This window comes from Natrix helvetica (genome assembly GCF_964273705.1).
Source record: "Natrix helvetica genome assembly, chromosome: 2".
NCBI lineage: Eukaryota > Metazoa > Chordata > Lepidosauria > Squamata > Natricidae > Natrix > Natrix helvetica.
In genome coordinates, this window is record NC_138552.1 from 199,071,170 (window position 1) to 199,143,258 (window position 72,089).

At 41.8% G+C, this 72,089-nt stretch overlaps 1 long non-coding RNA gene across 1 annotated transcript; it reads right to left on the minus strand.

The window, feature by feature from the left end:
* Positions 1-1,295: 1,295 nt before the first annotated feature.
* LOC309386366 lies at positions 1,296-60,151 on the minus strand. Its single transcript, XR_014174404.1, has 3 exons — positions 60,021-60,151; positions 23,033-23,248; positions 1,296-1,371 (listed from the first exon to the last, which is right to left on the minus strand). It is a non-coding gene; the product is annotated as an uncharacterized lncRNA (long non-coding RNA).
* Between the last annotated feature and the right edge of the window lie 11,938 nt (positions 60,152-72,089).

Below are 72,089 nucleotides of genomic sequence, written 5' to 3' on the forward strand. Positions count from 1 at the left end.
CGCAATCTATTATAAACCTTTGAGAGGATTACTGTTGGAGGAGGTGAAGAAAAGGAACAAAAGAATCGGAATAAAGGCAGAAGAAGTGAGAGACAGAATTGCTTTAAGGAGTGAGCAAACTTTAAGTGGCATTTAAGAATGACATGGATAATCCTGTTTTGAATAGCTGTTAACATATATAGTGTGGAGGTGGGGAGGTAACTGTGTTTAATCAGTGATATTAAGCTTTCTAAGAAAGAATTCCAGTGGAATGTAACTTTTGTCATTCGGATTCTTAGGTATCGTCATTTTGAGGTTATAGGCCTGAGGAACTGAAAAGTCCTCCCACCAGTTGGGCAACCCTTTGATTTCCAAGGTCAGATTTTCCCTATTTATACTTTTGCATAGATAGGTAACCTGCTTGTCCAGTGTAAAAAAGGAAATGGGCCATTGCCACCTAATCCTGTTGCAAAAGATTTAACACGGCTACATTTCTGAAAGTGGTATGAAAGGTCAGGTTCCCTAGTCATGTTACACTTGAATCCTGCTGGCTTCATAGATGCATTTTGCACTTCCTTCTTAACAGAGTATTTTCATGACAGACATCCCTGTCTAGCCCTTACGTGGTATTCTTGGGAAATCTCCCTTTTAAGTATGGAGCAGTCCTATCACTTCTTAGGTTCAAAACCTAAGGCCTGGTCAGCAAGTGAGGCCAACTGTTGAGGATGGGAATGGGAATGGAAGATAATTTCCAAAATCAGAAGTTATCATGGTTTCTACAGTGCAAACAACATGTGATGAGTTGATCACCAACTCATTGAATATGAAGAGAGGTTAGACAAATAAATGAATACTAGATATTGGTTATACATTTCCACTCATCACTGGGGAAGAAGAAACTTAGGAAAGCAGGAAGAGTAGACTTCTAATAAGTTAAATCTCCATTCATCCCAATATGGCCCTTCTTCTGTTCTTTCTGAGGAACCCTGTCAATCGGTAGAGTTGGAGGACTCCAGACTAAACTCTCTCCTCAGTCATGGCAGTTCTCTGGCTAACTTTGGGTCAGTCACTCTCTCTTAGCATAGCATACCTCACAAAGTTGTGGTTGTGGCAAAGGAAAGGAATCAATCGTGCTGTGCTTAGATATAAGCCCACCAAAAACCCCTTAAAACCAAAAATACTAAGCCATCATTCACAGGTTTGTCTTTTAATTTTGCTTGGGGTGGGGAGTCTATACATTTCTGGACTATAGGAAGGAGATAGTGTTCTGAAACTTATGTTTTTCTTATTAAAGGCAATAATTTTTCTGTACTTACCAGAGTCATCACTATTCCAGAAAGTTCTCTGATCAGGTGGAGTCAGCAAATCTTCTTTGCCATAGAGTTCTTTTATCTATAAACCAGAAAGAAGAAAATAGAACTTATTGTAGAGTATTGTGGCATGAAAACATTAGAACCCCTTTCTATGAAAAACAAGGAAGTCTTTTACAGAAAAAAAAAATCCAGGAAGAAATAAGGCCTGCGTGAAATATAAACCTAATTAACCAGCATGGAAGAATTTCCCCCTACATTTCCTTCTTTGATTGATTTAACGTTTACAGCATTAGAAAAGAATCTTATCTAAATCTTACCAGTCAGGCTTTTTGCACATGCCTAACTGGTGTCCCTTTGGCAAATTAAAATTCTCTGTAGTGGATTAAGAGAGAAGTTAGATTCTCTCCATCCTCTTTTCTTCCATACAGCGTGGACTGCTGGTTAAAATAAACACTGTAATAGTGTCAACAGAGATAGTGGAAATCTTTATTCAATTTCTTCTAGGATTCAGCCTGATCACCAGAGTTGGAAGGTTGAATCCTGGTATCCCAAAGGGGAAATCCATGTTATTAACTAATGATTGATGCCTTACACATGGAAAACTCCAATTATAGATTAAGTAGGAATTCCTCTAATACAGCATTTCCCAGCTTTCTAGATGGGGATGATGCACCACCCAGAGGGCAGCAGATTTGAAAAGGCTATTTTAAGTGTATATGATGTTTATAAATACTAATGTATAGTATGCATCCTGAACAAATGTCACCTCCTGCTAGTGGATGCTAGTGCTAACCACAATCTTATGAGTGAATCCATAATCAGGTTATGCCTCCCAGCAACTTTTCGGTTCAAAACATTCTTATGTGATGTTGCAGATAATTGACTAAGCTGAAAGAAAGAGGAAGGTTTTGTTCATTGCCACAACATACTTCCTGCATATACGGAGAATGGATTTTGTGTATTTCAGTGAACTATATTCGGCATTCTTGTGTGAGTAAGGATAGGATTACCTTATGAATGGTGAGATGTAGCCAGCATTTTATTTTGCTTTGATGATAGTGGTATTTTTAGGCACAAAACTTAGTTCCTAGTAATTACTTGATTCATCCCCTCCCATCTCATCTTATCTCACTGAAGTTTATATGACCACTTATCTTAAACAAATAACTCTTGACAACTAAAAAAAAACAATACACACGAAAAACAATACAGTAAAACAAATATAATATTTCCCCTAACACCTGGGGAAAGCCAGGTATGCATGGCCTTCCGGAGAGCTAAGTGTGTTTGGGCCATCTGGATCTTAGGAGAAAGTTTGCCTTATAGCTTAGGCACACAACAGAGAAGGCTCATCTCCTGGATCCCACCAGATTACATTGTTTTATAGAAGAGACTGGGAGCTCACATGCTTAGAAATCACTGAAGACAGATGGTTCCACAAGTACACCATGCAGGACTCTAAAGATGATAGCCAGCCTCTTGAATTACACATGGAAACAAATTGGGAGCCAGTGCAGCTCATGCACCTCTAGCATCATATGGGCACACCTTGGTGCATCCAACAGTTACATATGCAGCTGTAATCTGGACCTGCTAAAGCCCTCCAATGTTTTTCAAGGCTGCATCATGTAGAACGTATTGCAATACAGTAATCCATTCAGGAAGTGACTAATGCATTAGGGACTGTAAACAGGGCTTCTCAATCCAGAAACCCAATCCAATCCAGGAGCCCAGATCATATATCAACTGTTTAGTGGAGCAGAAATGTATTTAATGATGGATGGGATATCTTCAATTTCAGGAAGTCCCAAATCCCACAATGATTCAATCTTGCTAGAATTGAAATATTGTTCATTCTTCATTATCCAGATCTTCACCAGTCCAAAGTACTGGGAAAGAACCTTGATGGCATATTTATGCAGCCCAGGCCAAAGATGATACCTCATCCTGTGCCAGTCAATGATCTCACCCAATAGCTTCATGTAGATGTTAGGTAGGAGTGGGGAGAATGTTGAGCTCTGGGGTATTGTACACTTCAGGGCTCTAGGGCTATATGTCTCCCCCTTCCTCCAGGGACCTTTGAAAAGGTCAACCTATCACCCTCTGAACCACTTTACCCAAATAGATTTGAAACTGGAGAAAAATTATCCAGGATTGTTGAATCCAAAAATGGCTTCTTGAAAGAGCAGTTGGACTACCACCTCCTTCAAAAGAGAGGGAATGTATCTCTTCTGTTCAGCTTTGTCATTTAAAACACACCTGCTCCAGCAAATAGAATTCCTGTATGCGTTTTTTGATGCCTCCCAAAAATATGTTCTAATTTTTCTTATGTGGACTTAAAAAATAGAGATAGAGATACAAAGTTTAGATTAGGTTAAATTAGCCTGGATAACCAGATGATTGAGGGTTTTCTCCTATATGATTGTCTGGTACACTTAAGCTCTGACAGATTATAGCTAAAGCTGGTCAGATACTTTAAAGTGCTAGCAAGACTGGTTGATCAGAATTCCAAAACTCTGTTCAGTCTATTATGTTATGATACATTGCAAACATAACCTCCAATTTTCTAGGTTCATTCTCCTTTGACCAACAGAAATACAATAGAAATATAAAGCTGGACATGATCTACCCAGATGATTCTTATTTATGGAATAAAACTCCAGTGGAATGCATTCTTTAGTGGAAATTTTTAATGAATTCATTACCATGATTGGTACATTATAATACTGTACAAGAAAGTACAGAATGATAGAGACTTTTAACTGATAAGTGGCTTTTGTTTTGGAAATTTCCTTGAAGCAATTTCCAAAAAGTTGCCAAGTGTTTTATTTCACAAAACCAGATAACAATAGTCATAAAAACAGCTAATCACAAGCTTCACAATTAAAGACTCCATCAGCAAACCCTATAAAGAATTACTGTATGTACAATCCTCCCTCCTCCTACCCAAATAAAAGCCTATTAAGAAAAGGAGTAGCTGTATCTTTTCGATGGAAAGTCAGAATAAAAATATAATTGAAAAAAACCCAGAGCATCATGGTAGCAGCCCAGTCATGCAAAAGCCAGCTGCTTTGAACAAAAAGCAGTTGGGATAATACGACCATTTTCAAGCAATGGAATGCCACTGGAAGCCGTGGGCCTGGCCCTTAGCTGACTCTTGATTATGACAACCAAGAATGGTTTCCTGACAAAAGAAAAACAGAAAAACAGAAAATGCAATTGCTTCATACTTATTGTTTGTCAGAATTTCTGGCTATGGGCATTCTACTTTAGTCAAAAGAATATGTAAAATCTGGTGCTTTCCATTCTCTCTGCATAAGCATGATGATCAAAGCAACTTAAAAGAGGAACTGCAAATTATGCCCAAGAACTTTGAACCTCTATGTTTCAGTTAGCAGCTGGTACAATACTGGTTGGACAATTACAAAGACAGTGGGGAACTGAACTGTTCGGGGGTTTCTTAAGATGCCTTATACTAGACCTAGCAGATAGCAGAAATATTAATTTAATAATAATAATAATAATAATAATAATAATAATAATAATAATAATAATAATAATAATAATAATATATTTATTTCTTAGCCGCACCCTCTCCCGAAGGACTCGGGGCGGCGTACAACGAAGCATTCGAAATAAATATGTAAACAAAACAAACATATAACAAAGGTACACTAAAACATACATACATACATAAGGAGGAGATCGATTGATAAAAACAATTAAAATACTGTATTTAAAACCCCTAGAAATTAAATGTAATTAAAATACCCAGTTAAAAACCCATCAGGAGCGATATGGTTAAATCAAAGTTGAGCCAGGCCAGCTGCTTGGAATAGGTGGGTCTTAAGCTTAATACGGAAGGAGCGGAGGTCAGAGGTATTCCTAATATCCGGAGGGAGGTCATTCCACAGGGCTGGGCCCGCCACAGAGAAGGCTCTACTCCTAGGCGCCGCCCCACGACATTGTCTAGCGGACAGCACCTGGAGGAGCCCCTCTCTGTGCGAGCGAATTGGTCGCAGGGATGTATGGGGCAGAATACGATCCCGCAAGTAACTAGGTCCTAAGCCATGGAGCGCTTTAAAGATAGTTATCAAAACCTTGAAACGCACCCGATAGGCCACAGGAAGCCAGTGCAGCTCGCGCAGGAGCGGTGTCACGTGGGAGTACCTAGTACTCCCCATAATTACCCGTGCGGCTGCGTTCTGGACCAACTGCAGCCTCCGGGTGCATTTCAAGGGAAGCCCCATGTAGAGAGCGTTACAGTAGTCCAAGCGAGACGTCACCAGCGCATGAGTGACTGTGCGCAAGGCATCCCGGTCCAGTAGGGGGCGCAATTGGCGCACCAAGCGAACCTGGTGGAACGCCCCCCTTGCCACGGCTGTCACATGGTCATCCATGGACAGCCGGGCATCTAGGAGGACGCCCAAATTGTGTGCCCGCTCCACGGGGGCAAGATGGATGCCCCCAATGGCCAATGATGGAATTAATTGGCTGAACCGGGGGGGTGGTACCCACAGCCACTCCGTCTTGGAAGGGTTGAGCTTGAGTCGGTTGTCATCCATCCAGATCCGTACGGCTTCCACACACCGGGACATCACTTCGATGGCCTCGTTGGGGTGGTTCGGGGTGGAAAAGTACAGCTGAGTATCATCAGCGTACAGATGGTATCCCACCCCGAAACCACGGATGATCTCACCCAGCGGCTTCATATATGTGTTGAACAGGAGTGGCGAGAGGACCGACCCCTGTGGCACCCCACAAGTAAGGGGGCGTAGGGTCGACCTCTCTTCTCCTGTCAACACACGCTGCGTCCAGTCAGAAAGGTAGGAGCCGAACCACCGCAAAACGGTGCCCCGGACCCCCAACCCCTCCAGCCGGCGCAGCAGGATACCATGGTCGATGGTATCAAAAGCCGCCGAGAGGTCTAATAGGACCAGGATAGAGGAACAACCTCTATCTCTGGCCCTCCAGAGATCATCCACCAACGCGACCAAGGCCGTCTCCGTGCTGTGACCGGGGCGGAAGCCGGACTGGCGCGGGTCTAGATAATCATTTTCCTCCAGATGTCGTGGGAACTGGTAGGCCACCACACTCTCTACAACCTTCGCCAAGAAGGGAAGGTTGGAGACAGGACGATAATTGGCCAGCTCCAAAGGGTCCAGGGAAGGCTTCTTGAGCAAGGGTCTCACCACCGCCTCTTTCAAGGCGGCCGGGAGAGACCCCTCTCCCAACGAAGCATTCACTAGGCCCAGGAGCCAGTCTCGTGTAACCTCCCAGGATGCCAGTACAAGCCAGGAGGGACACGGGTCCAATAAACATGTGGTGGGTCGCAGTCGTCCACGCAATCTGTCCAAATCCTCGATGGCAACCAAGTCAAACTCCTCCCAGATAGAAGCCTCAAGACTCGCCATGGGCGTCTCCACTGGATCACTGACAGGAACCCAGTCTCTCCGGATTTGAGCGATTTTATCCTGCAGATATTTACCAAATTCCTCTGCCCTGCCCTGTAGAGGGGCCTCCCGCGGCCTCTGAAACAAGAGGGAGCGGGACACCCGAAACAGGGCGGCAGGGCGGTTCTCCGCGGATGCAATGAGAGTGGCACAGTATTGACGTTTGGCCGCTCTCAATGCCACAAGGTACGTCCTTAAATGGGCTCGTACCTGTGTTCGATCAAATTCGGAGCGAGAGGATCTCCAACGACTCTCTAGACGTCTCTTGCGGCATTTCATCACCCTCAGCTCCTCGGTAAACCAAGGGGCCAGGGTGGATCGTTGCCGCCGGAGAGGCCGCAAAGGCGCCACCCGGTTCAAGGCCCCGGTAGTTGCATTATTCCACGCAACCACCAGGTCCCCTACCCGGGGGCGGGTCAAGGTTACAGGAGGTGGCCCAAGCTCCGTCTGGAACCTATCAGGTTCCATCAGGCGCCTGGGGCGGAACCATCTGGAACTTTCCGGTTCCGCCTCCCCGCGGCGGGAGGTAGCACCAGGGAAGTCAAGACGAAGGAGTGAGTGATCTGACCATGACAGGGGAGTGATGGTTAAGTCACCTCCTCCCAGATCACTCAGCCACTGGCCAGAGACAAAAACAAGGTCCAGAGTGTGACCTCCCTCGTGTGTTGGGCCCTGAATCATTTGAGTCAGGTCCATGGCTGTCATGGAAGCCATGAACTCCCGAACCCCCTCTGATGCTTCTCCCACCGACGGCAGGTTAAAATCCCCCATCACTAAAAGTTTGGGGGTCTCAACCGCCACCAATTTGAGATACGGCAAGTAGGTTTAACTTATTTAACAGAGTTGGAAGGGACCTTATAGGTCATCTAGTTCAACCCCCACCCCCACTCAAGCAGGAGACCCTACACCACTTCTGACAAATGGCACTCCAATCTCTTCTTGAAAGTCTCAAGTGATGAAGCCCTACAACTTCCGAAGGCAAGCTGTTCCATTGGTTGATTGTTCTTACTTCTCATACTATACTTCTCATCCCAAATTAGACTAATATTTTTCATTGCATATGTACCGAGATCTATTTCAGCTACACAGGTAATGTGCATGATGGTAATAGTTTTTTTCCAGATTATGAAAAATAATAACAATTGAAGAAAAACAAGACTAATAATATATACCCTGAACACTGTTCTCATTGAGGGCAAGCAATGTTATATCAAATGCAGAAAAGGAATAAGGGATAACAGTATCTTTATCTTCTATGTCTCCATTCAGATGCAATGGACAACATTTTATTTAAGATTTCTCCCCTCCCCCAAACCACAAAATCCATTGTCTAGTCTGGATAATCAATGTAACTGATAGCATTTTAAATTTTTATTGATTTATGCATTTACTTTATTTAACTTATATTCCACTCATATACAAAGCTACACTGGGTGGCTTTCAACAACTATTATGCATTTATGTAAAAATGTGAATTATATTTTACATTTGCACCAACTTACATAGCTTGCACAAATGACATAAAAATTACATTATTATAGAAACAAAATCAAATGACATAAATTTGTTTATAGGAAAATGTGCATTTAATGGACATCCATTCCCAGAAGTAATCTGTTATGTTGAAGTTTTACTGTAGACAGTAAAAGAAATGAAGATATCAAATTTAAAAAATGAAATTTCTACACTTTGAAGAAATATTAACTATTTTGGCTGACAAAGAAGTGTCATCTCTATATTCAAACTGTTATTGTTTTGATCCAATTTTAATTCCAGCTACTTTTCCAAGATCTTTATTTATATATTTTAATCATTTTTACATAGAGGAAATCAATATTCACCCATTGTAAATCAATCTTTGTTTTTAATTTAGCAACTTATTTCTTATGTCATATTCCCCTAGATGCTATTTTTCATCCAGACACAAAGTATGTTTAACCTCCATAAAGTTGCTTAATCACCAGTTGAACTTGCAACAAAAAAGTTAATCATCCTTCTGGGAATTTAAACAATGCACTATGGAATTTTGAACAATATTATTTCAACAATTCATGCATCTTTCATTCAAAATCAATCATTGCTTGCTTTCTCTTTTTATCTATAGTTATCCTTTCCTCTTTTTTTACAGCATTGTTTCTTCTATCGCAGGAAAAAGAATGACACTAATTTATTTGGTTTTGCTTACAAAAGTTGAAATGAAGTACGGGCAATATTTTGAATTCACTTGTTTTCTATAAACGCTGCACACGAATTCTGGCCAACTCTTGGGTAAAACTGTTTTCCATTTCAATCTTGCTATAGTCCTGGAATTTGCTTCAATGGTCTTGGGATTCACACTGGTTAAGAGTAGAGCAATGGACATTTAAGCAAACAGACCACTCACTGTTTTTTCATGATACTATTCAAAGTATTCATTTGGAAAGTCTGAGTTACAATTTAGGATTTTGCTTGTCCATCTCTGCTTTGTTCTGGATGGCCAATCTTTGAAAATATTGCTTTCATAGCTCAGTGGGGCCTAGGACAACTAGCTGTGGCCATCTTGCTGTGGCCAACTTACTGTGGGATAATTCCATGGGAGGTAACAACTCAATAAATGTTATCTGCCAATTTTTCTTTGACATTATTTTCATTTTTGTCCATTTCTTCAGAATAACTTTAGCTTCTATATGATTGGCTGCGGTGAGTTGTCCTACGATGAGCTGGCCACAGTGAATTGTCATGCGGCCATGGCGAGATGCTAGCACCAGTTGGCTGTGATGAATTGTCCCATTCTGGCTCAGTGACAGTTTTGTTACAGAATTCTGCAGAATCTGATCCTTTCTCTGTGTTGTATATTCAACATACAACTGCAAAGAGTAATAATCTAAACATTTCATTTTAAAATATTAGCAAGTGTGCCTAGTTTTTATCTCTCTCTTTTATTACAATCCCAGTGAACAAATGCCTGAAAAAAATAATGGACTGGATATGGACTTATAAGTTGAAGTTCAATCCAAATCAAATGGAAGTAGGGTTAGCCATACATTCCATTTGGAAAAGTCTTTTGTAACTATAATTGGAAATGTGTTTCTTGATATATTTGAAACAGTAAATGTGCATTATAGACTAAGAATAGGGTAATTTAGATGTAATAAATACATTGTCAAAAAGGCTGAAAATGTCCTTACTACCATACAGATATATAAATTTATATCTACAATATTTCTAGACATCTTTTGGGATAGTGGTATGTCTGGTCGGGCTATCTAAAGTCAGCCTCATTACTAGCAATCAATGACCTGTTTATGCTTACATTTGCTTATCCAGATTAGTGTTCCATACTTTTCCACTTGGAAAGAAGTAATAATCACATTTAAACGAGTAAAATGTGATGCAGGATGATTCTGTGCAATTTATCCAGTTCAAAACTGGCTTATAAATGGTTGGGCTGAAGTCCCTGTTTATTTATATAATAAACAACTGACCTACCATGTCTCCAGTTTGAGTCATGCAACAGATTTATAACTCCCTTAGTGTATCATTTGTTCTGCTATTTACTACTTGCAGAGAAGAGGAGCAGCGGCTGTGTACTGTACAGTTTTATGTTGTTAATCAGACTCTCACATAATTTTATCCTACCAGTTTGCAGGCTGTTCCCCCTTTGTCATTCCCTGTGGGATACCTCTTTTATGCCCTACAGTTCGGACAGATAAATATTATCCTCAATAACGTGTCAGTCCATTATAAAGCCACTAAGACATATACTTATAATTTAAAATTAAACCTCAGAATGCACACCTTGCTCCCCCGGCTGATTCTTCTGCTCTCAATTGTTCCAACTATGCAAATAAAGAAAATAAAAAATCATTTTTTCCTTTTTCAATTTGGGTCATTTCCCTCTTTTCATTTAAATTCAACAGTTATTTAAATGGTGTTACATCCAGGATTGATTGCTACAATGACTTGTACAGTACAATGACTCAATAATAATTGAAAACTGATGTTGAATCCTGGAGCTATATAGTCTGACAGCCTGGTATCAAGGACTCCTCCTTATTTGGGTCTAGTATCAAGTTTTTAATTCAGACTCTATTGTTTTCATCTAAATTATGAATGGCAAGAAGACCTGCTTTCTCTGTTTTTACAAAATCCCCAAAAATGATAAGCCCATCTTTAGAGTCCATTTCCTTCTGGAAGATCTTTAGTGAGCTTCTAACAAGCATGGGTTTTAGACTTGAGACAGTTTCAGTTGTGGGTTTAATCTAAATATTTTAAGGATTCATTTTAAAAATATTTTAATTTTATCTGGGCTATTTGAAAAAGAGCAATAGTAATGTTTAAAATAAGGGGGGGGGGGCATTTCTTAACTACAGGTAGGACTCACTTAACCATAGTAATAGTGACTGTAATTTCCACTGTTTAGCAATGTGATTGCAAAGTGCAATAACCAGGGGTGGGCTGCTCCAGGTTCACCCAGGTTCAGGAGATCCTCTAGTGAACATTCTCCATGGTTTGTAAAGCCCCAAATCCCACTCCTGGTTGGCCCCGACCAACCCTCCCCTCTCCACCCAGGAGTCTCTATGTGGTCCGTTTTGGATGCTGGGTAAGTACAAAACCCGCATGGAGGCTTGGGGAGGGCAAAAAACGGGCCTCCTGGAGGCTCTGGAAGGCCAGAAATGGGCCCATTTACGGTCTCCAGGAAGCCTCTGAAGCCCAGAGGAGTCCTTTTTCGTCCTCCTGAAGGCTCAAGGCCTCCGGAGCCTAGGGAGGGTGAAAATGGGCCCTCTGCCATGGTGCAGGAAGCCGAAGCCATGCCCACCATGTCAGAGAAACCATTGCTAAAATTTTTGAAGCCCACCCCTGAAAATAATACATAGTCACATTGCTTAATGACAACAATCCTGGGAGCTCCTGTTGCTGTTGTTAACTGAGGATCATGGGTCATTAGTGAGGACCTCACTTGGCTGGGGCTTCCAATATCCTGGCAGCTTCCAACAAGCAAAGTCAGTTGGGGAAGACTTCAGAAAATTGCAAGCCCCAATCATGACAAGCCTTTCCTTAGGCAGCTCACCAGCAGGCTGGTGGGCAGGTGAGTGCTATTTAGTCTGGATAGGCAGGGGGGTGGGTGCTATGGATGAATGCAAGCATGACTGTGGAGGAGGATGCTGTAGCAAGGCCCAATAGCAAATGGGATGGAGGCTGTGGCCCAGTGCAAGTGCAGTTGCAAGGATTCTGTGAGCTGGCACAAGGCTGGGCATGTGTGCATATATGCACTATGGAGTGTGGGCAGGCTAGTGTGCACTACCGAGTATGAGATCCTATGGCAGGGTTCCTCAGGAGAAAAAGGATTGACCTGCAACCTTGCATGTTGGCTTCTTCGTTGACTTTGCTTGTGGGAAGCCACCAGGGAAGATCGCAAATGGTGATCAGCTAACCATGGGGCCCTGCAACCATCATAAGTGCTTGAATCTAAGATCACAAAACCACAGGGATGCTGTGACAGTCACAACTTGATGACAGGTTGTAAGTGCCACTCATTCAGTGCCATTAGTGAACTTATCTGTGATTAGTGCAGCTATGGGATGCGAACACAAAATGTATGAAGGTTTTTGTCAACAAGTAAGCAGAATCTCTTGATCTTTCTAGCAATTATTCTGTCTTTCCGGCTGTTTTCAGCCTATTTTGCAATGTGGTTGGATCAGAGACTAAGATGAATGCAAGCCGAGAGGACAGAACAGTGAATTCTGTTTTTAAGACTTAACTTGAGAGCAGAAATCATCCACTACGGAAGGCTGCCGTAGAGGAAGCAATACTAGATTACATTCTACGTCCAAACAAAACACTATATACATATATTTCTCCCCCATTATACCTCCCGAGAGGCAAAGACTTGATTGCTCTTGATTCTGTTGAAATCACATTAGCACAATGTTTATATCAACTGTCAGCCTAGTTGTTGAAAAGGGACCATTTAGGAAATAACTTGAAACTGTGACTGCAAAAACTGTGTTTTCCATTTCAGAGTGTTGGCCTGCCAAGTTAAACTATGATTTAGAGGCTTTTGCCAAGCCAGATAAACATAACACTTTGGACGTCAGTTGCTATTGGACTTAACAGAGAAGAACACTGAAAATGGCAAATTCTAATTGCTTCTCCAATAGCAGGTTAGCTTTTCAGATGAAATAGCTAAACTCTGCAGCTGAGCAAATGAGCTAAAATGTAATCCATTTTCTAGGGCGGATGGGAAAAGGAAGAAAGAAAATCGCGAATTTATAAACTTAAAAGAGCTGCCAGACTTTTTAGTGGTTGGAAGGTATCTGTATCTTAAGTCACAATATCAGTTTCACAAATTTGCCAAGCCAAATTACCCTCATGCTTTTGTCAAGAAAAACTCAGATGCCAAGTTTCATTGATTGATTGATTTACTTATTTTTCCCTGTCTGTCCAGCTAGTCTTTTAGGACAAAAATGAATGACCTGAAGACAGTGGAACCTGTGTCAATTCTGAATCCCATTTCTTCATTCCCCTGGAGTATCCTCAGATCAGAAACTCCAAAAATGTGGAGCATCAAATGGTGATGGCATAATTTGCCATCATTTTTGGGAAGGGGGAGCAGAGGGGGGGGGGGTAAATTGTGAAATAATAGTTTTAAACCACCCTAACCTAACAACAGCCTACAAAAGCGACTTCTGACAACTAATATGATGTTATGTAATTTTAAAAAAACTGCAGCTTTTTAAAAAAAAAGTGTTCCCTCAACTTTTCCATAGCCCCCAGTAATGAAAACTCAAAGTAGTGCACAGAAGAGCGATGTCCTCATTTTCATTTCCCATAACACCAGCTGGATTAGGTAGATTGGACTGTGAGAAACAGATTAACCTGGGTCTATGTTTGTAATGGCATATGGGAATGACCTTGGAAGACAGGAGGAAGAGCTGCAATCTAAACAATGGTCCAATAAAATTTGAGTCCAAAAGAGTGGGATGTGGAAAGAGTCTCAGAAGGAATCTTTAGTTTATTTAATGACCATTCAAAGTTGCAACGGCACTGAAAAAAGTGACTTATGACTGTTTTTTCACACTTACAACTGTTGCAGCATCCCCACGGTCACATGATCAAAATTCAGACGCTTGGCAACTGACATGTACTTAGGATGGTTGCAGTGTCCTGGAGTCATGTAATCCCCTTTGCAACCTCCTGTGAAGCCAAGTCAGATAAGGAAGCCAGATTCACTTCACAACTGTAGCAAGAGAGGTCATAAAACAGGGCAAAATTCACTTAACAACTGTCACACTTAGCAACAGAAATTTTAGGTTCAACAGTGGCTGCAAGTTGAGGACTACCTGGAGTGAAAGTGAGGGGTGAGAGGGGTACCTTCAGACTTTCAAGACTCTGTTAATAAAGGTAGAGTTCTGGGATTCCCTGTTGTCCTTCTTGTCTAGTCTGTGGCTCTTCCTCCCATCTCCCAAGGCTTTTCCCACACATCATTACAGTGTTGGAATGAGCTCTTTTGATTTTTTCCCCACACTACCAGCAAGGAGAAAGGAGACACTGCTTAAAAAAAAAACTATAGCTTTCCCAAGTACTTTCTTTTCTAATGCATTTTTACAATGGAACTACCAAAATTGTTGCCACCACCTGAAAAAAGAGCTCTGGCTTTCAGAAGCAGCGGTGGGGAAGCAGGGTAGGAAGGACAGATACTAGGTAGGACAAGGAAACAGGGAGGTCTAAGGCTTCATGCTTGCTAGATGTCAACTCTGAAGTGGACCTGGCTGAGGCCATCTTTGAGGCGTCACACAACAGGGGAAAGGACAGGGAGGAAGGAAATAGCTAGATGCGGGTTGGTAGCCAAAACAAAAAGTTTTCCTGTGGGAACCAAGGACATTCCAACAGGTGGCTGGATAGAGGAGGAGTGAAGTAACCAAGCAACCAGCCAGCATCTCGATTGCACAACGTGACCAGTGACTTGGGGAAAGGGGGAACCTTTACTTTGTAATTAGGTGAAAAGCATGGGAACTTTCAGTGTCGGTTTTCACCACTTGTGCCAATATGATGCATCCAATAAATTATCCTTTGAAGAATTTACCTGCCTCGGAGTTTTGCTTCTATGGGTGCATTACTTGGAACGCTGACACTAGAGAGGAGAAAACCCAAGCAGTAGAGATTACTGACAGGAACAGAAACCTTGTGTGACACCTGTCAGGAGATAGTCCTCAACTTATGACCACAATTGAGCCCATAATTTATGTTGTTAAGTGAGTAATTTGTTAAGTGAGCTTTGCTCCATTTTATGACTTTTCTGGCCACATTGGTTAAGTGAATCACTGCAGTTCTTAATTTAGTAACTTGGTTGTTAAGTGAATCTGGCTTCCCTATTGATCACATGACCCCAGGGTGCTACAATCATCGTAAATATGAGTTGGTTGTCAAGCACCTGAATGTAAATCACGTGACCAGGGAAATGCTACAACACTCCTAAGTGTGAAAAATGGTCATAGGTCACTTTTTTCAGTGCCTTTTCAGTAACTTTGAATGGTCACTAAATGGTCAAGGACTACCTGTACTTATACTTGAGCTAAGAAAGAAAGAAAAAAGTTTCATCCCAGGGCTTAGTTTTCTTTGGCAGCCAAAGCAAAACTTGGTTCTGGAAGCACAGATGCCATACCTAAGTGGGAAGGGCAGATGGGTAGCATCCAATTTGGAACTATTCAGGTGTCCCACTTGCTTCAGAATATTCGCACAGGAGTTGGATAGGTTGTCCTTGATTTACAATCACAATTGGAGCTGGAATTTTGGCCCTAAATCAGGGCAGTTGATAAACTGGTCATTATGTGACCTGATTCGATTTTGCCATTGTTTTTACAAAAGTTGGAAAGTGAGACATCATAGTCGTGAAGCAAATCCTGCGGTCATTAAATGAATCCAGTATATCCAATGGCTGTTTTCTACACAGAAAATGTAAAAAAAACTCAAAACGCACTGGTTGTGATTTGCGATTAAAGGATGCTACAACCACTTGTCAATGTGAGCTGGTTGCCAAGCGGCTACATGTGGTCATGTGGTTTGAGGGGTGGTGGCCGTGTCATATTTTATGATAATCAGAAGTGCTTTTAGGGGCTATATGTTAAGCATTTTTTCTGAAACTTCTGATAAAAAATGAAGATAACACAGATTAAATTTGCAGCCCTCTGCATACCATGTATATGCTCTACCCCAGATAGTTTTTTGGACTTTCTGCATGTTTAGTGGATATATCTATATCTATATCTATATCTATAATCTATCTATCTATCTATCTATCTATCTATCTATCTATCTATCTATCTATCTATCTATCTATCTATCTATCTATCTATCTATCTAATCTATCTATCTATCTATCATCTATCTATCTATCTATCTATCTATCTATCTATCTATCTATCTATCTATCTATCTATCTATCTATCTATCTATCTATCTATCATCTCTTAACAGATTGACAGTTGGAAGGAACCTTGTAGGTCATCTAATCCAACCCCCCACTCAAGATGACTCTAAGTAAATGATTAGTTTAGATTACTTGGAGCCTACTTTCTTGTAACTGTGTACATGAATCAGGTATTAAAAATATTTTTCTTCAGCAGTTAATAAAATAACTTGTGAATCTATGGAGAAAATATTTGGAGCTGATTATTGATTTAAAAAAAAAACCACCTGAAACAATAAAATCAGGAGTTTGTCTTTTTCTCTCTCTCTTTTTGATATAACCATATCACACTGGTATAATTTTGCTAATCACACTCCTAAGGTAAACAAACAAACAAGCACCAACAAGACAGTTAATTTTGACTGAGAAAATCTTGAAGGGCTTTAGGCATTCCCATGCTAATCTAATAGTTGCATAACCTGTTGTTAGAGAAGGAAAACATCACACATATTAAGTTAAATGAAAACTGGTCTTCAAACTTGTTTTGTTAGCTCTTTCAAAGCTAGGTTACTCACAGTAGGCTCTATTAGATAATAATGCATAATTTCCTTTGTTTTGAAACAAAGTGCAGAATTAAGTATAACCATCGTTGATGAAGTTTACGAAGTCAAATGGATAAAGGAAATCATTTAATATTTCTTAGATTAGTTAAAAACTCTTGATAGAATATGAATCAGTATTTTCCTACTCAGTTACAACTCACTTCCCAGCTCATAACTGGCTGGTTTGTCTTCCAAAATTTTGTGCAACATGTCTGTCTATCTGTCTGTCCATCTATTTCTCCAAATCAACCCCATGCTCCCATGCCAGAATGTTAAGGCTAAACTAATAAAAATTAAGATGATATAGCAGATGTCTAGAAGACTAAGATGGCTTAGGAATTGATAAGACAGCGATGGCGAACCTTTTTTGGTTCACGTGCCACAAGTGGGGCAGCGCAGGGGGGTCGTGTGCGGGCGTGCCACACCCATAATGCAATGCGCGACCCCCCCAGTGTGCATGTGTGCACAACTTGTGACCCCCCATTTTTACATGCTTTTTTCGTCCTCCCCAGGCTCCAGAGGCTTTATAGGAGCCTGGGGAGGGCGAAAAGTGCCTCCCCCGCCCCCCGGAGGCCCTCCGGAGGCTTCAGGGACCATCTGGAGGTTTCCCTGAAGCCTTCGAAGCACTCAAAAAGATCCTCCGAGCAAACCGGAAGTGACTTCCGGGTTGCTTGGAGGGTCGTTTTAAGCGCTCTGAAGGCGTCAGGCAAGCCTCCGGAGGGTCCCTGAAGCCTTCGGAACGCTTAAAACCACCCTCTGAGCAAACCAGAAGTGACTTCCGGTTTGTTCAGAGGATCTTTTTGAGCGCTCCGAAGGCTTCAGGGAAGCCTCCGGACAGTCCCTGAAGCCTCCGGAGGGCCTCCGGGGGGGGGCGGGGAAGGCTCTTTTCGCCCTCCCCAGGCTCCTATAAAGCCTCTGGATCTTGGGGAGGCTCCTATAAAGCCTCTGGATCCTGCGAAAAAAGCAAGTAAAAATGGGGGGTCGCGCGTTGTGCACGCATGTGGGCGATGTTCACCCTCCCCAGGCTCCAGAGGCTTCCGGGTTTGCTCGGAGGGTCGTTTCAAGGGCTCCGAAGGCATCAGGGAAGCCTCCGGACAGTCCCTGAAGCCTTTGGAACACTTAAAACGACCCTCCTAGCAAACCGGAAGTCACTTCCGGTTTGCTCGGTGGGTCTTTTTAAGCATTTCAAAGGCTTCAGGGAAGCTTCCGGACGGTCCCTGAAGCCTCCGGAGGCCCTCTGGGAGGGCGGGGAGGCTCTTTTCGCCCTCCCCAGGCTCCTATAAAGCCTCTGGAGCCTGGGGAGGGTGAAAAATGGCTTTTAAAAAGGTGAACTCAGCTGGCCAGCGCGCACATGCGCGCTGGCCAGCTGACAGGGCATCGCCTCGCGTGCCCTGACAAATGGCTCCGTGTGCCACCTGTGGCACGCATGCCATAGGTTCGCCATCACTAGGATAGGACCTATGCAACACCAACCCAACATTTTCTCTTATGTCTTCAGTTCAAATGTACATCCTGTTTTAGAACACATCCTACGAGTAAATGATATAAATTTAGTTTACCAACCTTACTAAGATTCAGTTGTAGCCGTGAAGATTCAGATATTTGACCAAAAAAGGAGCATTCCTACTACAACCTTGGTTAATGCTCAGAGACCCCTGAAAAGTGCATAGGCCCAAGGCTATCTGCGCGACATACATACATACATACATACATACATACATACATACATACATATCAGTCCTTGCATGTGAAGAGTTGGTCTTCATCCTTGCCTATTGATCTTCCATAAGCAAATTGTACCTGCTTTAAAAGTGGATATTTTTGTTGTCTTAAATGGCCTTTTCAAACTCTGGCAAGATTATGAAGTTTTATTTCTGCTTTATACATCCTTCTGCTAAATCAATCCCTCTTTGCCATCTACTGTATAGAGAAAGAAATTTGAGGAGCAAATCACATTCTGCTAAAACTTTTCCATGAGCGCACAAACATAATAAAAAAAACCAATTATTGCAGTGCCTTTGTATAACTTGCACAAGACTGCCTGCATTTGCTGTCGGCATAATGTTACACAAATGACTTTTTTATTTCTCTAATTAATTTTGCAAAATTCCATATTAGTGAGAAAAGTTATTGTTAGAGCTCAGCTTTTGAAGAATAATTAGATGATATGACTGCACATTTTCATCATCTCCTACACTTTCGTCTCCTTCCATGACTTTAATTTGTTGTTAGACTACCCACCCAAGCCCAAACAGCTCAGCTGCTTTGAGATTTGTCCATTCAGCACTTTACTTAATGACTTCTTCACAGTATGAACTTCCGTTGTCTGGGAAACCTGAATTTAGACTCCAGAATGCACACATCGAAAAAAAAGTGCATTTGGATATTAACTATGACAAGTAAATGTTCATTTACCCATTGGATTCTATTCTTATAATAAGATTGCTGTAACAATTGAACAATCCTGTGCACATTTACTCAGAAATAGGTTTGTCGAGCAGAAGAGGATATATTACCAGAGACGTCTGTGTAGAGATGCAGCTTTAATTCATGAAGGGGCTTTTTGGCCATCTTGTTCAACCTACTGCTTAACACAGGATCCTCTAGATCACGGGTGTCAAACTTGGCGCATCACATTGCCGTCATGTGACGTTTCACAATGTTTTTCCCCTTTGTGGAGCTGGGGTGGGCGTGGCCTGCACCTGATGCATCCGGCCCACAGGCTGCCCGTTTGACACCCCTGCTCTAGATTTTATCACTGACAAATGACCATCAACCTCTGATGAGGTAAAAGGTAAGGGTTTTCTTTGTCCAGTCATGTCCAACTCTAAAGGATGATGCTCATCTCTGTTTCTCAGCCAAGGGAGCCAGCATTGTCCAAAGACACTTCCACGGTCATGTGGCCAGCACGACTATACGTCGAAGCACACGTAATGCTGTTACCTTCCCACCAAAGTGGTACCTGTTTATCAACTCGCATTTGCATGCATTCAAACTGCTTGGTAGGAGCTGAGGAAAGTAACTAAGTAAAGTCACAGGGCACTCAGGTCTCAAACCCTACCTGACAAGCTCAATGTCTTTAGCCACTGAGCCATCACACCCCTATATAAGGAAAGGAAGTCTCATTACTGTATGTCATGAGGCAGCCTACTCCACTGACTGACACTTCATACAGTCAAAATGTTCCTTCTGAAGTCTAGCATAAATCACTTCTTAATAGTTTGAATATATGGTTTTTGGTTTTGCTCTTGGGGACTACAGCCTCTCTCCCATGTGACAATTTTTCAGATGTTTGAATTTGCTTTCATATTGTGTCTTCTGTCGAATAACTAGATCCTTTGATTGTTCCCCAAAAGGTTTGATTTCCAGATCTCTTACCATAGCATTTGCTTTTTCAGCAGCTGTATTGTGCTGTTGGCTCATGTACAAAAATTGGACAGTAAGGGACAGAGCCCTATGTCTCTGAACTGGGGCCATTAGTGAGCATGCTTTGGGTGTACCCTGGCATTGGATACTTGAATTTATTGAAATTAGCTAAGCTTATTTGTATATGTATGTTTTCGAGTCAATCTTGGCTACTGCAGACTGCCTGGACATGACCTGGGAATTATCTTGGAAACATTTTCAGATGCAGTTTTTCCTTGTCTTGTTACTCAAGCTGAGAGAGAGAGCAAGAGAGCCGATATCATCCAGCTGACCTTCTGCCTAAGGCAGGACGACTAGAACTCATCGCTTTCCAGTTTTCAATATATAGGCCTGATTCTTTTCAATTACTCCCTCTGGATATCTCTGCCTCCTGAGTGCCAGCTGATCAGGAGGGAATGGAGATTTTACAGTATCCTTCCACTGCCACCCCCACGAAGCCTCACCCACCAAGACATGCCACACTCACCATGTCACTCCCACAGAACCGGTGGTAAAAAACTTTGAATCCCACCACTGCTTTCCCCCCCAAGGTACCCATTCACCCTCCTTTCTTAAACAAATTCCTTCCATTTGGTAAGGGTTTAGTCCAGGATAAGTAGAATCTCTTTTCTTTCTTTTACTTTCTGATGGACAAAGTTATCAGCAAGAAAGGGCAAACGTTTGTCAGATCTTTGACTATTGGGCAGAATTATATTCCCAAAGATGTCAAATTAATTTGGATTCCCAATATCCCTGTTTCGTGAAAGGCTTATCACCCGATGCAGAAAGGATTTGTCCATTTCTTCTGCAGTGCATAATAAGCTCCCACAATGGCATCATGCTAGCTTCCCTCTCCTTTTATTTTTATTCAAACGCATTCAAAAACCCACCATGGTCCAGTTCCTGAAATTCTGTGCAAAGATATTTTTTCTTTCACAAAGTGAAACATTCTCACACTTTCTGTTGACTCTGTTCGTTCTGAGTAGATTGGAGTTTCCCAGGGCTATTTGCTAGCCACGACTATCATCCCATCCTGTTTGAATGACATATCTTGGGCATCTCTGAAAGATCCAAAAATTTACCCCAGAACTACCAATGGATTCTAGCTAGGCCAACACTAGGCTTACATTTTTTTTTGTTTCAGTTTTAGTGACTCAGGAAGTGGTGCAATCAGATCATTTCAAGTTCTGGATTTAAGGTGCACTCCTTAATTTTCAATGGAAATTTGTATTATTCCATTACATTCAAATAGTCCTAGGCCAGTCAGCTAAACTTTGTGGAGACTTTCTTTTATTTTGCTCAGGGTGACCTGGACTTCTGTTGCAAAGCTCTTCCTTGAGGCCCCAGAAATATATAATCATTTGTTTTCTGGCAAATTCACTATACCAGTTTCACCATTAATAATGTTATAATGGCTATACTCCCTATTTTATGAATGCACAGACCAGCATGAACTCAAGAACAAACTGTGAATGGTTCCAGTTTCATCCTGAAGATGAATATCAAAATAATGCTGCTGGATCAGACCAAGGGCTACTTATTTCAATAATTTGTTTCTCACAGTGGCCAAGCATATTCCTTTGGGGAGTTGTAAACATAATTAAAATAGTATCCCTCTCTCCTTGGAACTGATCTTTGGAAGGTTGGGGCCTGATGAGTTACATTAAATCTTCAAAAATATGAATCTTGATACCTCTATAACCCCCTTGAATTTCCCCAATCAACTTTGAAGTCATCAAAGCTGGAAGGCAAATTGTCTACAACTTATTGGAATGGAGCAATACTTCCAGGCCCTGTGACATATGATTACAATTGCTTGGAGAATAAATCTCAGATGCCACAAAATCTGGATGTAAATTATTCTTCTGACAATACATTACACTAAATAATGGTTTAATTAATCATGCTTGGATGAATAACTCACAGTTGGCCTAATTTTAATGTAAAGTTCAGTTGGTTACCCTGGTCTATTGACTACAACTGCTATCTTAAATGCAAACATATTTAGCCAAAACAACTACCCACATTACTGCAAATTATGAATATATATATGGAGAAGGGGGAGAAAGAATTCAATTGCTTTAAATTTCTATGTTCCCATTAAGACCACAGGCAATGCTTTAAACCGGATCACAGTGTTTACTGTTTCATTTTTATTAAACAATAGTGTTGTCTCCCCTGCCTCTTAACATTTCTCTAGAATCTCCTGCAGAATCTTTCATATGATCTGCAAGGAGCCCTTTCACACAATACAAACAGAAAGGTGCTACATTGATTGGGTCAAGAGATGGTTAAGATATGGGGAAGCTGAAAGAACATGTTCTTCCACCCGGCATTGTCTTTCAATGCAGAGTCAATACAGACAATAAAGACTGGACTGAGGATTTCGTGAGAAGCTCGACTGCTTTTGAAAGATCTACCTCACTCTTGCATCAGGGAGCTGCAGCTCCATTCCCATCCCCGTAAGTTTACTATGTTCCTTTATGATCATGTTCTGACTATAAAATGTAGAAGTAAAGCCTTTCTATAGAAATATCTATTTCATAGGCTCTTTGGGGGATTTTTGAGCAAGGGCCCTTTCCTTCCTTGTTCCTAAATTATGAAACACACCAGGTACATTAGGCCTTTTCCTCATTCACACTGCCTTTCAAAGAGGAGTAAAAGCTGTGTCTCTTTTACCAGTCTTTAACTGCTAATTATTTTAGCACTGGTTTTTAGTGTGCGTTTAGGAGCCCTTAGTTGTACTGTACTAAGCTACCACACGTGTCTGGCTGAATAGAAAGGTAGGGTATAAACCAAATAATTAAAACAGACAAGTATGTGAGATTTCTTAGGGTGAGAAATCTAAGTACAGCCACCAATTGCTAATATGCAAGAAAGAGGCCTGCTTACATTGCAGCTTCGGGGGCCTTCCCAGGAACAGGATTCAGAGTCCTGTGGGATGATCCCTTTTGGAAAAGTGTGATCATTGAAGCACATCTGGCAAAACGGGATTTCAATGTCAGGCTCCCCCTGAGGTCTATGCATCACAGTGGCGCCCGGATATTTGAGGCTGCTTGTCTGATGTTTTTCCATGCTAACCATTGGGCTCTTGATCCATCTTCGTACCTGTAAATATAAAACAAGACCTGTAAATACAAAGTCTGTAAAGATAATACCTTTCTTGGATATTTTCTATTATTGCCTTTTTTCCTCATGGAAATGTAACAGTCACGGCGAACAAATTTGGGATGTAACCTTCAAAGACAATAATAACAGCTTTATAGATTCGGTGGTGATACATTTTGGAAGTACCTGTTCATTTTTTTGGCTCAGTGGATTTTATTTTATTCTGCTCATAGCTGGACTGTCATGCTGATTTACCTTCTCATTACTTTCTGTTATATGGAATGGAGCATAATGGAAATATGTTGGCGGGATTTGAAAGAGTCAATTCTGAGCTTCCAGTGAAGCATCCCCATCCATATCTGCAAGGCTTTAAGTCTCATAGGTCCCGGTCATCATGATCACTGGCTAAGGTGGTTGGGAATAGTAGAAACTGTGTTAGCCACAGATATGAGCACGTTGTAGAAAATTGTCTTCAGCTCTTTATCTTTTCCCCTTCTATCTCCAACCGTCTCTGGCTTGAAGATATTCTGGAATGTTATCCTTTAATTTTTTAAACAATACCATATCAGAAAGATGTCTTCTCTTTTATCTCTGTGTATTTCTTTGTGTGTGTGTGTATCTTTCTTTGTGCCCTACTTTTCCCTTAAGGAAAAGGATCGAACGACCCTTTCCCAGGGGTCACTTAAGACCATTGGAAAACACATATTTTCAAAAAAAAAAAAAATACAGAAAACATAAAATAATTTTATTGTTGGGGGTCACCACAACATGAGGAACTGTATTAAAGGGTCGCGACATTAGGAAGGTTGAGACCCACTGCCTTAATCAATGTTTATCCCATGATCTGGTTTCAGTCTACTAAGTGTTTTATTTTTCCATAGAAAAGACAGCCAATGATTCATTCTCAAGACACAGAAGTGATGTGTACAGCCAAGCTGAATTGTTTATTAAATGTGTATTAGTATTTGTGCAGGTTTTTAAAATTGCAGCCATTGGTGGGGGATGAAGGAAGAAGAGAGCAAAACCACGCTATGGAGAGCAGGGGTTAAACCCTTCTCTTGTTGCAGGGAAGATAAATATTTATTGCTCTTCTCCCAGAAGACAAGCCTGCAGTTGGATGTATCTGTACACGGGGATGGATCTTAAACTGTATTACTAGGTTGCTAAGCTGAGGAGGAAAGCACTTGATGACTAATTAATTACAGTAACACAAGATGGTTTGACCAATTCCCCATGCAACTTCCTGTACCACACACGGTGTCACTCAGCAAAGCAATTGGGATGGCTTTTGTTTATGTGTGCTGGAGGACTGCCAGGCTTGTACTCTGAATGAAGCAATTAACCATTTCATGAATCATCCCTTGTATTGTACTAACCCTTAGAGTAAACCTGGCATTTGGTTGCCAAGGAAGCATGGTAAACAGCTACTATAAAATACAGACTCAAATGGTGACTGATGAGTTACTCAAATCACATTTATAGGGCTATGGAGGTTTTTTTTAAATCACTTAAATAAATCTCTCTATGGACACAAAACAAATAAAGAGCATGCCTGCCATTTTTCCATGCTTTCTCTGTTTGCATTTCCCCCTCCGGAGTCCCCATTGTCTGCTGATTTGTTTAAAAATGGGTACTTTGATGTTTCTTTGAGACCTCTCAAATCCTTCAGAATCTCAGAGCATTTGCAGATGGGTACATGATTCAGATCTTGTCTATGTTTCCCAACAGAAAGTTCTTTCTTTTTTCCTTTTTCCTTTCTTCTTTCTTTCTTTCTTTCTTTCTTTCTTTCTTTCTTTCTTTCTTTCTTTCTTTCTTTCTTTCTTTTTCTCTCTTTCCTTCCTTCTTTCCTCCCTCCCTCCCTCCCTCCCTCCCTCCCTCCCATGGATTGTTTGTTGCTACTTGTTACAGAGCCATCTTCCAGGATATGCTCATGTCAATGTAATTCTTCCTTTCTCACCCTCACATACATCCAGGACAGAACAGCACACAAATTAGTTTTCCAAGATGCAAAATGCAAATATTCTTTTGATCTAACTTTTAATACGTTTACAATTCCTTCATTCCTTAATAAGGCACGAGGATTTTATTACTATTATTTCTTTGAAAAAAAACTTGTGTATGCTATTTGTCTCCTTTGTTTCAAGCACAACAACTTGATTAAAGAAAAATTGGCAGGTTTGTGTGTCATTCCTTTTGCCAAAGAAAAATGAGTCTATGATTGCTAAGTACATTCTTTAGAGTGAAATCATAACTTTGTGTTGTGACCTATTTGCCAAGGCTTGGTAGCGTGACATAAAAAAAAAACAACCCTTGGATGAACATACATTCAAACTGGAACATAAAGTGTATTGTTAGGTTATGCAGATCGGAACCTATTTGGTGTTGCAGTGATCAGTAAATCTAAGTCTGACTAATTTATATCACATCCTGATGGGACCTGAAGGATTTTATAAGCTGATTTGGAAAGTATGTTTCCTAGCTGCCGGGTTCTTTTTTTATTGTTTGGAAACAGAATGAAGACTGGAATAGTCTGGCTGCTGTATTATATCAACCCCAATCCTAGGATCTGGTCCACAAGATAATTCAAGGGACATTGCCAGGTTCAGATCTTGGAAGGGTGGGGGACTGGATTTCTGGGCTATTCAAAGGCTGAGACCTGGGCTTCAGATTTCCCAATTTTGTGAGGGCTTTCCTGTCCAGCAAAGCAGGAATGTATGAGAAGAACAGAGATGTAACATAGACAGCAGCTTGAGGACCTAATTCAGGGCAATTCTGCATTGCAGCCTAACCTTCTTGTCCCTCTTGTTGCTCCAAGCTATTTCTTCAGCCAATTTTAAAAATTCAGTCCAGGTTATGGTAGGTTGGCAACAGGGCCAGGCTGGTGGTTTGACTGAATCATGTATGCTTTGCATGACTTGAAATGGCCATTCTCCTGTTTCTTGCCATTCTCTCTCTCTCCCTCCCTCCCTCCCTCCCTCCCTCTCCCTCCCCCCTTTCTTTCTCATACTTCTTATTTGCCCATCACCCTCAGAGAAAAGCTCCTATTGTTGCAGGGTGCATTTGCAATGAGCTGGGAGTGGGAGGAGGGTAACATCATCTCTTTCGGCCCCAGGGAAATGGAAAGTGGCCAGTATTCATGATGGATAAAGTGAAAAGTCCAGATCTGCCCCGAGCCTTGTTCAGCATGACCTGTGCTAGATATCTGAGGAATTCCTTGGCCAGAGGGAAGTGCTGGCCAGTAAGAGCAGAGGGCTGTAGAGGAATGGGGTTTTGGTGACAGGCAAGAGGCCCTGAGAGTGAATGTATCCATGGAAGGCAGGCTTAGTACATTGCACTCATTGCTTTTTCTTGCTTTCAGTTCTCATGCCAGCAGCCCGAGATCCACATCCTTCAACCCCAGGGATTTTGACTAATGCTATTAAATACCAGGTTGGTCCGTCTGATCCACACTCATCCACAATCAATGAAACTGGCTGAGAGAGGAATGTTACATTCTGTTATATTGGTTATAAAAGTCCTTTCCAGGTCTCCTTGTTTACCAGCTTCTCAGGGCTTGACATTAGCCTGAAAAAACTTCCCAAAGTAATTTTTTTAAACAACTTATACCTAGTGTAATTGAGGCAGAGTTACTCTGGGGCTCCTGCTTCCCCTCTCTGGACACTTTTGTAAATGGTCCCATTTCCCATATTCACTAACTTGTTCCTCCTCTGAATTCCCAAAATCTGTTACACATTTTATCACACTTAAGGAGTGCCATGCGATGGGCTTTGAAAATGGTGTTTCTAGTAGCTGCCCTAACTCTCTTGAACCAACAGGAATCTGTCAGCTTTGTTCCTCTTCTTTGTTCCTCTTCACTGTCCTTCCTCTTCTGCCTGGCACAGGAAGAGGGGTTAATAATAAATAATAATAAATATTTATTTCTTAGCCGCACCCTCTCCCGAAGGACTCGGGGCGGCGTACAATGAAACATATGAAATAAATATGTGGACAAAACAAACATATAACAGAGACATATACCGAGACATACACAAGGAGGAGGTCGGCTGATAAATAAAACAATTAAAATACAGTATTTAAAAACCCCTAGATAATTAAATATAATTAAAATACCCAGTAAAAACCCGTCAGGAGCGATATGGTTAGATCAAAGTTGAGCCAGGCCAGCTGCTTGGAATAGGTGGGTCTTAAGCTTAATACGAAAGGAGCGGAGGTCAGAGGTATTCCTAATATCCGGAGGGAGGTCATTCCACAGGGCTGGGCCCGCCACAGAGAAGGCTCTACTCCTAGGCGCCGCCCCCCGACACTGTCTAGTGGACGGCACCTGGAGGAGGCCCTCTCTGTGCGAGCGGATTGGTCGCAGGGATGTATGGGGCAGAATACGATCCCGCAAGTAACTAGGTCCTGAGCCATGGAGCGCTTTAAAGATTATTATCAAAACCTTGAAACGCACCCGATAGACCACAGGAAGCCAGTGCAGCTCGCGCAGGAACAGTGTCACATGGGAGTACCTAGTACTCCCCATAATTACCCGCGCGGCTGCGTTCTGGACCAACTGTAGCCTCCGGGTGCATTTCAAGGGAAGCCCCATGTAGAGAGCGTTACAGTAGTCCAAGCGGGACGTCACCAGCGCATGAGTGACTGTGCGTAAGGTGTCCCGGTCCAGTAGGGGGCGCAATTGGCGCACCAGGCGAACCTGGTGGAACGCCCCCCTTGCCACGGCTGTCACATGGTCATCCATGGACAGCCGGGCATCCAGGAGGACGCCCAAATTGCGCGCCCGCTCCACGGGGGCAAGTTGAATGCCCCCAATGGCCAATGATGGAATTAATTGGCTGAACCGGGGAGCTGGTACCCACAGCCACTCCGTCTTGGAGGGGTTGAGCCTGAGTCGGTTGTCATCCATCCAGATCCGTACGGCTTCCACACACCGGGACATCACTTCGATGGCCTTGTTGGGGTGGTTCGGGGTGGAAAAGTACAGCTGAGTATCATCAGCGTACAGATGGTATCCCACCCCGAAACCACGGATGATCTCACCCAGCGGCTTCATATATGTGTTGAAGAGGAGTGGCGAGAGGACCGACCCCTGTGGCACCCCACAAGTAAGGGGGCGTAGGGTCGACCTCTCTTCTCCTGTCAATGAATGAAGGTGGGGCTTCAAACATTACATTTGAATGTTTCAGTTTTTAAATCCTTTTTAAAAAATGTTTGTCATTTTATGAGTATGGGGGGTTGGGTTGTTATTTTGTTTTATGTTGACAGTGTTAACTGCCCATTGAGCCTTTTTCAGGAATGTGTGGCATACGAGCAATGAAAATGATATAATATGAAATATTTACTAGCTCCGTTCCTTTGCTGTTGGATTCTAAAGGTATGCTTTATTTGGAATTAAAACTTCTCAGATGTAGCCTAAGAGGCCATGTCAAGCCAAAAACAATATAGGCATGAGGATGCTTTTTGCTCTGGGCAATTATTTCCAGTTAAGTCTTAACTCTGTTCCTGCTTATTATAAAACTTCCCAGAAGCTGAATTTAAATGAACTCGAGAAACAAACCAAAAAGTTCCCATTATAAGCATAAGAAAACTGGAATGTGATTACTAATCTAGTAGGTAAAAGCATCAACCATGGCAAGCAAATTAGCGGTTGAAAGAGAAAGCTTTTGTAAAGGTAAATGTTCCCCTTGCACATATGTGTTAGTCATTCACAACTCTAGGGGGTGGTGCTCATCTCCGTTTTAAAGCTGAAGAGCCAGCGTTGTCCCAAGATGTCTCCATGGTCATGTGGCCAACATGACTAAACACCGAAGGCGCACGGAACACTGTTACCTTCCCACCAAGGTGGTCCCTATTTTTCTACTTGCATTTTTACATGCTTTCGAACTGCTAGGTTGGCAGAACCCAGGACAAGTAACGGGAGCTCACTCCGTTATGTGGCGCTAGGGATTCGAACCACTGAACTGCCTACCTTTCTGATCAACAAGCTCAGTGCCTTAACTAGTGAGCTACTGTGTCCTGCAAAGGTTTTGTAAGTTAGTAAAAAACATAAATTTTATTTCTTGGTATCAGCTTCTAACATAGTTGGGCAACTATTAGGACCAACACTTAGCCCTATGTAACTATCTTGAGGTACTACCACTAGATAACTTGCAGTCCTAACTCTTGATGTGCTACAAATATCATCTTCTCATTGCACCAGGTGACAAACAGCAATTCCTTCTTTCATTGCAACGGAATAGAAAGCCTACATGAATGGAAAAGTTGATAATTTTTTTCAAAGAAATGAGCGCAAAAGCTTTTTTGTTGGTTCCAAACTCTGAAGAAATATTTCTGTCCTCCAGCTGATATAGATTTGTCTATTCTACTGCTGGAATCAGGGAAACCTGACTTGATAGTGTTTGGTTAGGCATAGTTTAAGTTCTGTGTTCAGCCAAGACTTATGTGGTTTGTTAGTTTAGCAGAAGTAGTTGAAGTTTCAGTTCTTAGAGCTGCTCCAAATGAACCCCACAACCCAAAGTAAGTTTTTAAGGTCATTTAAGCCAAGGCTGGATTTTGCCAAAAGCTCCTAGAAACTGAGCAGACATTTAAAGCTCTTGCATTTACGATCATCTGTACTCAGTAAACTTCTTAGCAGTTCTGTCAGTTGGCAGACATGAAATCTATCTTGTACTAAGGCTATGTTAAACAATTTAACAAAACACATGCCTATTATCATTGGAACATGCAATGGAAAAAAAGGGATAACATATCACTGACAGTTATCCAAAAACATTTGCAATGTAGACATAGGGCTGCAAAGAAAGGGGTTTTGATTGGCCTTTTCTTTTTCTGCATCGGTGCTATGAGCAGACTATCAGTATAGTATTGTATACTTTATTGATTAGTCAGTTGAACATATCAAAGGAGCAGACTGCCCCAGGCACATTTGAGAGCATGCTTCTGCTACTTAATGCATTACCTTTTTCCGGGGAAAATGTATGGTATATGTTGAGTTTGCTTAAACATACTATATATTCTGTGAAGAAATCTTTATTTGATACAGAAAAAAAATAAGTAGAAGATATCAAGCTGTAATTCCATCTCATGGAGATTTAAAATGGCAAAGGTTATATGGCACCATTGCCCTGCTAGCTCCTCCCCTTGGCATTTGAGTAACATCACAATGCAGATATAAAAATGGGTCTCCACCACTAATATATCAACAGCACAATGTTGCTTCCATCAAATTGATTTGTTTCTTCCTGTCTAAAGATTGGTGGTACTCAGGGCCGGATTTTCCTATAGGCTAACTAGGCTTCAGCCTAGGGCCTCAAGATCAAGAGGGGCCTTTTATTTATCCGTGCCACATTTTTTATAAAGGTTAGTACCAATTACAACATGTTTCATTTAATATATTGATATATATCACAGTAATGATGTATTTTATTATCTCTCATGTAATTTACAAACTTAAAAATGGGAGGTGAAAGGGCCCCATAAGTGGAATAGCCTAGGGCCTCTTTTCATCTAAATCCGACCCTGGTGGTACTATTAGAAAAACTCCATGTTAGATGCTGCTGCCGCCACCAGTTGCAAAGTTGTATCTGACCCATCACGACTCCATGGATAACGTTCCTCCAGGCCTTCCTGTCCTCTACCATCATCTATAGTCCATTTAAGCTTACACCTACTGCTTTGGTGACTCCATCCAGCCACTGCATTCTCTGTCGTCCTGTTCTTCTTTTGCTCTCAATCTTTCCCAGCATTAGGCTCCTTCTCCAGTGAGTCCTTCCTTCTCATTAGGTGGCCAAACTATTTGAGTTTCAGCTTCAGGGTCTGGCCTTCTAAAGAGCAGTCAGGGTTGATCTCCTCTAGGACTGACCGGTTTGATTGCCTTGCAGTCCAAGGGACTCACAGGAGTCTTCTCCAGCACCATAGTTCAAAGGTCTTAACTCTTTGACACTGAGCCTTTCTTATGGTCCAACTTTCACAGCCATCCATTGCAACTGGGAAAACCATAGCCTTGACTATACAGACTTTTGTTAGCAGGTTGATGTCTCTGCTTTTTAGTATGCTGTCTAGATTTGCCATAGCTTTCCTCCCCAGGAGAAAGCATCTTTTAATTTCTTGGCTGCAATCCCCATATGTGGTGATCTTGGAGCCCAGGAAAATAAAATCTTGTTAAGTGAACCACTGTAGTGGTCAAGCTAGGTTGTTAAATGAAACTGGTTTCCCCATTGACTCTGCTGATTAGAAGGTTGCAAAAAGTGACCACATGACTCTGAGACACTGCAACCATCATAAATATGAGTTAGTTGCCAAGCATCAGAATTTTGATCACATGAACATGAGGATGTTGTAACGGTTGTAAGTGTGAAAAATGTTCATAAGTCACTTGTTTCAGTGCTAGTGACGTGCGGTGAGGTTTATGGCTGGTGAGGCTGGTGATGTCATCAGGAAGGCGGGGAATGGGACCACGTGTTCAGGAGGCCGAGGCAGCCTCAGCCTCCTGCACACATGGTCCCATTCCCCGCCTTCCTGAGTCAACATGAAGGGGACCGCGGAGTGCGAGCCGGTGGAGCTTGCTCCGCGGTTCCCTTCATGTTGGTTCAGGAAGGCAGGGAATCGGACCATGTGTGCCTTTTCCCCTTTTTTTTCATGATGAGAGCGGTGAGGCTCTGCCTCCCCTGACCGCACGTCCCTGTTCAGTGCAGTTGTCACTTTGAACAGTCATTAAACAAACTATTGTAAATTGAGGACTACCTGTAATCCATGCATACCAATTTATTTCACTTTTGGATTGACTTTCTCTGGACTTTCTCTTTCAATGGAATAGTTGAGGAACCAAGTTTTTTTTTTTCACTTTTCCAGGAGGGCATAACAAAAAAAAAAAAAAAGGGAAACAACAAGCTATGATTTCATTCTAAACTGTAAAACTTATCATTTTCCTAATAGTTACATACCTGTGTTTCCCCTCAAATAAGACTGGATCTTATTTTCTTTTGGGTCCCCAAATAAGCACTAGGGCTTGTTTTTTTTTGTGGGGGGGGGAGTATCTTATTTTTTTCCCCATCTACAGGAGGCCCACTTCTTCTGCTTGCTCATGGCGGAGTGTGGAGCGCCAGTGCTACTGCTGTAAGGTGGAGGAAGCTGCCCCATTCACCTCACACTGGCTGACCTCAAGGCCCCCGCAGTCTGACCACCCAGCCCTGACACCTCCCTCACCTTACAATGGCAGCTATGACAGCCCCATCCAGCAGGACCCCGCATTGGCTGCTGGCCCATTTCTGCTTGCATTTGGCCACAATAGAGCAGGAAGTTGAGCAATGCACAGGTGCCATGGCCACTATGTGAGGCGGGATGGGTGGAGCTGTCCATCATCTTACCTCAGGGCCCCTGCAGCCAGGCAATCCATGCCTTGACACCTGCCTCATGGCCGTAGCCCCAACACACTATTTAGCCTCCTGCTCTGTTGCAGCTGCAAGCAAGCAGAAGAAGTGGGCCAGTGGCCACGTAGGCTGCTGTGTATGACTGCTGCCGCCACGAGGCAGGTGTTAGGGTGTGCATGGCGTGACTGTGGGGGCCATGAAGTAAGCCAGTGTGGGGTGCATGGGGCAGTTCCACCCCCCATCTTGTGGCTGTGACACCACAAGCACCAGACAAAATGGGCAGGCAGCCAGCTGCACAGGTTCTTAAGTAGGGATTTTTTTCCAGGTACGACTTATAGTAGGTGCAGATGTAAAAACATGCCCGGACTTATTTTCGGGATAGGTCTTATTTTTGAGGAAACGGTATTAATTTGAAGTGAAAATTAACAAATAAAGGAGTTCTTCATTTAGAACTAATCTAGGGATGAGCAATCTCAGGTTATCTAAGACTAAATGAGTCACTGTTTAGGCAGTGAAAGATAATTAATGCAATGTTTCTCAGCGTGTTTTGTCTGCCTCTCTCTCTCTCTCTCTCTCTCCCTCCAAGCCAGTATTAGCTAACTGCTCTACAGGTGTCAGAGCAGAAAAGCTTGTTTGCAAATGTGCAGTTTTATAGATGATCTTCTTGCTGTAGGGAAAATGATAGAAATACAGGTAGCCTTTGATTTACAACAGTTCATTTAGTGACTGTTCTAAGTTACAAGGGACTGAAGAATGTGGCTTATAACCATTTTCACACTTACGACCTTTGTAGCAGTCCCATGTTCACCTGATCAACACTCAGATGCTTGGCAACTGGTTCATATTTATGACCCCAAGTTCATGTGATCCTCTTTGACAAGCAAAGTCAATGGGGAAGCCATATTCACTTAACATTTATGTCACTAACTTATCAACTGCAATGATTCACAACATCCATGGCAAGAAAGGTTGTAAAAAGGGACAAAACTCACTTAACAAATGTCTCACTTAACAACAGAACCTTTGGGGTCAATTGTGGTTGTAAGCCGAGGACTACCTGAAGCTAGATTCAGTTCTGAATCCCAATTTCTGTTATGAATTTCAAAGAAGGAGTTTGCGCCAGTCTCTTAAGGTTGCTAAATGAATAAAAAGATAAGGCATCCTGAGCAGAAAAAAATGGGACATAAATATTATGAATGAATCTCTGGTAAGTCACTTGAATACAAAACAGTCGTTTTACCATAGCATCCTTCTTTCAAACTCAGTTTTAAACCATAAAAACCCGAAAAAAGAATCATTATTCATCTATAGAAGAACGATGATCCTCTATCAACCCTAACACAAATACACACATACACCATGGTAGAGCCGTGGTAGCACAGTGGTTGGAATGCAGTACTGCAGGCTAATTCTGCCGAGTGCTGAGTGCCAGCAATTCAAGTCTCATTGGTTCAATGTTGACTCAGCCTTCCATCCTTCCGAAGTAAAACCCAGATTGTTGGGTACATATGCTGACTCCGTAAAACTGCTTAAAGAGAGCTGAAAAGCACTGTGAAGCGTATATAAGTCAAAGTACTATTGCTATTGGTACATGATGAAATTTCATCACAGACGTTGCTGTATGATTCAATTACCAGACTAATCAAATACTGTACAGAGGCCACAGTCTCATCCTTCAATTTGCTATGACTCAAACTGTGCAAATTGAAATGGTCCTATACCTCCGTTTCGTATATGGAGGCACCTGATCAACCAATACAAGCAGCAATACACAGGTGGAATATGGGGATGCAGATTCTGAATTTCTTTCATACACTGTTTGTAAATACAAGTAATTCATTGAAGACTGTTCTACGTAAAAGGGCACCAACAATATTGTACATAATCTCACTAATGAGAGTTGGGAGGTCTACTTCTCCAAATAGCTGCTGTGGTATACTATTTATATCAGTGTTTCTCAATCTTAGCGACTTTAAATTATGTGGACTTCAAATCCCCAAATCCTATGGGGATGCTTCCCCAGCAAGCTATGCTGGCTGGGGAATTCTGGGAGTTGAAGTCCACAGGACTTAAAGTCGCCAAGGTTGAGAATCACTGATTTAGATGGTATAAACTAAGGTTTAAGGGCCCCGCTGTGGAAACCTTTATTGTGTAATGAAGCCCTCTGGTTAATCATGGGCCACATTGTCATTTTTTTCAGCCTATACTAACTTACATGGCCTCCTATATATACGTTGGATAGCTATATACTGTAAATCTCTTTAATAGAAAAAACATTTGTCCTAGATAAAATGAAGGCAAATTAAGCACATCCTATGCAGTGGTGGGATTCAATTTTTTTTTACTACCGGTTCTGTGGGCGTGGTTTTGTGGACATGGTGTGGCTCTGTGGGCATGGCAGGGAAAGATACTGTAAAATCCCCATTCCCTCCCCACTCCTGGAGGAAGGTTACTGGAAAAAACCCATTCCCTCCCCACCTCACTAATCTGATTTCCAGCTCCATTCTCCTGTTCAGGGCAACAAAAGAAGATCAGTTGGGAGGCTGGGAGACAGTTGGGGCAAGGCCAGCCTATTTGCTGGTTCTCTGAACTACACAAAATTTCCACTACCGGTTCTCCAGAACCTTCCAGAATTGTCTGAATACCACCTCTGATCCTATGTTGTTCTCAACGTTCATTCTGGACTGCAGGTTACTATGTCCATCTTCAGTCTTAGCTCTGGTGAAGCCTGTATCTAAGGTAGCTTTTTAAAAAAATTGCCCTGCTATACACATAACCTGTGTTGTTTTTCCTGTTATGAATGTGTGTTATTAGTTTCTAAAGTTTCTTTTGGTGAATAACCTCCACAGCATAATGACAAGCTGTACAGTATGCATGAGACTGAAATGGTACATTATATCATAGAGAGCAAATAGAAAGTTATTTAAGATTTCATTTTGGCCCTGATACATCCTCATGTTATTCTTCTGGGTCAATGTTTGAAAATGGCTCAAGTTTCCTTCACATTTAAATTATCCCATCCAAGGAAGAGATAATAAGTACATGATAGTATGTTCATGGGGATGCCAAGTTTGTTGTGATTATCTAATGAAATGGGGATGTCCTTTCAAAAATAACTTCCTGAATTTTTAAAGGTGTATTTGCATATTCAAAGGATGCAATCAGTTATGGGAAGTGTGGAAGGCCTAGGTAGGAATAACATGTACTATGAGCAATCTTCATTTAATTATAGGAATTGTATATGTCACCTGTTATTTCAATATTGACTGCAGGCAATTCTGTTGCCATATTATCTGAACATATAGAAATAATTGTCCATAGCTATAACTTGAAAGAAGTATATTACTTTCAGGCTGGCAATATTATTAGGATATTAATTTTATTATACACACATGTATGCATACATAGACAATGTAGATGTGGTGGCCTTAGGCAGCTATCATTTAAAGTGGAATATTTTATAGGCCAATACATCTTGTCTTTTCTCCAGGAGCAAAAGGTGTCATATATTGCACTGCTTGTTGAAGTGCACCAGCTCAGCCATGGTTGATGATCGTTAATAACTCTCTTTTGGATGAGGGACTAAGTGAGTGAATAAAGTGGGACCGGCATGTTGGTATTGCTGGCATAGCTGGGCAGTTGACTCCCAAGTGATTACAACAGTTGTGTGTAGACTCCCTGGTGCAGCAGCAATGGGCCTTCCTGAGGTATGAAATCATTGTCAGTTATGATGGCTTACTTGAAGCCACTGTCTTAATAAAGAAAGGTACTAGTAGACTAGACCTAGATTCTCTGTTCAAAGCATTTGCAATTGTTCTTGTTTTGCATGTTAGATTCCCATTTGCAGATCTCCGTGCATCCGTGCAAAACTATTTGCAGAGCCAGTGGGCTCTTTCTCATAGATGCATTAATAGACATTCCTCCAGTCCTTGAGTCAGCAAAACAGCAGGATAGCATAAATCCCGCATCCCTAATCACAAACCCCTGTTCTGCCTTAGATGAGGCCAGAAACTGGTGTCATTCATTCAGATTTAATATAAGAAGTAATTGGTACATTCCCTCAATTTTGTTTTCTCGCTTACCAGTACATGTTGGTGGCAAAAGCAGGCAGCAATGTGCCCTTAATATGTGGAGTGCTCTTAGCAAGAATATGTGGGTGCCTAGAATGGAGGGTTTAGTAATTTTGCAAGTTGTCTGTGAAGTTGGGAAGCCTTGGAAGTATTCCATACTCATAACTGACAAACATGGTAGTGGAGTTGTTAGAAGCATTGTGTGTAGAACAGAGGTGTCAAACTGATGGCCTGTGGGCTGGATGCATCACACACAGGCCACACCCACTCCAGCTCCGCGAATGGGAAAACCATCACGAGATGTAATGTGATGGCAATGTGACATGGTGAGTTTGACCCCCGTGGTGTAGCAGATGACCAGGTTGAACCTGAGAGAGGGGTCAAATGCATCATCAGTCTCAAGTTCCTTTGCGCCTACAAGAGATCTAAGTCCAGCCCACCTTGAATTCCATTGACTCTTATCTACCATATATTGACTTTGATTGTTAGTAGTTCAGATTGTTGTAAATTCAAATTCTTGTAGAGAGCACAAGCTTGCAATAAGTTTTTATATATATTTTGAACTGCCTGGACTTCCCGATTTTCCCATGCTTGACACTAAGTGCTTCCTGTTACTTGCCTCCAAGATCTGTCAATCAGCTAAACTAGCGCTGCTAAACTCACGCAAAAACCAGCCAGACACAGCCATGGAGAATGAATTGCACGAAACACTGGAGTTGCTTCCCTTTTTGTATTGTGTCCCGTTAATGAGGACATAAATTCATTCTTCATAGGATTGTCTAAGTACAACTGAATTGAATTGTGTAACTGAATTATTCTTTTGTATGCTAGAAGTGACTAATCCAGGTTCTGGTTTCATGGCCAGCAGCACCTGATAATAGCCAATGGAGTATGCAGAATGATAAAGAAATAGGCAAAACAATATCCCTTGCCACAAATATAGAAATGGCAAATGCAGATGCCATGTGATGCTTCTGGTTTCTAATAGTGGGAAACAAAAAAAGTATTCTTTTGGACAGAACCACCGATACCACAACTGGCAAATCCTGGCTTGAATGTAGAAAGCTAGTCCTGTTTTTAAAACATAGGTCTAGCACTCTGTCAAAAGACAACTAAACCCATTTATATAAGAAACCCATTTAATATCTGAGCATTGCTTCACAAAGAGCTGAGGTTTAATGGCACGCTGCCTGCTAGCAATAGCTACACAGTCATTTAAATGCAGTTCAATCTTGTTTTTATTAATCTACCGTATAAACAAGCTCAGACGTTATTTGATTCTTGAAAATGACAAAGTAATCTACACTCCGGACATGGCTGTCATTACATATTTTGTTGGTAAGCCTTATTCATGCTGGCTTCCAACCACCTCAGGCAAGTTGCCCAAATGGAGGGCCAAGCCACAAGATAATAACACTTTACAATCCACAGCTGGTTCTGAAGTTAATCAGTCAACGGCATTCCTAAAGTGATTTTTCCTTATGTGGTAACCTGGTTAGGGAACAATTCAAAACAACAGCTGCCAGTTAGAAAGCCAAAATGAAAAATATTTCCTCCTTGAGTGGATTAAAGGAAGGGTAGAGAATATATAAATGAGAGACTCAAAGAGGAATCAGCACTAAAAGTATTAAAGGAAATATTCGGCAACACAATAAAATCAAAGTTGCAAACCTAGTTATTAAAAGTGGTAACCATCTTACACAAAACCCAAGAGGAAGATAATCTCATGTTGCTCATCAATGAGCCACTCTCAGAATGAAATTTACAACCTGCAAGATAAACAGCAGGTTCAACAGAGGGAGTGAGATTCCTATAGTCATCCTGAAGACTCCAATAGTTCCCTTCTATTTATATAATACTAAAACTCTTGTTGGGTGAAACACTGCAGGGTAACAGTTTTTGAACTAAGGTATCTTTAATGTGCTAACCTACAAAATGCTTACAAATTTCAGGACCCATGACTCCCAAGAGAATGAAATTTGGGCAAGCTGTGCTTGCTTCAGTACTGTGGGCTGCTGGTGTGGTCAACTAATCTTTATTTTCAATGTTGTGTGACAGTTTCTCAGCCAGTCTTGCAATCCCTCACTCCTGCTCTCACCCAGCAGCTGCCAGTGACCTTCCTTTTGGGAAGGGAAGAGGAGAAGATTTTTGATGCTCAAAGCCAGATTCCCACAAGGAAACTCAATGGGGAAGCCTGCGGGAAATCGGAAGTCACTTCTCCCACTGTTTCCCCCACCCCCAACCCTTGGACATTCTGTTTTCCTGATCAGCTAAGGAAATATTTCTGAAATGATGACCCAATGGGACACAGGTTGTCTAGTAATATTTAAATAGTGGCTTTCCAAAGGCAACAACTCTGTTCTTGTTGGAATCACTTATTGGCTACAAAAAGTATTGCTTTGCAAACACTCCCATAGGGGTAAGAAGATTCCTCCTGCATGCTTAATCTCTAATATATGTCAATTCTAAGCCAAGCATACTGTAGAAATAACTTCAAAATCACACCAGATGTGTATTGTTTTCAATGAACTCTGCACCTTAGCTACTTATTTCTGATCAGGTTGAAGAACTGGCAACTTCTATTGGGTAGCCTTTTCAGTCTTCTCAATTTCAATGCCCTATTATTCCAAGGGAAATTAGCAAGGTCTCCAAGTGTTCGATTTGGGCTGGATTTGTTAGACAGAGTTTGGAGGAGACAGATTGCTCTTATCTTTATTGGAGATGCGCATCAAAATACATATTATGTTATTATTTGCTTGCCTTTCGTGCTGAAAGAGCTCAAAGGAAATTCAAAAAGAGCATCTCATGAATGGCAATTAGTGCCTGGAGGGGGAGAATGGTGAGGAAGAACAGAAGCCAACCCTGCTAGAAGGCAAGGATTTTCTAATGAATCTTTTCAGGAAGTGATGGGCAACTTTGATTCTAGATGCAGGAATTCTGATGGCTCTTTATCTTTTTGTAAACATCTAAAAAGCATGCCATTCCCCTCTCCCCCATACACAATTTCCACTGAAAAATTTATGGATATGTAGAACATTCCTAGTTTTTTCTTCCTATGATTATATCTCCTTTATGATTATTATTCTGAACGAATTTGCACAGGTGCCCTCTTTAATCTGACCATGCACACTTAAGCCTAGCATAAAAGGAAAGGAAAAACAGTTTATAAATGTCCTTGCTTTACTTTTCCCAGGTTATGTAATCCTGACAAAATATACAGCCTCCAAATTCGCTTTCAAGATTGCGGTGCACTTTACTTTCTTAAGTGTCAATTTTCTCTCCAGGTGTTTATGTGTTTTTTAAATGATGTCTGCTTTTACTAGAGAAGGTTACTGATCAGGAAGTTTGTATGTTTGTTCAGCAACCTTATTCCCACAGGAGATGAAACCAATAGCAATAGCACTTAGACATATACCGCTTCACAGTACTTTATAGCTCTCTCTAAGCAGTTTACAGAGTCAGCATATTGCCTCCAACAATCTGGGTCCTCATTTTACCCACCTTGGGAGGATGGAAGGCTGAGTCAACCTTGAGCCTGGTGAGATTCAAACTGCCAAACCGCAGGCAGCCGGTGATCAGCAGATGTAGCATGCAGTACTGCATTCTAACCACTGCGCTATAACGAATTTCCCTTCTGGGCCTGGGTAAGAATAACAGTTTTTCCCTTTGCAACTTGTCCCTAGGCAAGAACATAGATGGAGAGCTATAAGCAGATCCCATTTCATGATAATGAGGTAGGACATTAGCGTGTCAGAGTTTATGTCCTTTCCCAAAATGTGTGATATCTAGCAAAAAATATGTAGCTTTCTTAATTACTTAAAAGTAAAGAGCATTTACCCAGCAGTACAATATGGAATATACCAATGCAGCTGTGGCTGGTATATACTTTTTAAGGGTTGGTGGTTTTTTTTTTTTTTTTTTTTTGGGCCTTCAAGTCAGTATTTGACTCCTGAAAACTAACTGTCTGGACTACTTCCTGCAATTTTCTTGGCAAGGTTTTTTGGAAGTGATTTGGCCCTGTCCTTTCCTTGGGACTGAGTGAGAGTGACTGGCTCAAAATCACCCAGCTGGCTTTGCTCCTAAGGCTGAGATTAGAGCTCATGGTCTCCTGGTTTCTAGCGAGTGCCTTAACCACTACACCAAACTGCCTCTGATGGTATACCTAGAACCTGGCTTAGATGGAACCAAACTCCACAGCTGCCTATTCTCAACCCAGACGTGGAGTGGAATTCTATGCATGTAGAGCAGTGTTTCTCAAACTTGGCGACTTTAAGTCCTGTGGACTTCAACTCCCAGAATCCCCCAGCCAGCATAGCTGGCTGGGGGATTCTGGGAGTTGAAGTCCACAGGACTTAAAGTCGCCAAGTTTGAGAAACACTGATTGTAGAGGATCTTGAGCATGTAATATTTGTATTGGACAACTGTGTTGGGATTAACTCTTTTAGTATCTGTTTTAGAGGCTGATGGAAGTTGAAGTGGGACTGGCAATTTGGCATTCGGGACATACTTCCTTTAGGTCTCCTTTTTTTCAAGGCTGCAAAGTCTATCACAGACTTGGGAAAAGGCAGTTTTCCTTTCTGGGGAACAATTCAGGTTTTGGGTATACAGGTAGTCTTGGTTTACCAACTCCCTCAGGAAGGGACTGTACGCAATGAAGACAAGACAGAATAACAGAGTTGGAAGGAACATTGGAGGTCTTCTAGTCCAGGAGTCCACAACCTTTTGGACCTCAGGAACCACTAAATTCATAATTTTAAATCCCATGGACCACTAATATGATCTGCCTAATGACCAGCTGGGTGGGCATCTGGATGGATGACAACCGACTCAAACTCAACCCCTCCAAGACGGAGTGGCTGTGGGTACCAGCTCCCCGGTTCAGCCAATTAATTCCATCATTGGCCATCGGGGGCATCCAACTCGCCCCCGTGGAGCGGGCGCGCAATTTGGGCATCCTCCTGGATGCCCGGCTGTCCATGGATGACCATGTGACAGCCGTGGCAAGGGGGGCGTTCCACCAGGTTCGCCTGGTGCGCCAATTGCGCTCCCTACTGGACCGGGACGCCTTACGCACGGTCACTCATGCGCTGGTGATGTCTTGCTTGGACTACTGTAATGCTCTCTACATGGGGCTTCCCTTGAAATGCACCCGGAGGCTACAGTTGGTCCAGAACGCAGCCGCGCGGGTAATTATGGGGAGTACTAGGTACTCCCATGTGACACCGTTCCTGCGCGAGCTGCACTGGCTTCCTGTGGTCTATCGGGTGCGTTTCAAGGTTTTGATAACGATCTTCAAAGCGCTCCATGGCTCAGGACCTAGTTACTTGCGGGATCGTATTCTGCCCCATACATCCCTGCGACCAATCCGCTCGCACAGAGAGGGTCTCCTCCAGGTGCCGTCCACCAGGCAGTGCCGGGGGATGGTGCCTAGGAGTAGAGCCTTCTCTGTGGCGGGCCCAGCCCTGTGGAATGACCTCCCCCCGGATATTAGGAATACCTCTGACCTCCGCTCCTTTCGTGTAAAGCTCAAGACCCACCTATTTCAAGTAGCTGGCCTGGCTCAACTTTGATCCAACTATATCGCTCCTGACAGGTTTTTTATTTGGGGTATTTTAATTGTATTCAATTATTTAGGGGTTTTTAAACATTGTGTTTTTAATTGTTTTTATTCATCACCTCCTCCTTGTATAAGTATATGTCTTGGTATACGTTTTTGTTATATGTATGTTTGTTTATATATTTATTTCCTATGTTTTATTGTACGCCGCCCCGAGTCCTTCGGGAGAGGGTGCTAAGAAATAAATATTTAATAATAATTTAATAAAAAATGTGACTGGGTGGGCATGGCCAACTCAATGTCACTCGTGGCAAGGGGTGCTTCGCCAGCCTCTACTCGCCCCTCTCCTCCCAGCCACTACTCCCCGCCCGGGCTCCTTAGGGCCCCAACAAGTTGTTGGAGCTAAGCAGCCATCATGAGAAAGAGTTGGCAAAACAGCTGGCTCAGTTCAAACTGGATCTGACTGAGAAGGAGATTCAGTAGAAGCACCTCACTGAGGACTATGAGCCTAGGCTTTCCAAATAGATGGAAGACCTGCGGGAGTGCAAGGCCAGGTACCAGTGCCTGAAGGCTCAGCAGGCTGAGATGGTCAGCCAGTGCCAGGCCATGATGCAATCCCACTGGAACAAGGTTCTCCGGCTCTTCACCACCAGTGGCAGTTCCCTCCATCCTTCGCCCAAAGCCCCGCACCAGGAGGCTGAAGCAGACTCCAAGTCAGAATTTCTTCCCCCCTCCTTACCACACAAAAAGACCCCGAAGGGGGAGATTCTCTGCAGGAACACAAACGTTCATTGCACGTATCCATCCCAGGGGCTGTAGTTTGAGGACCCCTGATTTAGTGCAATATAAAAAATGCAAATAAATTTTCTGCAGACCACCAGAATTTTCTCGCAGACCACCAGTTGTCCACAGACCTCCAGTTGGTGACCGCTGTTCTAGTCCAACCCCCCACTTAGGCAGGGAACCCTACAGCACAATGATGAAAAACTGATTTTGTAATCAATCCTTGCCTTTATGACCATCTCGGGTGTGCAAAGCCAAGAAAAAACTGAAAAACTGTGATTTAGTGACTGTTTTGATTAATGATAGAATTGCTGGACCCAATTGTTATTGCTAAAGACTGCCTGTACTACATCTTTTTAAAAGCTTCCATCAGAAATCTGTGGCAACTCAGTACTGCTATTTTTTTTTAAGAAACTGCCAAGTTTCAACTGCATGAAGCCAGGAGTCAACTAAGGCTAAAGGAAGGACTGATAGATAACTGAAACTTCTTACACTATTTTGCGCTTATTGCCTTACTAGCACTATATTCTAGGAATAAAATACAATGACATTTAGTGGAGAAGTAAAAGATGGACTTCATTGACTGTCTGGGACTTAATAATGTTGGCAGAGCTAATGGTGATGAATTACCGTTTGCTTTGCCTGAGATTCAGAGAGGTGGTTGGTCTCATAACAAGATGGTGGTTTATGTTTATGGAATTTTGGACAGAATAATGGAAAAACAACCTCACCAACGAGTGACGTGATGTTTATAAAGCTGTGTTAACATTTTTCATGCCGAAAAACTGGCTACATTTCAGCCTCCAGTGTGATTAACTGCAGCAATACACATGGCACATTTCCAAACATAGTGGTAACACTCTATGCAGAAATTCTTAAGGTGAGCACATACAACAGAAGTGTTGAGTAAGCATTCCTTATTCCTGGCCAAACTTAAAACACTTTGTGGTCTAGCTGATGATGTATACTGAAATCATTTTACTGAGAATGACAGAACTAAAAATAAATATTGACAGTGGAGGTCTCCCTACTAATCGATTGGTGTAAAGACGATAAATATTGATCTGATCTGGCCAAAAAGATGCACCTGCCATCTTAGCTTTGGTTAAGGAGTCTATATAAAGCTGAACAACTCTTTAGCTGAAGGAGAAGCTGGAATGGTTAAATCTAGGATGTCATGTCTCTTTCAAGCTAGTGGTGGGATTCAATATTTTTTTACTACCGGTTCTTATGGGGGTGGGTGGCTTTGAGGGCATGGCAAGGGAAGGTTACTGCAAAATCCCCATTCCCTTCCCACTCCACTAACCTGCTGTCCAGCCCTGTTCTCCTGTTCAGGACAACAAAAGAAGATCAGCTGGGAGGAAGCAGGGCCGGGGCCAGTCTATTTGCCAGTTCCCTGAACTACCGTATTTTTCGGAGTATAAGACGCACCTTTTTTCCTCAAAAAAGAGGCTGAAAATCTGGGTGCGTTTTATACAGCATTTTTATACAGCATCCCGAAGCCCTGCCCCCTTCACCAAAATAGCCTTATGGAAGCTTTCAGAGAGCTCCTGGGGCATGGGGAGGGCAGAAATGAGCAAAAAAGGGCCATTTTTTGCCCCCCAGCCCCCAGCAGCACTCTATAAGCCTCCATAAGGCTATGCATGCAAATTTTTTTGACAAAAAACGGCCCTTTTTTCTCGTTTTTGCCCCCCCCCAGGAGCACTCTGCAAGTCCCCCCCAAGGCTATTCATGCCCTTTAAAAAAAAAAAACAGGCCCGTTTTCACAAAAAACGGGCTGTTTTTGAGAGGTTTGCAGTGCAAAACTTTTTTTTCCTTTCGGAAAGCTCTTTAGTTAAAGTGAGTGATGAGAATTAGATTGATCAAGTGCTGTGCCAGCAGAAACAAAGTCTTAGGTGCTGCAGATTGTCAGTGATTTCTTTGTCCAGCACATGGATAAATACACATCTACTTACCTACCTACTCTCTCTCTCCCTACCTACTTACTGTATTTCTCTCTCTCTCTCTCTCTCTCTCTCTCTCTCTCTCTCTCTCTCTCTCTCTCTCTCTCTCTCTCTCTCTCTCTCTCCCTCTATCTACCTACCTACCTACTCTCTCTCTCTCTACCTACCTACCTACCTACCTACCTACCTACCTACCTACCTACCTACCTACTGTATTTCTCTATTTCTCTCTCTCTATTTCTCTCTCTCTCTATCCCTTTATCTATCTACCTACCCATCTAACTACTCTCTCTCTTTCCCTACCTATCCCTCTATCTACCTACCTACTTTTTTTAAAAAATTGCCTCTTCAAAACCTGGGTGCGTCCTATACTCTGGTGCATCTTATACTCCGAAAAATATGGTACTCAAAATTTCCGCTACTGCTTCTCCAGAACCTGTAAGAACTGGGTGAATACCACCTCTGTTTCAAGCTATCTACTACAGGTAGACTTTGACTTCCAACAGTTCACGACCGTTTTTCACACCTATGACCATTGCAGCATCCCCATGGTAATATAATCTGGATGCTTGGCAATGGACTCACGTTTATGACAGTGACAGTGTCCCAGGGTTATGTAATCAAGTTTTGCAACCTTCAGACAAGCAAAGTCAATGGGGAAACCAGATTCACTTAACAATCGTATCTTTAATTTAACAACTGCACTGATTCACTTAACCAATGTGGCAAGAAAAGTCGTAAAGTGAGGAAAACACACTTAACAAATTTCTCACTTAGCAACATAAATGTTGGGCTCAATTGTGAGTTGAGGAGTACTTGTACTTGAAGAATGTGAAATAAGTGCTCAAAGTTTCACTTGTATTGGCAAAAACAGTAACTTCTTAGCATCTTTCAGGAAAATTACAGAAAAGCCAAAACTCTGCTTTATCAGATATATGCAGTCATACCTTCGTTGCCTAAGAGAGGAATATTTGCAAACCGGTCGCATATTTAGGACTTCTGTCTTCTGATTAATTTTGGCAGGGATGGAAAAGCACACTCACATACTTCTTTCTTTGGCACAAATATCAGATCGTTAGGGATGCTGTCTGGGAAATACAGTTCTTGAAATGTTGAACAACATTCAGCAGTGACAAGAAGAAAATATCTATTCTCCAGCTTTCGTAGCCAACCTGACATACAAGTATTTTGGAGAAAAGGTAATTCCTTCCTGGCCCCAGCCTTGCTAGCTAGATGGATTACAAGGAAGAATACCAAGATGGTTGAGATGATTTATGAGGACAAAGCTGCAATCATGATCATCAGACAAGCGAGTCTAGGATAACTAGTCCTGTTTCTCCTTCTGGAGGCAGCTATAGCTGACATACAGTAAAAAATGTCAAAATGAGGCTTTCACAATTCTTCTTAGTCCATTTGATCCACGTGGTGGAGCCTGCAAATCCATTCAGCTTTTATATGAAAAATAAGAACCAAGCACCATCTTTTCCTTTGCGTTATTCACCTAAAGTGAAAGAAAGGCCTCTCTAATTTTCCTTCCTTCCTTCCTTCCTTCCTTCCTTCCTTCCTTCCTTCCTTCCTTCCTTCCTTCCTTCTTCCTTTCTTTCTTTCTTTTTCTTTCTTTATCTCTCCTTCCTTCCTATCTCTTTCCTTCTTTCTTTATCTCTCCTTCCTGCCTGCCTTCCTTCTCTTTCTTTCCTTCTTTCTTTATCTCTCATTCCTTCCTTCATTCCTTCTTTTTTCTTTCTCTTTCTTTCTTTCTTTATCTCTCTTTCCTTCCTTCCTTCCTTTCCTTCTCCCTCTTTCCTTCCTTTTTTCTTTATCTCTCCTTCCTTCCTGCCTTTCTTTCTTTTTTCTTTCTTTCTTTCTTTCTTTCTTTCTTTCTTTCTTTCTTTCTTTCTCCTTCCTTCCTCTCTCTCTCCTTCTTTCTTTATCTCTCCTTCTTTCCTTCCTTCCTTCCTTCCTTCTCTTTCTTTCCTTCTTTTTATCTCTCCTTCCTTTTCTTTCTTTCTTTCTTTCTTTCTTTCTTTCTTTCTTTCTTTCTTTCTTTCTTTCTACTTCCTTCCTTTTCATAGATTTTCTGCTTTTCTTCTCCTGGTCCCACATCACTTTTGTGCAATTACTAACCCAAAGAAACAAAGGTTTAGGAAAAATAAAAGAAATAAAAACAGAACAGGACTGCCTCAGATGAGAACTAAGAGCAGAAGAATGGATATTTCCTTTGTCCTAATTCCCCCTTTTTAGCCTTCTGACAGGTTTCCCCTACTCCTTTTATGTTTATAGAATCATTGCTCAGGAGTTTCAAAGCAATCTTCCTTGTGATTTTAGTCTTGCCCTTAAGCTAGAGATCAAAGGGAGAGGGAGGCCCCCCAATTTTTGCTGCTTGAGGGGCAAAAGCAAATGATGATGCCTCCAACTTAGCATTTTGTAATGCTTTAGTAATATTTTTAATCTATCATGTGCTTATATTTAAGATGCATAGTGTTCAAGGCCAAAGAAAACGGTTATGCTTTGGAGCCAGAATATTCTACCCTCTGTGATCTTTTGACCCAATCCATAGTACAAAGAAAAACAAGCTCTCCACTAGTCCTCATTATTTATTCCCTTTATTTTTGTTACATTTAGGAATTTGAAGAGCACTACTCGGGTCATTCAGTGTTTCATATGCCTAAACTGGACTTATGGTGGGTTAAACAATTGTCTGGCCTTAGTATCGGCTTATTTATACATTTCAAACTAAATCTGTACACAAGTATCAACTTCTCGGAAGCGTGTCTTCTTCTCCAGCTGCATGGCACAGGCAGTGCCAAGAGAAATCTGCCTTCCTTGATAATAAAAGCACACTTAAGATTCAGCCAAAAAGATGCTAAGTATTTTTTACTAAAAACAATTGAATTTTGGTGATTTAGTTGATTTGGCTTTGGAGTAAAGCATGATGGGAACAACATTTGCATCACCTATTTTTTTTAAAAAAAAATTCTTCAAAATGCTATTTACTATAATCAAACTGAGAGTAAGGGAAATGAGAGAGAGAAATTGCTTCCACTTATTTCTATAGCTGTAGGGCTCTGTTAAAAAATAGGCAGCTAGCCCAGATCTAGCTGGCATTTTTGATATTCCCCATAGGAAAAATCATTATCATCCTAAAGAGTCTAGTTTGCAGCCCTTTCTTGGAACTTTTCCTGGTTTTCGAATGGCAGTATTGCAAGAAAACAAAGCATAAGGAATCTTTCAGATGAATTAAACTGGAAATGCAATTTTCTAGAGCCAGGCAACTACAGATGACCTTAAATATAGTTACAGGCAAATAATTCTTCAACCTGGCATTTCCCAGGGGCAAGCCCACAGGCTCAATACATTGTTCCATGCAGTCTGCACCTATTTGCAATTTATCTCCTCCTCTTTGCCTGCAAACTATACTTAGAGAAAACAGTCAATCCTAGAGAAAAAAAATGTTCAGTGCAAGAACAAGAAATCAATTCTGAAAGATGTTACCTAAAAGAATAGACTCGATTCTATCTGTTCTGTTCATCGCACTAAGAAGAATTTGGACAAATATTTGGAATACCTTCAGGGAAGAATAAGATAACAAGAAGATTGAATAGTTAGTCATAGAAGGGGAGGCGGGGAGCCAGGAAGGAAAGAAGGAAGGTGATGCATGAAGTTTTAGGAAGAGAAAGCTGAGTGATGAGAACTGCCTTCAAATATCTGAAGGGGTCTCGTAAGGAAGAAGGCCATGTTTTTCTAGTCATCCAAGAGTTCAGGATTCAAAGAGAAGGTCTAACATTACAAGAAAGCAGATTACCCTCGAAGGACATTTTCAACAATAACTGCACTTTTATCACAGAACCAATTATGTAGGGAGATGGAAAGCTCCCCTTTGCTGGATGAGCTCAGGGATTGGCAGCCTTCTATTGGAGATGCTGCAATATCTGTTCTTGCAAGCAGTGGTGGTGGAAAGGGCTAAAAATAATGGCCTAACTCCTGCGTGATATATCCCAGGAGGCAAGACTAATGAGAGAACCTTCTCATTTGTGGCACTCTGAATGAAAAATGTTTTGATGTTTTGTCTGTGGGGATTCTCAGGCATCCAGGTTGTAGTTGCCTCAAAGGCGCTTTTTCAAAAGGCAACTGGACTTGTTTTAACTCCCTCAGTTGTGATGGAGCTTCCCTGAAGTCTCCGGAGGGCAAAAAATGACCCTACGAGCACTTACAGGTTGCTCGTAGCGCCGACTTTAGCCCTCCAGAGCATTCAGGGAAGCCTCTGGAAGGTCCCTGAAGGCTCCGGAGGGCTAAAATCAGCCCTACGAGCAAACAGAAGTCTGTTCCTAAATTTCCAGTTTGCCGGTGGGGCCGGCTTTTTGCATTCCGGAGGCTTCAGGGAAGATCCTGAAGCCTCCGGAGGGCCTCCTGGGGGGTGGGGGAGGCTGTTTTCACCCTCCCCAGGCTCCTATAAAGCCTCTGGTGCCTTGGGAGGGTGAAAAGTGGCCTCAAAAAAAGGCTGAAGTCAGCTGGCCAGCACGCTCAGGACAGTGCCTCGCCTGCCCTGAGAAATGGCTCCATGTGCCACCTGTGGCACGCGTGCCATGTGATGGGGGTGGGGGTAGAAGGACGGGTGCTGAGAGTTAAGACTGGATGGTGGGGGGATGGAAGGGTAGGTTCTGACAGGATTGGTGGGTGGTGGGTGGTGGTGGTGGTGGAAGGATTGTATTTCTTTGCAGTCATCTGGTCATTAGCACTGTTCCTGAGAGCTCTTGAGACCACTTGGGGGGGGGCTATGTTTTTTTCCCCTCAGAGTCACCCAGGGGTGGGTTCCAGCTTCTTCTACGGCACTCAGGGATGCGCTTCAGGCGCGCACACATTTGATGCTTGCTACGCGTGCATGAACAGTAATAAAAAAGATGGTGGCACCATAGGTGGCCACTATGAACCGGTTCGGAGTCGTGGCAGGCCGAGTTACTATCTACTCAGCCAAACTGGGCCAATCTGGTAGGAACCCACCTCTGGGTTCCCCAGGGTGCAAATGGGTGTGGAAACTGCTGAAAAGGACTGCATTGTAGACAGGGGATAGGTGGTGTCTCATCCCTCCCCCTCTGTTGAGAGATGGCTGCTCAATGTTAACATAAATGGCCTCTTTTATCCCTCTTGTTAATTTTCAAATTAAATCTGAGGGGTTTTTGATCCAGTCAAGCTTGAATCCTACTTATTTCATAGAGACACTCAACTGGCAACTATATGGAAATAAATTGTCACTGACTTTTTCCAGATATTATTTTAATGTTTGATCCAGCCTCCAGTCCTGTAATCTCCTGGAGATGTTTCAATTTAGTACTACTGAAACCCAAATCTTTTTAGCTGCCAATCACAACCTTTGGAAGTGGGTTGTAGAACATATTCAAACATACCCTGAAATTGTTGCTAAACTTGACTTTATTTGTTGCTTGGTTAAAGCTCTTTGAATTGATTATCCAATATAAGCTTTTTTATCTTAATTATCAGGGTAGTGAGATTTGGCTTGTTTGCAAGTAATGACTTCATAGTGCTGCAAGTGTGCTTGTATTTTAATATCTATTGTTTGTACTTCTTGTATCTCACATAAGATTTATGACATGGGGTGAGATAGAAATGATTTTGAAAGTACAAACATTGATGATAAATAAACTGTTAGCTTGATAAGTTCAATGGAATTGTTTTCTTCAATATCAGAGTAGCTTCACATTCTAGATTATAGGAACAAACAGCAGTAAAAGGCCATCACAGGTATATCATCTTTGTAAACAGCTGGAAGCATCTGGTTGGTTGATGTTGGAAATAAAAATACTACCAGATTCAGTATCACAAAGAAGAAAATCCAAATTTGGACAGAGAGATTATACTGTGACAACAAATTCAGGTTAGGATGAAAATTATGCCTAGTTATGTATAATGCACTCAGAAATACTTTTAGAACTTCAAAACTGGACCATGCCAGGAGGAAGACAGAGTTAAAACTGGGACTGGGAAAGACATACAAGTTGGTGGCAAAACCAGTGAAGAAGCTTGCAAGAATGGATCATACATGCAAGAGTCACAGAAATATATTTTGTTACCTGAACAGAAGGATTTCTGTCAGTCAGAAGCATACTATTTCAATTTTGTTGTACCTTATGATTCTTGATGAATGTATCTTGTCTTATGTACACTGAGAGCATATGCACCAAAGACAAATTCCTTGTGTGTCCAATCACACTTGGCCAATAAAGAATTTTATTATATTTTATTCTTCTATGAAGCTATATTATTTTTTCAAAACCTATCTTGGAAGACATTTGGCCTGAAAATAAACTTTACATTTATTTGAAATTATAATGAAAGGAAAACAAGAATTTTCTCTTTTGTCTTCCATGTCTTCTTTCCACTGCCTTAAGAAAGTTGATAGAAAAATCACTATCTATTTTTAAAAAGTGAACCAAGTCCATTATCAGCATTGTGATTCATAAATCCTAGCTTCAGATTTTCAAAAGCAAAGAAAATTAATTCCCCTGTCTTGTGGAGAAGGCTGCATTCTTGTTCTTATTCATCATCTATTTGTCTTTTTAGCCTTTATCCAGCAGATAAATAAGCTTTCTTTTAGTAAGATTGGAGATAGTTGAGTTTACTGCTTTTATCTGTCACAGGGCTTAAGCAGAGCATCATTTCAGAAGTTGTGAAACTGCAACCCATTTTCCCTTTCTTCTCTCTTTCTCCCACACTGCACAATTTGATGTTGCACCACATGATTTCATGAAATTTGGAGCTGATCTATCATAACAGGCTGAGCAATTAGCCTTTCTTTGCAGAATGAAAAGCCAAGATAAATGAAAGAATAAAAACTTGCACTTCAAAAGAGCTCTTATTAAAACCATCTGGAGACAATTTAGACCTACAAAAAAGGTGTCAACTGTTTATGTTAGATAACATAGCAAATGCATTTCAAATATATTCTCCCCACAATCAGAACTTACTTGGATTAAAAAAAAGAAATGAATAAGTTTATTGCCAGAACTTCATTTTGCAGAATATTGTGTTAGATTAAAAAAAAAAGACATTCTACAACTTTTAAGGAAAATTAAAATTTAAGAATATAGAAAAACCTATCTAACCTATTTAACAATGATAATTCACAAAAAACCCATGGAGTTGTCATGAAAATGCTGACTCAAAATCCTTCCACAAATCCCCCTATATCTGAATGTACATGTAAAATCTTTGTGCAAATGTACAGGGGTTAGGATGATGGGACCAGTAGAAATTAAGAACCCAGAGATAGCCTGGCTTACAAGAAATAATAAATGAATGAAGGGAGATTTGTTTATATAGCCTGCCTCAATAGTAGCAAAAAATTGAATGAAGTATTTCTGAAATCACCTAATTTTAGTATTTAGCCAGTAGAAATGCAGTGGTTAATCAGAGTAAGGGAGATGATGCAGTTTAGAAATAAAATAAATCAATGAAATAAATCAATAAGTACAGAAAGTAAGTAAGTAAGAAGAAAGAAAGAAAGAAAAAGAAAGAAGGGAAATAAATAAATAAATAAATTTCAGTTCAAATGATAAGGCATAAGGTTTTGAAAGGAAAACATTTGTTTAGCTTGACAAACTTAAGATAAAGTATAGGTGGTATCTCATCCCTAATTCGTTCCAGGAGGCATGATGTGTACCAAATGAATTTTTCCCATATGGAATAATGTAGTGGGTTACAAGGCAGCTGACATCAACTAGCTCTAGCTTTTGCATTGAGTACCAAATAAATGATAAGTACCGGGACAAAACTTTCATATCAAAATGAATTGAATACTAAATTTGATGAGTTTCAAAGCAGTTGAGTACCAAAGTACCACTATAATTATATGGTCTGGAGGTATGCGGTTTTTGTTTAATTTAGTGAGCTTGTTCACGGAACTGAATTGATGGATGAGTGATCTGTTTCCCTTTAATTAATGTTGATGTCACTTTGCAGTGAGATATGGGCAGGATATAAATTTAATAAATAAATAAATTAAATATTCTATTTCAAATAAGCCAGTGTCTCTCCTTTGGGGGGATAGGGGAATATATCTGACAGCACCTGAAAAAGTAAATGATTTGGTCTTTAATTTTGCTCTTTTTGAAGATATTTTTTAAAGGTTATTTTCTGAAACAAATTAACATTTCCCACATATTTCTTGATGGAGAAGTAAAAACAGAAAAACTAACAAACATCTCAGAAGAAAATAAAGGCAGACCATTTCCATACCATGCCAAGAAAACTACTAAGATCTGTTAATGGATGTAACTGAATTCAAAGTGATTTTTCCCGTTTTTTGAAAAGCTTACATACTTATGTAAAATAGGTTCACGTGAATGAAATAATCTATATTGTCTGCATTTTATTTCTTTTTGACCTTCTGCTTTCAGTTAGCAGCCCTAACAGTGTGTGGGTGGCTATGTGTATAACTTATTTGTGTGTTAGTACTGGTAAATCATGTAATACAGAGACTCTGCTTGTACCATATTTTAAGCTGATGACATGAACTTCAGGGAAAAGAAACAAGCTCAGACTGCAGGAATGCATACAGAATGCATTTCAGGATATTGCTTCAGGGTGCATATCAATTATGAATTGTACATTATTGCTTTCGTGCACTTATGACTATAGGGTTGCGGAGACAAGGAGAAGAATGCATTTATTTCCTGTTTACTGAAAGTCAGTTTCATTGCTCATAGAGTGAATACTTTGTTCATTCCCACTATAACTGAAAACTTTTTATAAATCACAAGGACAAAGTGAAAAGGGATTCTTTAGATGCCTGATATTATTGGATATAACTAATATCATATCTGAATCAACTTTCTTGTCCCTATATATAAAATTTTAGTATATTAGGGATCTAGTTGGATATTGCTGGACTAGTGTAGCTTGCAAACCAATCTCTGCAAAGTAATAGGTCTTGAATTCTAGCCTGGGCATAGGCTGTGTGAATATAGCACTGATGTGAGAATAATTTGAACCACAGATCTTTATGGAAGTAAGTAATACAACAGATCTTTCCTCAAGAAAATTGATTCTATTCAAACTTCTTACATTTAGTCTGGGTTACAATAAAAGCCATTCACATTACTCAGTAATAATTTCTCAGTAGCAGAATATTTGGGACTCCAGCTCAATACAAATTTGAATTTGTGTGTTAGGAATGCCAAGAATGGCGTACACAGGAAAAATAGAAATAGGAAATATGCAGGTTTTGTTAAGCAAAAAATGATCGCGTGGAATTGCATCCAAATTATTTTTTTATTTACCTTGTCAATGATTTTTATTGTTCACTCTCAACTCATAATCAGCACCAGAAAAAGCAAGAATTTATTTAGAATATGTAACCTTATTCCACAGTGAATGATATGGCTTTATATTAACAATTGGTCTCGTAACATTAATCTGAATATGATTTTCAATGGGATGTATCTATTAGGACGATGCAAGCAACTCCCTGGTCCTCCTATCTCCTCAATCAAAAGCCTTGCACCTCTCTTTTGCCTTGAGCGTGACTTGGTTAGGATCTTTAAAAATGTGTTTCAGTGCTCTGAAACAACTTGACGTTATCTGAGAGACTAAGGGCAAAAGAATTAAAGTTCACTCCAGGGCAGCCCAGTTTTTATCACTACAACTTTGCCTCTTGATACTGGGACTTTGTTTAAATCCATGGCCTAAAAAAGTCTGAAAACCCCTGACTTAGTCAAACTCAGTAACAGGCCATCTGCCCTCCACCCACAGACAACTTTTAATAAAAATCTGGCAGTTACACAAATAGTCAGCATCATAAGATGCTGGCCTTCCACTCTTTGGTAGAAATATATGTTGAGTTTAAGCAAAACATGTTCCTAATTTCACTGGAAGGTGAAGCAATTGGGGTGGGATTTCCATCCCTGTACAAAAGGTTGTAGGTATTTGGTTGGAGTATCACACCTATGTTTTTGGAGATTTTGACACTCTCCCGCCCACAATACCCCTGTGAAATAATAGTCTTGCAGACCCGTGACTCTACAGGGTTTGCATGGGACATTTGCAGCAGAATTGTAAGGGAGTGCATTTCCCAAGGTCAAACACACTAACATGGCAGAAACTGTGCCAAAGGACTCTACTGTAATTCATCATTTTGTGTAGCTGCACCATCAGCTTGGCTCAAAAGTTCCCTTTTGATCAGCATAGCTTGCTAGTAGGGCTTACCAAAACTTTTGCGCAAAATTACAATGGACTAGCTTCATGTTTTGTTGAACAACACATTCTTTGTATGATACTCTTTCCAACCTGTTATTGTATTGATTTCTACCACTTTTCTTTTCCTATTTTGAAATATACAGTATGTTTATGAAATTATTCTGATATTGACTTGAAAATGAATTTATACACAACACACACACACACACACACACACACACACACGAAAATGCATTTTGAGTTTGCATGCAAACCATTTTACTTTTAATGCCAGTGGCAATGGAAGCAATAGCAAGTATTTTGCCCTAAGATACACTACTGTTTGTTATTTTGGTTACATTTGCAATACCTAGCAATAAGAATTTCAGCAGAACTCAGCAGATATTTTATTACAACATCACATGTATCTTTTAGTCATTGAGTACTACTACCAGACTAGGTAAACATGTGGAAGAAATCAGGATAAGTAAAATTTAGAATATGTGGTTGAACTTAAAACCAGTATTAAGCTCTTGTGCATTCCCATGTAATTTCCAATTTCCCATAACTTTGAATATATTTTTCTTCGGGTATCTACAGAATACCCTAAGCCACGCACTCTATACCTGTGAGGTTTGAGCTGCTATGTAACCCAAATATTATTCCAGTGATGAACTAGCTATCAATGGGACTCACATCAAGCACTGTAGTCTCTACTGAGAAAGTTGGTTTATCTATTGGCAGGGCAATAGGTGGGTCAAGATGAGCAGAAACATTTTTCTAAAGAAATAAATAGGTGCCATGACCTCTAATGTCTCTGATTGGGACTATGCAGATGGAGAAATGAGAATTTGCTTTGGCCTGGAGCACTGTGTGATTAGAAGCCACAAGTCTCTTCAAATGGAATTTCATCTCAAGTGAACCTAACACAAGGCATGGGTGTTCAGACAAACCAGCAATTATTATGGCGCACATTTCTCACATTCCACCGTTCAGTCAGAAGAATGTATAGATTGATGAGCATGGGAGAGAAAATGAAAAGGCGTCAGCTGAAGTAATGTTGACATTTTTTTATATGAGACATGTGTCCAACAGGGATGCCATTCCAAATAGCACTGGGAGAGGGAAGAGGTTTTGGCATGCTGCAGTGATAACCCCCAACAAAGCTTCAAAGACCTATTCTGATAGACAATTACAATTCAATTTCAGGTAGTCCTCAGCTTACAATCCCAATTGAGCCAATTTCCATTGCTAAGCAAAACAATTGGTGAGTTTTGTCCTATTTAGAACAATTAATCAGTGGAACAGCTTGCCTCCAGAAGTTGTGAATGCCCCAACACTGGAAGTCTTTAAGAAGATGTTGGATAGCCATTTGTCTGAAACGGTATAGGGTTTCCTGCCTAGGCAGGGGGTTGGACTAGAAGACCTCCAAGGTCCCTTCCAACTCTACTATTGTATTGTATTGTATTATTGTTTTTTCGGCCTTTCTTGCCACAGTGGTTAGGTGAATCACTACAGTTGTATAAGTGTTCTGACCTCGGCTTTCCCAAACCATGAAGCAACTCCTTGTCCTGACCAAAAACAAACAAACCTTTTTATTAATTTACTGTGAATTCTGCTCATTCATATCCAGCAAAGTCTTTCAAGGGAGGATTTACAGTCACAGACCTTATCTGGCTTGGAGAGCTGACAGGCCGATATCTGCAAAGCTTGGCAAGGAGTCTCACGAACTAATTGTCTCCTGCAAACTCCACTCCCTTTTCACTCCTCTTTTATTTCCTCTGAGTGGGGCCATTCATCGTCCACCTGTGGCCTTACTCCCAAGCTGACCCCTGTTCTTTAGCAGGTTCCCTTCGTCTGGGAACTCTGTGCACGCGCACACTGGGAATAGGCTCTAATTATTCATCTGCCTCATCTGATGTCTGACTCTGAAGGCAGCTGATAACTGACATACGGCTCTGACCCCCTCTCTGCCTCTGACATAGAGCCCTCATCAGAGCCTTCTCCAGACTCCAGGACTGGCCTGTGTTCCTCCCCAGCCTCCTCATTGTCAGAATCTGCTGCCAGCTCTGCTGGCCACTGGCGGGCTACAACAATAAGTTAATAACACAGTTGTTAAGTGAACATTCCCCATTGACTTTGCTTGTCTCAAAAGCTGATCACATGACTCTGAGACAGTAGGACACCTTAAATACATGTCAATTGCTGAACATCTGAATTTTGACCATGTGTGACTGGGGGAGGGGAGGGAATGCTGAAATGGTCGTAAGTGTGAAAAATAGTCATAAGTCACTTTTTCCAGTGCCATCGTAACTGTTACTAAAAAAAAATGGTTGCAAGTTGAAGTCTACCTGTACAGAAAACAAACTAAACAAATGTGAATGTGAATAGGATACCCTATAACAGTGATGGCGAACCTTTTTGGCCCCGAGTGCCCAAACCAGAAAGCGCAGTGGAGCATCAGAAATGTGAAGCCCAGCTGGTTGGCACATGCATGCCTGTTTTTTGGCTGTTTCCAGGTCATTTGGGGGGGGGGGGGGGCGTTTTAAACCAGCCTGAAAAATGGCCTGTTTTTTGGCTGTTTTCCAGTGCTCCAGTGCCCACAAAGACCAGTTGGCCAGCATGCATGTGCACACTGGAAAACGGAAGAGCAGCTGTTGAGGGCGTGCATGCCCACCTAGAGGGCTCTGCTGCCACCTCTGGCACGCCTGCCATAGGTTTGCCATCACAGCCCTATAATGAATCTTTCTCCACAATAATGCCAATGTCTTTGTAGAAAGCCCATCTGTCAAAGACTAATTGTGGCCTTACCTAAGACCATGGCTGTGACTGTCACTTATAACTAGGAGTAAACATTATTAAACTCAATGGTTTTATCCTTTTGTATGTAAGATTGCAAGTAAGGAGACTCTGGGGAAAGCATCCTGACCCTATGGCCGTACAGAGAGAGGGAGAAGACCATGTACTGTTACACCAAATGCACAGCTGTGGGAATTGTTTCCAATTTTCCACTTCATGCATTGAAACTAGTTCCTTGTGGTGCGCGACGGGGTCATGCTTTCTGCTGTAGTGAGTTAAGAGAGATGGAGCTTCCGGTTGGGATCTCTTTTCTGCATTTAACCATTGGGCTAAATGGAAGTGACAGTCTCCTCCATATAAGGCAGAGAGAGGGTGAATGGAAATTGGTGAATGAAGGAACAGCACAATCTGCTTAGTCTTACTATTGTACTTCACACGAAATATATGGTTCTAATATAAACACACACACACACGTATCCTTGTAGAAAGGATTTAGGTAGAAAGAGGGCTAGAAACCTCTTCGCTCCTGTTTCTTAATCATCTGCTCTCGATCTCCATATTGCCGTTCTAAGAGAGAAAATGTTGTCTGGTTGATTAGCTAAATCTCATGGAACCCAGAACTGCTGAATGAGAGCGGATGCGGTTAACAGGACTAACAAGGAAGACTTTGTAGGCAGCTGTGAGCTTGTACCCAGACAAGGTGGCATCATCAGCCAAGCATTACATCATGGGCACAATTTCCCCCCACCTCGAAAGCAAACTGGATCTTATCTGTTATATCACATTGTGCAACAAGCTAAGAAGGACCCAGAGAATTTAAGCAAAATAAGCTCTGTATTAGTCTTCCAATGCAAACAATTGTCGCCAGTTCTTCTTTCCTGCCTTAGCATCTAGGATCGCGATTGCACGGAACAAACCTTGGTTACTGGGTAGATTATAGGCTGTGGCTTAGTTCTGCTGAACCTGCAAATAGCTCAGCATCCAGAGATGAATGGAGGCGAAATAATGCAGCACTTTGGGATATTATGAATGAAAGGGTCACAAACTGCTTGAATGAAGAAATGGAGAAAGCTAGAAGAGCCACACAATGGGAGAGGCTATAACAGGGCTGGACAAGCATCCTTTTGCTCTTTCTCAATAATCTGCCTTCTATTTTCATGCCCAGTTCTTTGCCAACGTTTGTTCGTTCCATCTGTCCAATGACCAAATCCCCATTCTAGAGCGGGAGCAAAGTAGGTCAGGGTGCATTCCCATTTTCAGATGAGGAATTCTGAGGGAGGAGAGAAAAAATGAACAAACCTCCCCCCCCCCTCCAAGAGAGCACACAGCCAAATGCAGACAATCCAGCCATAAACAAAGTTGTGCTGGATTGAATCAAAGATCTATTGAATTTAGCGAACTCTTCACAACACAAGCCGACCAGATGCCTCTAGAGAGATCACAACAGATCACCACAAGATGCAAAGGCAACAAACCTCTCCATCCTCTGTCTTTGATATTCAAAGATACACTGCCTCTGAGCATGGAAGCTCCATCTAGCCACTATTGCCCATTTCTGTAAAAAACAGAATGTAACCTCCTGAGTTCAGTTTATACAGAACCACTCTTGTATAAAGCTTTTATTCGGGCATCGTCCTACCATCCAGCCTCATCCCGACTGCAAATTTAAAACTGATGCTTATGTAGTGCCATGCACTCCCTCCTTGTCCACTTTCTGTTTAAAACAAATAAGTGTCCTGATGTCACTCCACTGCACTTGTAAAACGACCCTTCCTAACGAGAGGGGGGAGAGAGGGAGAGGGAGAAAGAGAGACAGAAAGAGAGAGAGTGGCAGAGGGAGGAGAGAGGGGGAGAGAGAAAGAGAGAGGGGGAGAGGGGGGAGAGAGAGGGACAGAGAAAGAGAGAAGGGAGAGAGGGGGGGAGAGATAGGGGGAGAGAGAGTGGGGAGAGAGAGTGGCAGAAGGGGGGAGAGGGAGGGGGAGGAGAGAGAGAGAGAGAGAGAGAGAGAGAGAGAGATTCGCTCCTCAATCAAATAAGCTTTAGCATCACCAACAAGCTTCTTCTTACCCTCTTCTTGAAAAACTGGAAAGCGGAGCACTTCTTGACAGGAAAGCCATTCATGTCTCTATTGACCATTTTCCTCGAGAGAGAGGCGTCCACGGGGATAGATCCAAAGCAGGGCTTGCTTAGCGAGTCGGACATCCGTTTCCCTCCATACCCCTCCTGGAGACGGCGACTGAAGATCGACGACGAGGAGGAGGAGGAGGAGGAAGAGGAGGAAGAGGAGGGAGGAGGACCAGAGAGGCAGCGCAGTCTCTGCTCAGCCGGCTTCGCCCTCACACCTTCATTGTGCTGCGCCTGCTTCTGCACCAGCAGCCTCTCTCGCCTTGCCTTGCCTTCTTTTCGCTTAAAAGCTCCCGGGCATCCTCTATCCGCATCGGCTGGGCTGCTGAGCAACCCCAGCGAGAGCCTGATAGCCAACCTCGACTGAGGAAACGGGAGCGGGGCTCGCTTGGACGACGCGGTGATTCGGCGGGGCCGAAGAGGCGGAGAGAAAGAGAGAGAGAGAGAGAGGGAGGGAGGGAAGGAGAGAGAGAGGGAGAGGGAGAGAAGGAGGGAGGGAGGTTGACTGGGCGACTTCCAGAGGGAGGATGCGGAGCCCCAGAGAGCCGGAGCGTTCGAGCAGAAAGCCGGGCAAGGGATGGGAGGAAACGAAAAGAGCCCGAAGCGCCCGAAGCGATGGGCTTCCGGAAGGCGGAAAGCGCGCGGGGGGGGGGGAGATACCGGCAGGTCGGGCGTCCAGGAGAGGCATCTCGGTGCCGCCGAGGGGGGGAAAAACGCCGGGTGCTGGGCTGCCTCTGGCTCGCCAACTCCATGGCTCCCCAGGGCTGCAGCAAACCAAGCAACAAAGCCAGCTAGAAAGACCGCCGTTTTTTAAAAAAATATCTCTCCCATCCCTCCCCCACCCCTAGCTAAAAAAAAAAAAAAAAGCTGGATTGGAAGATGTGAGGGACGTGGTACAGACGAAGGGAACAGAACTATTGATACAACCATTACAGTTGCTGCAGGGATGACAGGAGGACCTGAGGCACAGCTATTGCCCAGCTTCTACTTGGACCAGGTTCTTCTTGAAGCCTCGGGACTCTCGGCCCTTGAATGACACTTGTGAATTCCTTTCTTAGTCAAATTTATCACCCGCTGTACTCACAGAGGGATTCCAGAGAGAATAATAAAAGGAGGAGGAGGAGGAGGAGGGAGAGATAAGCTTCTGTTAAGGCTGGAAAAGGTGGAAGGAAAGAAAAGATAAGGGTCAGCAGCAAGGTGGATGGTCTCAGTTACAATGGCAATGAATGCATCCTTGGGAGACTTGAAAGAACAGGTTAGGGATAGATTGTCAAGGATAAAATTACCTATGTAGTAACTAGAAGTTAAAAATGACTTGATGGCACACAATCAATCAATCAATCAATCAATCAATCAATCAATAGGTCAGAATACACCACACTTGATCTTAACCAATATAACATCCTAGGAAGTTCAATGTGCAATGTGCAAAGGTCCTTTCCCTTCTCTCAAAAACCATAGTTTCAATATATTCAGGACAAGAAATAATGGATGGAAACTGACCAAGGAGAGATTCAACCTAGAAATAAGGAGGAACTTTCTGACAGTGAGAACAATCAACCAATGGAACAGCTTGCCCTCGGAAGTTGTGGGGGGCTTCATCACTTGAGACTTTCAAGAAGAGGTTGGACTGCCATTTGTCAGAAATGATGTAGGGTCTCCTGCTTGAGCGGGGGCGGGGGGTTGGACTAAATGACTTATAAGGTCCCTTCCAACTCTGTTAATCGGTTAAATAGTTCCATTAGCCAAATGGGTGTCTTGTACAAGATCAAAGCAAGTTCACTCCATTTCTCCTGCTTAAGAATTCTCAAGCTACCAAAGGATGGTATATTTGTCTCATGATATTCCTGGGATAGCAGCCACAATACAGGCAAGAGTGAGCAGCAGGGCAACTCCTTGGACTTCCTTGTCTTCAAGTTCTATCGGCTTCACAAACACTTCTCCAGAACTCTTGTTGTGCCTTGCCTTCCCCCTTGTCACTCGGCCTCCCCCAAGTTGACACTGCACATTGGAGCTACAGCTACTACCACACTCTGCAAGGTCTGGAATGAATCTAGTGCTGGGAAAAGCCACTTCAAGTTGAAGCGCAATGGATTGGAGGTTCTGGCTGGAAAATAATTCACGTCCATTTCTGCATTGTGGAGTCTACTTTGTTCGTAATAGAACACTGTGATCCATTCACTCAAAGTCTGAGCAACAATGTACTAGGAAAGAATTCCAAGTGTTTTAAATTTAAAAAAAAAACACAACCACATATACAGTATGCCGCACAAAAATACTCTGCATTGTTGTCTCAAGCTTCCTTCATTTTAGTTTATAACTTAAAAGGGGGAAATCATTTTATTACTGTTATTGTTATAGGACAGTGATGGCAAATCTTTTCAGTACCAAGTGCCCAAACTGGAACGTGCATGCAAGGGTACCTGCGAGACCACCTACTGCTACCAGTAGCCTCCCACCGTCCAGTACGATCCCACAGAGTTGGCCTCCTCAGGGTGCCGTCGGCCAGACAGTGTCGGCTGGTGACCCCCAGGGGGAGAGCCTTCTCTGTGGGAGCGCCTTCCATCTGGAATGAGCTGCCCCCGGAGCTTCGCATAATCCCTGACCTCCGGTCCTTCTGACGCGCCCTAAAAAGTTGGCTTTTCCAGCAAGCCGGCCTGGCCTGTTAATTTTATCTCATTTTTAAAATGTATTGTCCTATAAATTGGGTTTGTTTTTTTGGATATGTATTTAATTTCTTTTTAACTTTCGGGATGTGTGTTTTTTAATGTTGTACGCCGCCCTGAGTCCTTTGGGAGAAGGGCAGCATATAAATCCAATAAAACAAACAAACAAACAAACAAACAAACAAGTGCACATGCCAGAGTGCCAGAAACCCTGGCATGCGCTTGCCTGTTATTTGGCCGTTTTCAGGCCATATTTCAAGCTGTATTTCAGGACATTTTCCAGGACATTTTCAGGGGCCAAAAACAGCCTGGAAAACAGCCTGAAAATGGCCTGAAATACGGCTTGTTTCTTTGGTCATTTGGGCCATTTTTTGGGCCGTTTTCAGGTCACTCTCCAGTGTTCCAGTGCTCTGGTGCCCACAAAGACCAGCTGGTGGCAGCGCGGGTGCCCGCAGAGAGGGCTCTGCATGCCACCTCTGGCACGTGTGCCATAGGTTCACCATCACAATTATAGGATGATGATGATGATGATGATGATAATAATAATAATAATGTTATCCATTCGGTCATGTCCGACTCTTGGTGATTCTATGGGCCAGATCTCTCCACATCTTTGGATCTTGCACTATTTCTTTGAGATTTTCTATGCTCTGGCTGGTGTCAACTTAGATGATGTCCATCCATTGTGTTCTTTGGGGCCCTGGTTTCCTAACCGTTCCCTACATAATTGCTTTCTCCAGTGAATTTCCCCACATGACATGGCCAAAGTAAATGAGACACAGTTATGTTACAGAATAAGAAATCTCAAATCTTTGTTGACCTCTGTCCAAATCCCATTCACTATTCTGTAAAGACCATTTTTAGAATACTCTGTAAAATCCTTTCGTGGGCTTTCCAGTTCTCTATTGGCACAGAGATAAAGCTCTGGAACTGGAAACATATAGCAGAGGCCCAAAACCTTTCTCCTTATTCCTTTGGGGGGACAAGATGAATGCCCTGGAGCAAATACTTTTATCCGTCATGCTGAGAGGTTTGGCTTTTCAGATAAGAGAATACAATAAATTGGGATGCTTGTTGGTCCATGGAAGGCTGCAAATCTATTTTGCTCAGAATAAAATAGAACATATTTCCACAAGAATTGATTGGCATTACCGTTTTTTTTTTCCTCTATAACTAACCAGAAAGATTAAATTGAACTTTTGTTTACAGGTAGATGCCATCAAAAATCTTCGTCCCCATACATTTTTTAAACTCTTCTATTTGTTTTTAAAAGACCAACAGATAGACAAAGGATGGACATGCATTAGTGTTCCCAGTGTAAAATAAATCAATTCATTGTCTGATTCAGCTCCACCACTTGCTTTCACACTTTTGTGGAACCATGTTTCATTGTACTCAGTTGGACTTCTCCTCCTATACCTCTGCATAGAATAAGCTGCATCCAATGTATATTACCAAAAACCAGCTATTTCTTGTAATAACCATGGGCACAACCCAGTACACTTTAAAATCCCCTGACCCATCAGAAAAGAGTACAAGAGAATAAGGGCTTCCCTTGAGATATCAGACGTTAGAAATATTGGGTTTGAACATTTAAAAAGAGACATAAAATGAATGGAAAATGAGTTCCTAAAAGTTTTCCCTTAAAATTTTATTTAAGAAATCTAATCCACCTCTTTCAGCCTTTTCCCACCCACTGAAGCTTAATCGGATTGTGCACCTCTTTTTGTAAAAAATGTTTCATACCTTTTGCTATTTTATAAATTGCTTAAATGTGGTTTTCTTTTAGCTTATGAGCATTAAACCACAAATTTTTGATGCTTTTTTCTGACAAGAGTAATAGTTTCCTCTTAGCTGGATTAACTGTACCTACAGGAATTCTCACATGGCCACCATCTGCCCACAGAAGTTTGGAAACTTATTTTCCTTTTTATTTGCTTCCAAAAGTTTGAGATATCACTAACTCTATCCTAACACAATATTCGTGTTTCTGTTTTTGCTGCTGTTTTTCTGAAATTATTTAGCAGTAGTAAGATTAAGCTGATTTCAATGATCTCATTAGGGTAAGTACTGATTTGTACAGTGAGTTATGCAAAATGAATAGTAATCATAACTTTATTAAATAAAGTGTCTGATAAACTGATCCTGAAAATAAACCTACTGTATTTGGAAATCCGTAAAAACTTTTGCTGGTCCATCTGCCAGGTATCAATTACATATGGCAAAAGGCTGTGTTGGGGAATGAGGAAAACCCAGCTCTTTTCCTCTTCGCACTATTTTTATTTTGTTCTCATGAAGAGCTTGTGGATTTTGACAGGAAATAGCAATAAATCTTTCACTTTCCTGTTAGTGAGAAAATGAACACTTCATTAAACAGCTAATAACATTCTGTTGATAATATCCTTGCTTGAATTCATACAAGTGTTCCTCATCAAAGCCATTGCTTTCCTTCCTAAAAAATATTGAGGGTTTTTTATTTTCTTAGTAGAATCTATTTTTTATTGTTCACCTTCTTGCTATATTCAATTATGTATCTGTTCATCTATGCCCTAGAGAGTGGAAAATGTGTCGGTTCCACGTTTATTTTCACACATTCCAATGTGGCTAGGAGAAGCAATCTGTATCCTGTACACATATTTTATTTGAATAAAATAAACCATAGAATTGTATGCAATCATTTAAATGGTATCCCTAGCAGTATCCCTAGACTCTGCTTAAATACAGCCATTATTTTTCTAGGTAATGCTTTTATTTTCAAACTGCTCTTACAATTAGAAATGGTTTTTTTTAAACAATCAAGAAAAATCTATCTTTCCATTCCTTAAATTCCATACCCTGCACACTTAGATGGCAGAGGATCTGTTTTTGATTTGACATTCTTCCAGATATTTGAAGACTGGTATCAAGTCTTTCCTCATCTTTGCAAGAATAAATAGCAATAGCACTTAGACTTATATACAATCCTCTCTAAGCAGTTTACAGTGTCAGCATATTGCCCCCAATAATCTGGGTCCTCATTTTACCGACTTCAGAAGGATGGAAGGCTGAGTCAAGCTTGACCCTGGTGAGATTTGAACTGCCGAATTGCAGGCAGCGAGCAGGCAACAGAATTAGTCTGCAATACTGTATTTTAACCACTGTGCCGCCATGGCTCTTAAAGATTCCCAATCCCTTCAGTTCTCTTTTCCATAAAGAATAATTTATAGCTTCCGTGATTTTTCATTTCAGCCTTCTCTGGAACAGTTTAATGAAAATCTTCATAAGTACTTTCCTTATTTTAAATTATTAGCTATTCTGCCCATTGCAGTGCTCTCTGCAACCTGATTACAGATCTTGATTTATGTCTTACGACCATAATGGAGCCCAGAACTTATGACTGTCATAAATGTTGTAGCTCTAAGTTCATTTTTTTTCTCACTTTAGAAATTTAAAGTAATTCAGAATAAATATGTATTTGTGCCCATTCTTTATTTGCATCAGTTTCAAACTTTAGTCTTACCTCTAGATTCTGTTATGCACAATTGAATGGTAAATCACACTAACTCAGTGATGGTGAATCTTTTAGGCACAGAGTGTCCAAACCGGAAGGTGTGAGCATTCGCCCGCGCACCAGAGCACCAGAAACCCAACAACCAGCTGGCCAGCATGCATGCACATCCTGGAAACCCAATGATCAGCTGGTTGAACTCAGGCAATGGCGCGCATGCCCACAGAGAGGGCTCTGCATGCCACGTAAGTTCGCCATCATGGACCTAACTACTTGCTGAAAAATATCAAGCTAAATTTGGAGCAGTAATTATGTTGAATTCTACTGTATAGTGCAATACTAATGCAGTATCAGGGGTTTTCAATTCAATTGTGTAGAATGTGAAGGATGTGTGTTTTTGTATTATTATTGTTGTTGTTGTTGTTAATAATAATAATAATAATAATAATAATAATAATAATAATAATAATAATAATAATAATAATAATAAACTTTATTCATTAAACATGAAACTCAGTCAACTGAACATTCAAAAATGCATTACAAATACCAGTGACTGGTGCTAATGGTTGATACGCTTTGCAGCCAGCGTCCTAGGTATCAACCTTCTTAAAATATAAGATGTTCCGACTAGCGCAGTGTTTTACAGTTCCGCTGGTGTTATTGCAGGAAGCTGCAATTTGTGGGTGTATCTTGTAAAATTCTTGGCCATGGTGCCAAGTGCCCCGATGACAATGGGCATCACTTTTACATGCTTCATCCATCGCCATGCAGTTTCGATGGGCAGATCGCAATATTTCATTATTTTTTCTGGTTCTTTTTCTTCGACTCTGGCATCTCCTGGAACAGGTGATATCAATAAACTGTACTCTTCGGCCCTCTACAACCGCGATATCTGGTGCGTTGTGCTCCAAATGACGATCTGTTTGTATTCGAAAGTCCCACAAGATCTTCACCTTCTCATTTTCGATAACTTTTTCCACTTTATGTTCCCATGACTTTCTGGATACAGGTAAATCATATTTTTTACATAATGACCAGTGTATTATTATTATTATTATTATTATTATTATTATTATTATTATTATTATTATTATTATTATTATTATTTCTTATGTATGATGTACACTTTCATTGTATGAGGTGCAATGACAATAAAAACTTGAAAACTCTGTTCTTCTTTGTTATCTATTAACATTTCATCATCTTCATTAAGCAGCTAATATACCAGCGGTTGTTTTTATCTTCCTTTTTCAACCTTCTCAGCTTTAGTTTTCCTGACACTTGCTTTATAATTTGTAGGCTATCTATATGCAGTCTTTGGTGTTTTCAGTCTCTTTATATATCTTATATGTAACATTTTGTGTTTTCACTAAGATCTTTGTGCAGCAAAATTGGTTTCTTCTGCTGTCTTCTATTCCCCCCCCCCCCACACACACAAACTATATTGGAAATGTTTGCAATTGTATTATTATTATTATTATTTATTATTATTCATGCTTCTAGACCGCCCCCTCTCCCAAAAAGGGACTCGGGGCGGTGTACAGTCCATGCAAAATATATCAAAATACAATAAAAATTGAATATGTACAGTTGGAATGGAGGAGGTTAAAAATGGAATTAAAAGAACTGTACAAAGCAATATATATAAATATAGGATTTTGAACCCCTAAAACACACACAATAAGTTAAAAACAATACCCCTAAAATAACCAGATATAATACATTTGCCAGGAGGGACAGTTGTAATTATGCCAGGCCTGCTAATCGGAACAGGTGAGTCTTCAATTTTTGCCGGAAGGAGCGGAGGTCAGAAGTGGTTCTAATGTCGGGGGGGAGGTCATTCCAGAGGGTTGGGCCCATCACAGAGAAGGCCCTACTCCTTGGTGTCGCCCGTTGGCATTGCCTAGTGGACGGCACCAGGAGAAGTCCCTCCCTGTGTGAGCGAATTGGCCGCAGGGATGTATGTGGGAGGATGCGATCCCGCAAGTAACTAGGTCCCGTGCCATGGAGCGCTTTCAATATCTCCTTTTTAAGAACTTCCATCCATCTTGAGCTCCTTTTTCATTAGCTGCTGCTGCTGCTATGGAACCTCATAATTGTTGCTCTGAGTTTATTTTAAAACATTTTCCTGCACTTCAAAAATTCATTCTACTCATTTCCCTTTAGAATTGTAGCAACACATGATCACTTTCCTTCGAAGATAGTTTTACTTCCTCTGCTAAGTTATCCCTATTGTTCCATATCAAATCAAGTATAGATAGCTGCTTCTCTGGTGGTTTCCTCCATCCTCAGAAGGAGTTGTCAGCAGAATAAATCGGGAACTTCCCTAAAGGAACATATTTGGCAAAGTTTGTCTCAAAAAGAGAAGTCAAAAGTCATGACTCTCTCCAATCTCTACCATTGTATGTCTTGGTGAAATTTGCAATGTCATGTACAATTTACATTTGTACTTCTACTCATTTTAGTTTTGATGCTCTATACATTATCACCAAGTTCATGTACTTGAATTTCATGTGTGAATATAGTGCATTCAACATTTAGTGTAACATCAGCATAAGCTTCCTTAGGACTCAACTCACTCCATCAGATCCATAGAATGGCTTGATGGATACCACATTGGGACAGGAGTGGGACAGAAGGGGGAACAGACTGGTTATGAAATGCAGATTACATGTGAAAGAGATTACCGCATCAATTAAGAACTATAATATGTTGACAACTCTTGTTTTCTTGACATTTTCTGAAATAGCCTAAGACAGCGATTGTGAACCTTTTTTTGGCTCGCGTGCCATAAGTGGGGGGAGCACAGGGGAGTCGTTTGCAGGCATGCTGCACCCATAATGCAATGCACAACCCCCCAGTGCGCATGCATGCACTATAGGCATGATCCCCCCATTTTTGCATGCTTTTTTTGCCCTCCCCAGGCTCCAGAGGCTTTATAGAAGCATGGGGAGGGAGAAAACAGCCTCCCCTGCCCCGCCCGGAAGCCCTCCAGAGACTTCAGGGACTTTCAGGAGGTTTCCCTGAAGCCTCTTAAACAGTCAAAATGACCCTCCGAGCAAACCGGAAGTCACTTCTGGTTTGCTCAGAGGGTCGTTTTAAGTGCTCCGAAGATTTCAGGGACCTTCAGGAAGCTTCTCTGAAGCCTCTGGAGCAGTCAAAACGACCCTCCAAGCAAACCGGAAGTCCATTCCCGAACTTCCGGTTTGCCCGTAGGGCCGTTTTTTAACGCTCCGGAGGCTTCAGGGAATCTCATGAAGCCTCCAGAAGGCCTCCAGGGGGGCAGGGGAAACTCTTTTCGCCTTCCCCAGACTCCTATAAAGCCTCTGGAACCTGGGGAGGGCGAAAAATGACTTTAAAAAGGGTGAACTTAGCTGGCCATTGCCCGCATGTGCGCTGGCCAACTGACAGGGCAGCGCCTGGCGTGCCCTGACAAATGGCTCCGTGTGCCACCTGTGACATGCATGCCATAGGTTCGCCATCACTGGCCTAAGATCTTTTGTGTGTGGTTTCAATTCATGAAATGTGTGCAATATATGAAATACTATATCAGTTAATCCCTTCTATACATCTAATGAAGTGAGTAAGGAAATGTGTTGCCAGATTCTTGATGGCGGCCTTCCCAAGTAGACTAGGCAGAAAACAGACCAGATGAGCCAATTCTATCTATTAATGTAAGACTACATTAACAGAATCGTGCAAGTCTAAAAATAGAAATCTCCCATCATCTTTTTTTTACAGCCTGATAAGTTAGGGAGGATGACTAAATGGCGAAGGCACACAGAACACAGTTACCTTTTCACCAAAGGTGGTTGCTATTTTTCTGCTTGCATTTTTTACATGCTTTCGAACTGCTAGGTTGGCAGAAGCTGGGACAAGTAATGGGAGCTCACTCCGTTATGTGGCGCTAGGGATTCGAACCACCGAACGGCTGACCTTTCTGATCGACAAGCTCAGTATCTTAGCCATTGAGCCACCATGTCCTTTTCTCTTAGTAGACAGCCACAAATTATCATAAAATTTCTCTGTCATCTTGAAAGGCATAACCACAGCTCTTCTATCCTTTGGAGATCATCATCCTCTCCTTTGATCCACAATGTTTTTCTTTACTTCCCCTAATAGCTGGGGCCCTTTGTATTCTTGAAATATCATAAAAGCCATTTCTGACTTCTCTTGGTGCAGACTATCCTGTCCATATCTCTTTCTTCTGGTTGTCACATTTATAAATCACTATAACTTGTTTTACTAACCTTTTTGGGAGAGTTATTTTCTCTAATAGCACTTTTTTGTAGCCTTGTTTGTTTGATAAATCTTTATATTGTCTCATCAGTTGAAGTCTGATTATTTGCTTTTACAATCCTCTCATTACTATTATTATTGTTTAGCCAAGCCCCACAACAAGTTGGCACTTGCTGTAAATATGTGCCAGGTTGTACCAAGACATCTGCTACAAGCACTATAAGTTACAGCTTACAATGGAATTCTGCACCTAGATCTTCAGTCTGGTTTCTTAACACACTGCCATAGAAAGTGTTTATTTTGTTTTCTGCCTGAGTTACCTGAATGCATATTGCTGACTTAAAAAGAAACTTGCTTGGGAACATAAATTCTCTTTCTGCTCCCCACTTCTTTGCGTCAGCAATGGTTGGCTCTCCCTGTTTACTTGCTCAGTAAGTTTGCTGCCACATGCATCCTACAATGCTTACTCAGCAGGAAGCAGTTGCTCAATTGGCCTCTCTCTGGACGTACACCTTGCAATCAGCAACTATTAAGGAGATGACCTTTTCACCTGTCACAGCTGAACACATAATTGTGAGAGAAAAATCAAGAGCCAGAGGTTCTCAAGGACAGAGATGTCATTCCTGCCAACAATGAACAACTGTTCAACTTCAGGCTATGAAACAGAAAGCAGAGTCTTACTGAAACCTGGGAAAGATGAGAGGAAACAGCAATGGGTCTAAACCCTTGATGGTGAACCTATGGCACGCGTGCCAGAGGTGACATGCAGCGCCCTCTCTGATGGCACGCGAGCCATCACCCTAGTTGAGCTCTGTTGCGCATGCATGTACGCCTCCTGCCAGCCAGCTGGTCTTCGGGTCTCTGCTGCATAAGTGCGGAGGTGGGGCGCATGCAGGAGGTGTCATGAATGCATGTGGGGGGAAGTGTGTGTGTGGGTCACGTGTGCATGTGTGTGGGGGCATGCGAGGGGTTGCACGCATGCATGGGATGGGGCATGTGCACAGGGGTCACACACGCATGCACAGATGTGTGTGTGCACACTTTGCATTTTGGGGGTTCAAGCTTTGGTCACTCCGACTGAAAAAATCTAGCTATCACTGATCTCAGCTATAGGAGGGAATTGCTGAGAGAGCTACATTGGTAATCAACCAATGTAGCTTCAGTCTTGTTTTCAGGAAAGATCCCAGTCCAGCTGCCAGTATCAAACTTCTGAGAAATTTCTGCTGAGCAATCAAGTTAAACTGTGCAAAATGGAGGGCGGGAGATTTACAGCCAAACTCCACTCTGGGAACCTATCAACAACTTGGAAAAAACCTACAATTCCTCCTGTATTTCCTTTTTGGTTCATCTGTTGAGATTCTTAGTCAAATCTCTGTTAGTTTTCTGTATTTGTTCCAGGGGTGGGTTCCTGCCAGTTCTAACCTCTTCTATAGAAGAGGTTCCACAAATCTACTGTGCCATTTAGAACCGGTTCCAGCTCCCTCCCCCCGTCCATCCGCACCATGCTTGCCCCACCCGCCGCTCACTGATTGGCTGGCTCACCAATCGCCCCGCACACCTCTAAGAGTCATATCTAAACCTTAAAGTCTTGAAGCTGTCAAGTTTGAACATCCCTGA